The 66,404-nt window shown below is 56.5% G+C and overlaps 6 protein-coding genes across 10 annotated transcripts; all 6 read right to left on the minus strand.

Annotated features, from left to right (window-relative positions):
- Positions 1-12,525: 12,525 nt before the first annotated feature.
- On the minus strand, positions 12,526-15,689 carry LOC144929863 (sulfotransferase 2B1-like). The gene is made up of 6 exons (XM_078850492.1): positions 15,173-15,689; positions 14,544-14,752; positions 14,133-14,259; positions 13,707-13,801; positions 13,026-13,206; positions 12,526-12,832 (listed from the first exon to the last, which is right to left on the minus strand). The coding sequence occupies exons 1-6, from the start codon at positions 15,306-15,308 to the stop codon at positions 12,723-12,725; spliced, it is 858 nt and encodes a 285-aa protein (XP_078706618.1). The 5' UTR covers positions 15,309-15,689; the 3' UTR covers positions 12,526-12,722.
- Positions 15,690-19,984: 4,295 nt separating this feature from the next.
- Positions 19,985-23,148, minus strand: LOC144929862 (sulfotransferase 2B1-like). The gene is made up of 6 exons (XM_078850484.1): positions 22,632-23,148; positions 22,003-22,211; positions 21,592-21,718; positions 21,166-21,260; positions 20,485-20,665; positions 19,985-20,291 (listed from the first exon to the last, which is right to left on the minus strand). The coding sequence occupies exons 1-6, from the start codon at positions 22,765-22,767 to the stop codon at positions 20,182-20,184; spliced, it is 858 nt and encodes a 285-aa protein (XP_078706610.1). The 5' UTR covers positions 22,768-23,148; the 3' UTR covers positions 19,985-20,181.
- An 851-nt stretch (positions 23,149-23,999) lies between these two features.
- Positions 24,000-27,812, minus strand: LOC144929827 (sulfotransferase 2B1-like). Its single transcript, XM_078850402.1, has 5 exons — positions 27,626-27,812; positions 25,808-26,016; positions 25,397-25,523; positions 24,970-25,064; positions 24,000-24,068 (listed from the first exon to the last, which is right to left on the minus strand). Exons 1-5 carry the CDS (start codon positions 27,759-27,761, stop codon positions 24,000-24,002), a joined length of 636 nt encoding a protein of 211 aa, XP_078706528.1. The 5' UTR covers positions 27,762-27,812.
- Positions 27,813-42,278: 14,466 nt separating this feature from the next.
- On the minus strand, positions 42,279-45,460 carry LOC140902580 (sulfotransferase 2B1). 2 transcript variants are annotated; one of them, XM_073322805.2, is made up of 6 exons: positions 44,945-45,460; positions 44,316-44,524; positions 43,905-44,031; positions 43,478-43,572; positions 42,797-42,977; positions 42,279-42,604 (listed from the first exon to the last, which is right to left on the minus strand). In XM_073322805.2, the coding sequence occupies exons 1-6, from the start codon at positions 45,078-45,080 to the stop codon at positions 42,495-42,497; spliced, it is 858 nt and encodes a 285-aa protein (XP_073178906.1). In that variant the 5' UTR covers positions 45,081-45,460; the 3' UTR covers positions 42,279-42,494. The 2 variants fall into 2 exon arrangements, with proteins under 2 accessions (XP_073178906.1, XP_073178907.1); XM_073322806.2 differs by having other exon boundaries at positions 45,288-45,459.
- A 2,320-nt stretch (positions 45,461-47,780) lies between these two features.
- LOC140902581 (sulfotransferase 2B1) lies at positions 47,781-51,312 on the minus strand. Its single transcript, XM_073322807.2, has 6 exons — positions 51,118-51,312; positions 50,363-50,571; positions 49,967-50,093; positions 49,540-49,634; positions 48,938-49,118; positions 47,781-48,745 (listed from the first exon to the last, which is right to left on the minus strand). The coding sequence occupies exons 1-6, from the start codon at positions 51,251-51,253 to the stop codon at positions 48,636-48,638; spliced, it is 858 nt and encodes a 285-aa protein (XP_073178908.1). The 5' UTR covers positions 51,254-51,312; the 3' UTR covers positions 47,781-48,635.
- A 9,265-nt stretch (positions 51,313-60,577) lies between these two features.
- On the minus strand, positions 60,578-66,200 carry LOC140902578 (sulfotransferase 2B1). 4 transcript variants are annotated; one of them, XM_073322803.1, is made up of 7 exons: positions 66,181-66,200; positions 63,394-63,536; positions 62,643-62,851; positions 62,232-62,358; positions 61,805-61,899; positions 61,204-61,384; positions 60,578-61,011 (listed from the first exon to the last, which is right to left on the minus strand). In XM_073322803.1, exons 2-7 carry the CDS (start codon positions 63,527-63,529, stop codon positions 60,902-60,904), a joined length of 858 nt encoding a protein of 285 aa, XP_073178904.1. In that variant the 5' UTR covers positions 63,530-63,536; positions 66,181-66,200; the 3' UTR covers positions 60,578-60,901. The 4 variants fall into 4 exon arrangements, with proteins under 4 accessions (XP_073178904.1, XP_073178902.1, XP_073178903.1 ...); XM_073322801.2 differs by lacking the exon at positions 66,181-66,200 and adding an exon at positions 65,974-66,075; XM_073322802.2 differs by lacking the exon at positions 66,181-66,200 and adding an exon at positions 65,974-66,075 and having other exon boundaries at positions 63,394-63,669.
- Between the last annotated feature and the right edge of the window lie 204 nt (positions 66,201-66,404).

Genomic DNA, 66,404 nt, shown 5'->3' on the forward strand with positions numbered 1-66,404 from the left:
GAAGGGGAACTACACAAAAATGAGGCGGTTAGTGAAACAGAAATTAAAGGGTCCAGCGCCAAACGTGAGATCTCTGCAAGCTGCATGGAAACTTTGCAAAGACACCGTAATAGAGGCTCAACTTAAATGTATACCCCAAAGTAAAAACCGCAGTAAGAGAACCAAACAAGCCACCGTGGCCATAGGTTCTGACTTTTGATTTTGCCGGTGGTGCTCCATCCCGGCCCCGCCCCCTTCCCCAAGGCCCTGACCCCACTCTGTCCCACTCCACCTCTTCCTGCCCCTGCTCTGCACCCTCCCCTTAGGTCCTCCGCTGGACTCTTTCCAATTTTTCCACATCCTTCTTGTAGTGTGGGGCCCAAAACTGAACACAGGACTCCAGATGAGGCCTCAACAATGTCGAATAGAGGGGAACGATCACGTCCCTCGATCTGCTGGCAATGCCCCTACATATACATCCCAAAATGCCATTGGCCTTCTTGGCAACAAGGGCACACTGTTGACTCATATCCAGCTTCTCGTCCACTGTCACCCCTAGGTCCTTTTCTGCAGAACGGCTGCCGAGCCATTCGGTCCCTAGTCTGTAGTGGTGCATGGGATTCTTCCGTTCTAAGTGCAGGACTCTGCACTTGTCCTTGTTGAACTTCATCAGATTTCTTTTGGCCCAATCCTCCAATTTGTCTAGGTCCCTCTGTATCCTATCCCTACCCTCCAGCCTATCTACCTTTCCTCCCAGTTTAGTGTCATCTGCAAACTTGCTGAGGGTGCAATCCACACCATCCTCCAGATCATTTATGAAGATATTGAACAAAACCGGCCCCAGGACCGACCCCTGGGGCACTCCACTTGATACCGGCTGCCAACTAGACATGGACCCATTGATCACTACCCATTGAGCCCGACAATCTAGCCAACTTTCTATCCACCTTATACTCCATTCATCCAGCTCATACTTCTTTAACTTGCTGGCAAGAATACTGTGGAAGACCGTGTCAAAAGCTTTGCTAAAGTCAAGGAACAACACGTCCACCGCTTTCCTCTCATCCACAGAGCCAGTTATCTTGTCATAGAAGGCAATTAGATTAGTCAGGCATTACTTGCCCTTGGTGAATCCATGCTGACTTTTCCTGATCACTTTCCTCTCCTCTAAATGCTGCAGAATTGATTCCTTGAGGACCTGCTCCATGATTTTTCCAGGGACTGAGGTGAGGCTGACTGGCCTGTAGTTCCCAGGATCCTCCTTCTTCCCTTTTTTAAAGATGGGCACTACATTAGCCTTTTTCCAGTCGTCCGGGACTTCCCCGGATCGCCAAGAGTTTTCAAAGATAATGGCCAATGGCTCTGAAATCACATCCACCAACTCCTTTAGGACTCTCGGATGCAGCGCATCCAGCCCCATGGACTTGTGCTCGTCCAGCTTTTCTAAATAGTCCCGAACCACTTCTTTCTCCACAGAGGGCTGGTCACCTCCTCCCCATGCTGTGCTGCCCAGTGCAGCAGTCTGGGAGCTGACCTTGTTCGTGAAGACAGAGGCAAAAAAAGCATTGAGAACATTAGCTTTTTCCACATCCTCTGTCACTAGGTTACCTCCCTCATTCAGTAAGGGGCCCACACTTTCCTTCACTTTCTTCTTGTTGCTAACATACCTGAAGAAATCCTTCTTACTTTTAACATCTCTTGCTAGCTGCAACTCCAGGTGTGATTTGGCCTTCCTGATTTCACTCCTGCATGCCCGAGCAATATTTTTATACTCTTCCCTGGTCATTTGTCCAATCTTCCACTTCTTGTAAGCTTCTTTTTTGTGTTCAAGATCAGCAAGGATCTTGCAAGGATCTTGCAAGGATCAGCAAGGATCTGTTAAGCCAAGCTGGTCGCCTGCCATATTTACTATTCTTTCTACACATCGGGATGGTTTGTCCCTGTAACCTCAATAAGGATTCTTTAAAATACAGCCAGCTCTCCTGGACTCCTTTCCCCCTCATGTTATTCTCCCAAGGGACCCCGCCCATCAGTTCCCGGAGGGAGTCAAAGTCTGCTTTTCTGAAGTCCAGGGTCCGTATTCTGCTGCTCTCCTTTCCTCCCTGTGTCAGGATCCTGAACTTGACCATCTCATGGTCACTGCCTCCCAGGTTCCCATCCACTTTAGCTTCCCCTACTAATTCTTCCCGGTTTGTGAGCAGCAAGTCAAGAAGAGCTCTGCCCCTAGTTGGTTCCTCCAGCACTTGCACCAGGAAATTGTCCCCTACCCTTTCCAAAAACTTCCTGGTTTGTCTGTGCACCGTTATATTGCTCTCCCAGCAGATATCAGGGTGATTGAAGTCTCTCATGAGAACCAGGGCCTGCGATCTAGTAACTTCTGCGAGTTGCCGGAAGAAAGCCTCGTCCACCTCATCCCCCCGGTCCGGTGGTCTATAGCAGACTCCCACCACGACATCACCCTTGTTGCTCACACTTCTAAACTTAATCCAGAGACACTCAGGTTTTTCTGCAGTTTCATACTGGACCTCTGAGGAGTCATACTGCTCCCTTACATACAATGCAACTCCCCCACCTTCTGCCCTGCCTGTCCTTCCTGAACAGTTTATATCCATCCACGACAGTACTCCAGTCATGTGAGTTATCCCACCAAGTCTCTGTTATTCCAATCACGTCATAATTCCTTGACTGTGCCAGGACTTCCAGTTATCAGACCAATTCTAGTAATAAATGCTTGATCGATAAAGCAGCCTAGTTGCATTGTGAGCTCCCTGGAAGAAAACACCACCCATAGCCAGGAGTGATCAGCTCCTATTGTCTAACCTAAAGAAAACCCTTGAGTCATCAGTATACCCATAAACAAATCTAGTGTTCTCCCTTGAACCATTGTATTTTCTCTACAAAAACCCCTACCTATGCCCAAGTAAGAATTCTGATGCATGGACTCAACTCTGCATCAGCTCCACTGGGACTCCATCTCCTGACTGATGGTACTGGGGGCTCTGCCTGTCTCCTGCCCTCCAGACCCTAAGCTACCACCATCACCTGGGAACCCCGACCAGTTCATGCTTCAGGGAGCAGTGAGATCCCTCTCTCTCTCTCTCTCTGTTTTCCTTTCTACCTCAGGTATTAACCTTTACTAATATATGTTATGTTGCTTTAGGCTCTCCTTGGGTTAACACTATTATTCAATAAATAACTTTTATGGTTAAGCTGGTTGCTTCTCTCTCTCTCTCTGAACTTTACTCTTCTGTGTTTTTAGATTTCCCCATTTACTCTGCAGCAACGCTCCTCTTACTGAAGCTAAAGGTCCCCTACAGCGCCCAAAGTCCTGTGGGGTTTGGTCATCAAGTGGGTTACGACCAGTACAGTTGTGACGTGACATGTTAAACCTGTGGCACATAAGGGGCGGGGAGGGGGCGGGGGGGCCGCTGAAAGTGCTTCTCGGCCCAGCTTATTGAGACCAGGGGCACATGAGGGTGACAGCTCGAAGAGGCTGCTTCACCCAGCCCACTGACTACGGGGACATATGAGGGGATCAGCTGGAGAGTGCTGATTAGCCCGGTCCACTCCGGCGTGTGTGCGCGTGAGCGCGTGCTCATATCTAGTCCTAGGGCTGCAGGAACCCAGTCCTAGGGAACCGAGGTCCTGCAGGGTAGCTCCATTGGGAGGGGACTTGCAGAAGGAAGGAGTAGAGCTCCCTGTGAACACACAAGTGACACAAGCCGTACATTAACAGAATTATAGAAACCCCCCCCCCCCCGCCGCCCCCGGAAGAGTAATCCTAATAAATGAGTGTACCCCAAAGTAACAGGCATATCTGGTAACAGTGGCTCTGTCTAGAGCCTGCTCCCACCCACCCACTCAAAATGGCAGAGGAGGTTCCCTCTCCTTGGGTGGGGAGGTTGCCTAGTGGTTAATGCACAGGCCTCGGGCTCAGGTGTTCTGGGTTTGAGTCTCTGCTCTGCCACAGACTCCCTGCTTAGTCTTGGGAAAGTCACTTCACCTCTGTGTGCCTTAGATCCCACCTGCCAAATGGGGCTAATGCTGACCCTGCCTCCTAGGCTAAATCCATTCATGGCTGTGTGATGATGGGGGAAATGAAGATACCAATATGAGTAGATCTGAGCTGAATTTCTCCACAGCCAGAGAGAGAGAGCCAGCTCCGCACCAAGGGGATGGAAGAGAGAGGGGCTCAGTCCAGCTCCGCACAGAGTGGGGTCGACACTTCAGCCCTGCAACTTCTGCCACTAGGGTGGCTGGGGCTCCCAAGCCGGGGACTACAGCCCCACATGTTCTGCCAGGGTCCGGGGCTTCTCCTCCCCCCGCCCCCCTGCGTGGCATCTGCCAGGGATTCTCCCTAGCACGGCTCCTGACGGGCTCCGGGGTTCTCCTCCCTCCCCCCATCAGTGCGTCTCCTGCCGGGGTCCAAGGCTTTTCCTCCCCCTAATCCACCACTGCACCCACCCCCAGTCCTAGCCTAGCTGGGCTCCCTTGGGTCACCTGATGCCTGCTGTGGTCAGAGTCGAGTCTGGCTGGGAAGGAGCAACCATACACAGGGAGGACTTGGCCACCAGCCCAAGAGGTGTGGGGAGGCCCTAGGTGAGCAGGGACTGGCTGTGCTGCTGCTGATAGCCCACACTCCCTCCCACGCCTACCCCGGAAGGCTTTTTTTTTTTTTTGGTGAGACTCACTCAGTCCCTGCTGGAGCAGGGAGGTGGGAAACAGCTGATCCGAGCCTGCCCGCCAAAGAGCTGATCGCAGCTGCGCGCAGGCTACCCATAGGAAACAGCTCGTCTGCCGCACCCACAAAAGAGTTGATCCCTGGCTGCCAACAGCTGGTCACCCCAGTGGGCGCTGAGCACCCCCTATTTTTCCCATGGGTCCTCCAGCCCCAGAGCACCCGCGGAGTTGGCGCCTATGACCGTGGCTAAACAACAAAGACAAAGAAGCTGGGAGAGGGGAAAAGGCATCCTTTAAAAAGTGGAAATTAAATCCTAGTGAGGAAAATAGAAAGGAGCATAAACACTGGCAAAAGAAGTGTAAAAATACAATTAGGAAGGCCAAAAAAGAATTTGAGGAACAGTTAGCCAAAGACTCAAAAAGTAATAGCAAAGTTTTTTTAAGTCCATCAGAAGCAGGAAGCTGCTAAACCACCAGTGGGGCCACTGGACGATCGAGGTGCTAAAGGAGCCCTCAAGGATGATAAGGCCATTGCGGAGAAACTAAATGAGTTCTTTGCATTGGTCTTATGAATTCTTTGCATCGGTCTTCACGGCTGAGGATGTGAGGGAGATTCCCAAACCCGAGCCATTCTTTTTAGGTGACAGATGTGAGGAACTGTCCCAGATTGAGGTATCATTAGAGGAGGTTTTGGAACAAATTGATACATTAAACTGCAATAAGACACCAGGGCCAGATGGGATTCACCCAAGAGTTCTGAAGGAACTCAAAGGTGAAATTGCAGAACTACCAACTGTAGTCTGTAGCCTGTCATTTAAATCAGCTTCTGTACCAGATGACTGGAGGGTAGCTAATGTGATACTGGGGTGGGCCTGGCACCGCACAGCCCCTTTGGGGCGGGGGGGAGAAATGGGGTGTCAGAACCTCTCTACTCCCAAGTTCACGTGCTCACCTCTCTGTGAGCGGCCCGATGCGGCCTAATAGCCTCCCTCCACGCAATCACCCCTTGGTCGGGGTAGTGTGCCCTAACGGCCAGAGTTCATATAAATCACTCCCAGCACCAGAGCAGTGCGGCCCAATGGCCAGAGTCCACACAATCCCCCTCGCAAGCAGGGTAGTGCAGCCTAGCGGCCAGACTCTGGGTAACTGACCCCCAAACGTGCAGGCAGTGTGGCCCAATGGCCAGGGTCCATAGGATTCCCGTGCCAGGGGTAGGTGGACCCAGGCCCGCCCTCTCCACCTTGTTCTGACCCAGAGTCCTAGAACTGGCAAGATCCCCTTGTTCTCAAGTTGGAGCATGCCCAGCGGAGCCCCAGGGGCATGGCTTCCTCTGCTAGGAAGGAAGGGTTAACCCTTGTGGTACCAGTGCGGGGCTGCTCCGCCCCATCACAGACACCAATTTTTTAAAAGGGCTCCAGAGGTTATCCCGGCAATTACAGGCCTGTACGCCTGACTTCAGCACCAGGCAAACTGGTTGAAACTATAATAAAGAACAATGTTGTCAGACATATAGAAGAACGTAATTTGTTGAGGAAGAGTCAACATGGTTTTAGTAAAGGGAAATCATGCCTCACCAATATACTAGAATTCTTTGAGGGGGTCAACAAACATGTGGACCAAAGGCATCCAGTGGATATAGTGTACTTTTTCAGATTTTCAGAAAGCCTTTGACAAGGTCCCTCACCAAATGCTCTTATGCAAAGTAAGCTGCCATGGGAAAAGAGGGAAGGTTCTCTCATCGACTGGTAACTGGTTAAAAGATAGGAAACAAAGGGTAGGAATAAATGGTCAGTTTTCAGAATGGAGAGAGGTAAATAGTGGTGTCCCCAGGAGTCTGTTCCGGGACCAGTCCTATTCAACATATTCATAAATGAGCTGGAAAAAGGGGTAAACAGTGAGGTGGCAAAATTTCCAGATGATACAAAATTACTAAAGATAGTTAAGACCCAGACAGAATGCGAAGAGCTACAAAAGGATCTCTCAAAACTGGGTGACTGGGCAACAAAATGGCAGATGAAATTTAATGTTGATAAATGCAAAGTAAAGCACATTGGAAAACATAGTCCCAACTATACATATAAAACGATGGGGTCTACGTTAGCTGTTACCAATCAAGAAAGAGATCTTGGAGTCATGGTGGATAGTTCTCTGAAAACATCCACTCAATGTGCAGCGGCAGTCAAAAAAGCAAACAGAATGCTGGGAATCATTAAGAAAGGGATAGATAATAGGACAGACGATATCATGTTGCCTCCATATAAATCAATGGTACACCCACATCTTGAATACTGTGTGCAGATGTGGTCGCCCCATCTCAAAAAAGATATATTGGAATTAGAAAAAGTTCAGAAAAGGGCAACAAAAATGATCAGGAGTATGGAACAGCTTCCGTATGAGGAGAGATTAATAAGACTGGGACTTTTCAACTTGGAAAAGAGATGGCTAAAGGGAGATATGATTGAGGTCTATATCATGACTGCTCTCGAGAAAGTAGATAAGGCAGTGTTGTTTACTACTTCTCATAACACAAGAACTAGGAGTTCTTGTAAATGAAATTAATAAGCAGCAGGTTTAAAACAAATAAAAGGAAGTATTTCTTCACACAACGTACAGTCAACCTGTGGAACTCCTTGCCAGAGGATGTTGTGAAGACCAAGAGCATAACAGGGTTCAAAAAGGAACTAGATGTTAGGAAAAAAAGAGCAGGTTGACACAGAGGCGGATTGAGAAGATGGGATCCTTTATTGCAGTACTTGTTCCCCTTGACCCAGCTGTCGAGTGAGCACTGGATTAATTACATCACACTCTTTTTATTTAAGTTAATAGGCAACGCCTACATCCATTACAATACCCCCAAAACCCTTATTAAGTAATCGAAACACGCATACTGTTAGTATGCCCACCCCTCTCCACTGTTTGCAGCATTACGCACGCCATACACGCATTTTTACCTTGAAAAAATAATCTGTTGCCATAAATCTCCCTCAATCTGCAGTTCTCAGGGGAGGGACGGAGGGGCCACGACCCAGGGCTCGCTTATGTAGCTGGGAAAGGAAGGGAGGAGGAGATAACACTGCTTTTCCCAAAAGGTATCCTTTAGATCCCCACATTTCTTATGCATCCGATGAAGTGAGCTGTAGCTCACGAAAGCTTATGCTCAAATAAATTGGTTAGTTTCTAAGGTGCCACAAGTCCTCCTTTTCTTTTTGCGAATACAGACTAACACGGCTGCTACTCTGAAACCTGTCATTCACACACACTCAAAAGTTCTGCAAGGTTGTTATTATAGTTACCAGCCTAGAAGTTACTTGGGCCAAGTCACTGGCGAGGCGGCCTGGACACGAGGATGGAGCCGGGCCTTGTCAGATGTGCATCCGATGCTCCTTGAAGTTGGTTGCAGAAACAGACCCAAAGTCCTCAGTCTTTCAGGTCTCGCTATAGGGATCCGTCCTCATACAAGTCTACGGGGTTTACCTCGTCATGCTGTTCTCACGTTTGAAGTGATAGCCAATCACGCAGATGGTACAGCAATGACAGTCCTCTTCGGTTCTTTGGCCCCCCGTCCTTGGGGCGGTTGGGGTGGATTCTGGTGTGTCCTCAGGCTTATCGCCCAGCGCATTCTTCGGCCACACGGTCCTGTCATTTACTATGATTCTAAGGCCTCCACCTTTTATTACTCATCCAAACAGACAACCCCAATCACACTCCATTTCACATAACATATTTCCTATCACATCTGCATTTTATTACCAAGTCCTTTAACAAAACCATTCTGAAATCACTGGGGCACGACAGGCTCCAACAGACCTATTCATACCACGTGTTACCTGTGACAAGAAAACAAGCAGGATAAAAATGCAAGAGTGGGGTGTGACCTTATGAGCGTAATATAATATTTAATTGACAGGTGACAGGGCCAGAAAGAGTTAATTAACTCACAGACTGACCTGACCCATGGCCGAACTTTAGGGATTGGTTAGGAAGACATGTAAATGAACAGAGCTTTGAAATGCAGCCTGCATTGTTAGAGGTAGAAGGGTAGATGTTTGCTCAGGTCTTGTGATGTAAGCAAACAAGTCTTGTCTATTGCTATAGCTTTGATTCAAAGACCAAAAAAAGGAATATTAACATTTCGGAAGACACTGGAGTGAAATAGTATTATTGTCTATATGTCTCTTGGAAGGTTGTGGTAACCTGTATCTGAACTGTTTAATGGATAAATTATCCTGTGCTAATCGCCACGATGTTTGGGAGAAGGAAAGTTAAGCCTATTGTTTTCTCGGGCCAAAAGGCTGCAGGAAATGTATAAATACCCTGGGACAGGATTCTTCTTCATCTCAGATCCGCTTTGGGTTTCAAGAAGGGGAAACCCTAAGCCATAAGGATTGAAATCCCCAGTCACTGACTGGAGTCACCCTGGATATGGACATTGGACTATATCCTGTGGACTGTTTCTAACAGGACTTTTGACAACTACAAACCTCATCTCTGCTCTGTATCTGAACCTCAAGAATTGAATTCAAGTCTGTCTGTAGATCGATCTTTTAATCAACACTCTCTCTCTTTTCTTTTTTAATAATTTTTAGTTTAGTTACTAAGAATTGGCTATAAGCCAAAGTATTTTGGGTACGATCTAAGTTACAATTGGACCTGGGTCTGGGGCCTGATCCTTTGGGATTGGGAGAACCTTTTATTTATGATGGTGAGATAAGATGTTCAGCCACCATCATCATATCTGACATGTGTGTCTGGAGGGAGGCCTAAGGCTGGGGACTTGAAGGGAACTGTGTTGTTTGACTTCTGAGAAACCCGTGCGGTAAGGTCGTATAGAAGCTGTTTTCTGCGGGCTGGTAAATCTAAGTATTGGAATATCCACCAGCTTTTGGGGTTTGTCTGCCCCGTTCTGTTTGCAGTTCACTCTAATTCAGTGACCTCAGCTGGCTCCCACGGCCACTTGTTACATATGAAAAGAAAACAAGCAGGATAAAAACGCAAGAGTGGGGCTTACCAGATCTCATTCTTGAGTTTGGGAAAACAGCTGTAACAGTAGCTGTCCTTAATGATAATCTTATCACTTTAGAACAGGATGTTTCAGGATGTGCTTCTACAATTAACATAGACCTCGTGAACAGACAGGCATAATTCGATTAGCACAGACTCAGCAAGCTGGGAGGCATATTTGTTTTTAATGGTCAGGCCAAATCTGGGGTCTGTACTGGGCCAATCTTTCTCACACTCCCCCATAATATAAATGTATTAATTATTACTTTCATCCAACAATGACAGTATCCCCGCCCGCCCGGCCATGGGAAGCACAGAACTGGACCGAGTCGTATCAGGGTGGGATCAGGTAGAGTGGTTCTCTCTGGGCTGGAACACAGCTGCAGCCACCTCTGGGGCAGGGCAGCCAGGGAACAGCCGCATGGTGACACCGCATGGGGATGGCTCGTCCGGCGCTGAGATGCAGCCACCGCTGGAGTGGACACTCTAGGCTCCCTTTGACCACGCCTGAGACAAGCTGGTCAGGTGAGTGGGTTGCAGGGTGGGAGGTTATCTCGGCATCCCACGTTCTCCCTTGGAGGACTGGGTGGAACGCAAACCGGCTGCTTCAAAAGGGTCTGATTTCATGTGGGGGAGCGGTCCCTGCTCCTTTTGGTTGGTTCCCCCTTGCCCCAGTACAGCCCCGGACCCCAGCACTCAGATGGGAGCCGAGCCCCCTGCACTGGGGGACACAAAGACCTTCATGTCCTTAACCTGGAGCTAGGGGCTGGTGCTTGGGGCTGGAGTGATTCCAGGCCAGGCTTTGAGATGCAGTGAGCTGCTCAGGGGCATCTGGATACAAGGACCAGCAATGCCACAGGACTCCCCCAATATACCTCAAGTTAAACCTCCCTCCCAGAACGGAGGCCATGGCCCAAGGTATGCAAAAGGCTCTGGCAGCAGCTGCTCAGCCTGGGGTTCACAAAGGAGCCAACACCTGCCTTTTCCCAACGAGAGCAGGATAGAACCCAGGAGTCCTGGCTCCCATCCCCCTGCTCTAACCCACCCGATCCCATTCTTCCATCATCCTCCATTCCATTTTGATCAGGTCCCACCTCCACGTGCAGACACTAAAGGGTTAAGCAGCTGCAGATCCCTGTGGCATACAGGGCTGCTGCCCCATTTATTCAACTAATCCCAGCTGGGATCCTCCTTCCTTGGGGGTGGGGGGGGTGGGGTGGGAAGAGCCTCTGACCCAGGGCCCAGCCCATCTCCCAGCCCCTACAAGAGCAGGTGTGGGAGGGGCACAGGTGGCTGTAAGCACTAAACCCCACTCCCCTGCCAGAGCTGGGGAGAGAACCCAGGAGTCCTGGCGCCCAGCACGCACCCCTGACCCTGTTCTAACCACTAGACCCCACTCCCCTCCCAGAGCCAGGCAAGAGCCCTGCCCTGTGCGACATTCTCCTGTCGTAAGGGCATGTGCTGCTGCCCTGGGAGGGCATCGGGTGATGCTGTGGGGGCGGGGGGGGGCGGTGCAGCCCAGGTGGCCACATCGCCCTCTGCCTCGGGCCCTGGGCTCAGGACAAGGACAGGCAGGATGGGGACAACACCCCTCCGCCCTGACGGCCAATATTCACCGAGCAGAGGAGTGAGTCAGCCATTGGCCAGGCTGGGCCGAGCGCATCCATCTCCAGTTGCCGCGTGGGCAAACAGGAGGAGCCCAGCCTGGGCCGGGTGCAGAGGCAGGCGGCCGGAGGCCTGGGCAGCTGGGCTGGGTGAGCCCCCGTCGCGCATGGGCAGCTGCAAACGTAGAGCCGGGCGAACTCGGCAGGGATGAGCTTTCGGGCCTACGCTCAGAAAACTGCTGGCGAGACCCTTCGCGCCTGGGGCTCTGCCCACGTGGGGATGCTCCTCTCTGCAGCCCCCACTGGCTCCCTCGTCCCCAGCACTGTGACACAGGCCACTTGGCTTCTCCCAAGGCCCTTCCCACCCACTGCCTGCCCTGCCCAGCGTCTCTCCAGCGCTCTCAGCTGTCGGCTCCTGCTGCCCATAGGCCTGCCTGCCTGGCCACCAGTGCGGCCCGTTCCCGAGCCAGCCCCTCCGCGCTCTCCCCACACCTGGAGCCATCCGCAAGGCCGCTGTGGTCACCCTCCAATCTTGCCATGGCCGGGAGACCGGCAAAACACTTGACAACAGTTCGGCCACTAGTGAGCTGCCTGTCACGCTGACCAGTGCCGGATGCTCACCAAGTCGCCAGCCAGTTTGTCCGTCTGTCTCCACCTGGTGCTTCCTGTTTTAGCTTGTCAGCTCTTTGGGGTGGGACTGCCTGTTTGTTCTGTGTTTGTACAGCACCAAGCGCAAGGGGGTCCTGGGCCGTGACTGGGGTCCTAGGCACTCCTGTAATGAGGCACACCTAATAAACAGCCCCCCAATCGGTGTTGGGGGCTAACTCCCCCACTTCTCCGAGGATGGAACTGGACAGTTTGGGGACCGGGCTGATCTGCTGGGTTCCTGCGCTAGCCAGGAGGGGATTCCATGGCCCAGCAGAGCCCTGTGATCCTGCCAACACCTCATGCTGTTGAGATGGCCCATGGACTCACCCTCCGCATCGTGGACTCCAAGGTGTGGGGAGCCCCCCCACCACATCCCCATGGGCCCCTGCACACGAGGGCTCAGGCTACCTCCAGTGGATCACCCTTTTGGCCCTGTCTTGCCATTGACTTCCCTAGGGGCGGAGCTGGGTGGGGCTGATGCCTCCTTGCCTAGGGTGACAGCATCCTGGGCCCTGGGGGTGTTGCCGGGCGCTACCTGGGAAGTGGGTCACCAGCAATCACGCCCCTTGGAATGGGGGCAGGGGAGAGAGAGTGTGTGTGTGTAAGTTCCGGCTGCCATGTCACCCGGTTTTATTTCTTAGAATCCAGAGCCGATCTCTTGCTGGACACAGGCCCAGCTGGCTCTGCCTATTGCAGATGCGCTAATGACGCTGCCCCAGGGGGCATCTCCCAGGGCACACTAAGCACAGCAGCACGTGGGTGGCACGGGGCTGGTGTATTGCGGGCACAGACGTGGCGGGCGCAGGGCCGTCAGTCCCAGGGGAAGGTCATGCCCAGACCCTGCATCCGCTCCCGGTAAACGGTGTCGAATCGTTGGCTCTGCGCCTCCGAGAAATGGTTCCTCCAGTCGCCGCAGATCCCTGCAAACCACAGGGGACATGGTCTAGGGTGCCCCTCACTCCCAACCCACAGCCCCTGCTCCCCAGTCCTGCCCCTGCAAGCTCTGCCCATGCCCCTCACTCCGGACCTGCAGCCCTGGGTCTCCCAGCCCTGCCTCATTCAGCTCTGCCAGTGCCCCTTAATCCTGGCCCGCAGCCCCCACCCTGGACTCACCTTTCCGCAAGAGCTCCCCCTTCTGGTGGTCCACATACTCGTCCTCCGCCTGGGAGAAGTTGGACATTTTGTTCCCCTTCATGCTCTGGAAGGAGGCGTTCTCCACCACAGCGGCCACTTGCTCCTCACTCAGCTCCTTCCCCAGGAAGTGGCTGATTCTCCGCACGCTGCCCAGTGGATCCTGGGGGAGACACTCACTTCCATGAAGGGTGGGATCTGGGGTGACTTTATTATGGTCCATGGGTGCCTCAGTTTCCCCACCTGCAAGGTACTGCTCCCCATTGGGTCCAGACAAACAGATGCCTCTGAGGGCAGAGGGCCTTGGCCACAAGCCACGTCGGATGCCTGGGGCGTGGTTAAGTGTGGGTTTGGCTCACAGGGAGATAGGCTACATGTTGGCATGGCCCCAGGGGCAGGATTATATGTGGGCATAGCCACAGGGAGGGGCTACATGTGGGCATGGCCTCAGGGACAGGGTTAAGTGCAGGCATGTCCACATGTGGGCCTGGCCCCAGGGGGCAGGATTATATGTGGGCATAACCACAGGGCGCTTTTATGTGCAGGGGTGTCCACAGGGATCGGGGTTATGGGAGGATGAGGCCTTCGGTCGGGGCTATGTGTGGGTGTCATCAGGGGGCAGAGTTACGTGTGGGCGTGGCCCAAAGGGTGGGGTTTCCTTACCTGCTGCAGCTCCTCATAGGTGATGGGGAAGAAGTTCTCGTTCCCCTTCAGCCCCATCCAGCCGGTGACGTGGTCGAACCAGGAGCCATAGGCCACTGTGCAGGGGACAGCGGCATGGTGACCCCAGACCCGGCTCTACCCGGCCCCTCCACCCTGGTCTGCCAGGTGCAAAAGGGGCCGGGAGCTGGGACACCCGGGTTCCATCCTGGCGCTGGGAGGAGAGTGGGGGCTGGAGGTCAGCGGTGTTTGCAGACCCCTGATTGTGCTGCGGCTGTTTGGGGAGGGGGGCTCTGAGCTGTGCCGGGCTCTGGGCAAAGGGCTGGTCAGAGCTGGCTGGGGATGCACAAACTCAAAGTACTTGTGACTTTGTTGGAACCCAGGCGCCCAGCTCCAGAGTGGCCCCTGCGGGCCCGGGGTGCTGCTCACCATTCCCGCTCAGGAAGTCCTCGAAGAAGGAGTCCAGTGAGCCAGGGTCCTTGAACAGGCGCAGCAGCTTGGAGAAGTGGTAGAGCGAGACCAGGATGTCCTTGGGGCAGCGCAGGGTGTAGATGATCTGGGGAGAGGTGGGGAGGGGGGTCACTGCTGGGGCGTCATGCTACCAATTGGGGGAGGTGGGTGCCAAGTGAACACAGTGATTAGCCACCCACCCTGGGCCGTCACTTCCCCACCCTCTCCAGAGGGAGAAGGAATCGCCGCATCCCGCTGGCTGCACTTTCGCACACCCACATTGGTGTAACTCACACCCAGCAGCAGCCCTGATTTCACCCCCCTCCCGACGCACAGCCCTGCCGGTGCCCCTCAAATCTGACCCGCAGCCCCCGCTCTCCCACCACTCACCTTGGCCTTGGAGCGCTGCAGGGACTTGGGGAAGAGCTGCACGGGGAGGTGGGAGCAAAGCAGCCGGGGTGGGGGGTATTTCAGGGTAACCTCCATCCCCAGGTGAGTCTCCAGCCAGGGACCCCGCTCCCAGTTCAGCACGCTGCGCACCCAGCCGGGGTCCCCGTCACAACGGATCAGACTCAGGATTTCCAGCATCCAGTTAGTGCCTGGGGATGAAGGGGTTAATGGGCCTGAAACAACCCCTCAACTGCTGAGTCCCCCTCTGCTCCCAGAGCCGGGGAGAGAACCCAGGAGTCCTGGCTCCCAGCCCCCAGCTGAGGTGCACTGAGAGTCCTAAATCCAAAGCTCTTGTTTTGCTGTCTCAGGGGTCCCCTGGCCCTGCCAGCGGCTCTGGAGAAAGCCTGTGATCGGAGTGCATCTGCAGAGAGCCAGCCTAGCGCCAGGTGGGTGCTTTGGACCCCCAGGGAGCAGCCTGCTTTCTCTCACACAGGGCTGGGGAGTCTGAGTGCCTGGGGTCTGGCATTGAGGAAATCAGGTCATGTGACATTGCAGCCTTCCAGCTACCAGGTTTGGTGTCCATGTGTGTGTCAGGAAACCCCCCGTCCCAAACCCCCGCTTTCCCCTACCTGACTTGGGGTAGGTGACGTTGAAGACATCGTCATCCCGCACCTGGAATTCATTCTCCACGTAGCTCAGAGCCTCGTGGGAGTAATCCAGGCATGGAAACAGCAACCCCTTGTGGGTGAAGTATTCACGTGCCATAGCAAGGTTGGGACAGAGACAGACCTCCCAGCACCAGTGCTGGACCCCAGGCACGACTAGGGGAGCTATACTGCAGGGAGTGGTGTGGGGGCCACTCTCCTGAAAGTCAGGAGACTCCAGTGCCTCAGCCTGGCAATCGGATGCTCGGCTCTGCAGGGAGCAGGGTGAGGGTCTTCCTTGGCTGTCCCACCCCAGAGCCAGCTGCACCTCGGCACCTGTTGAGCTGATTCCTTGGCGTGTTCCCGGAACAACTCTAGGGCCCGTGCTGGTGTCTGCAGCCGGGAGAACAGCCAGCGCCTGGGGTAGGAGCCCTCTGTGGGGTTGTGTAACAGGCCCAGGCTCTCTGCTCTCCCCCTGCCCCACCCCAGCTACCCTTGCACCCGAGCAGAGCCATTCAGTCTTTGGAGGCCCTGGCAGGCACAGAGACCTTTGGACCTGGGAGGAGCTGGTGCCTTTAACCTCCCAGGGCCCTGCTGTCATCCCAGGCAGCTCATAACTCTGGGTGGCCTGTGTCTGGCAGGTCCCTGCACCCCTTCCCAGCTGCCTCAGGTGCCTGAGGTTTTGTGTCGGAGTGGAGGGGCCAGGTGTGTGTCAGATCCTGCCATTCCCATCCCGGGGAGGGGTCACTGATCTGTGTGCTTTCATGGCAGTGGGGGATGGTTACCAGGCTTTGGAGTGTGGGGGTTTAAGCCGCCCAGCTTGGGTCGCCACCCCCTGCCAACAGAGAGGTGGGAACTCAGACCCCAACCTGTCTCCTGGGGTGGCCAACAGGGGGCGCCAGTCAATTCATAGAATCATAGAATCTCCGGGTTGGAAGGGACCTCAGGAGGTCATCTAGTCCAACCCCCTGCTCAAAGCAGAACCAGTCCCCAATTTTTGCCCCAGATCCCTAAATGGCCCCCTCAAGGATTGAACTCACAACCCTGGGTTTAGCAGGCCAATGCTCAAATCACTGAGCTATCCCTCCCTCCCTGCCCCCCAAGTTCCTCTTGTGGGGTCAGGTTTGCAGCTGTCTTCTCCCTAAGGATACAGCTAATCCCTGTACTGCCCCTGCCCCCAAGCCAGCCTGGAGGGGTAAGGCCCCATGTCCCATGCCCCATCCCCCTTGAGCCAGCCAGTCCACGCCCTGGGGCCAGACCGGAGCTGGTCCCCCCGCAGAGGGGAAAGGTCCCTGGTCCCATCCGACTGCCCCAGAGCGAGTCTCTCTTTTGCAGACACAGCGGCTAAAGGGCTCAGCTGGCTTTGCTCCAAGCTGGTCGCTGCTGACATCTCTCTGAGGTGAAGGGAACTGTCCGTGGTGTCTAGACGGGGAGAGACTGGGAATGTGGGGGTGTGCGCACCATCCCTGGCCACCGGCAGAGAGTGTGTGTAGGTCTGTGCGTGGGATTGTGTGTACGTGTCTCCATAGGAGTCACTGGGGCCACTCGCCCTCTTGCTGCCCCTGCGTCTCTTACCCCACCCTCCCTGCTCCCCCAGCCACTCCACTGCCCACCCATCCCCCCATCCCCAGGGCTGAGAACCCCCCCCATCTGAAGGCTGTGCTGAGAACTCAAAGAGTTAAAGCGGGGCCAGACCCACCCCAGCTCCCGCTCGGCTGGGTGGTATCAGACCCCCTGGGTTCCCTGTGCTGGGAAAACAGCTCCTATGCTGAGCGCTGGGCTGGGCATTGCCCCCAGAGCCCTGTGAATCCCCAGGTCAAGAGCCAAGCCCAGCTGGGACCCAGTCACCGGGCTGGGGGATGCTTCCCGTGGCAATGTAGAGTGAAGATGCTGCCTGAAATCCCCTTAACTCTGCCCCTCCACCCTGTCCACAGTGCTGGGACTAGCAGTGCAGGGTTGCTGCTGCACCCCCTGGCTTGAAGTGGTTTCCATTATATCCAGGGTTTACAGTTTGGTTCAGTGCCTCTCAGCACCCCTACCGTACAAACTGTTCCAGCTCCGCTGCCTGGATCCCAGCCCAGACTTGGCCTGATGTGGTCTGGGCTGTACAGGATGGACATACGGAGTTATTGAGGAAGGGGCACCACAGTGCAGCCCAGAGAGGCCAGGAGGGGACCCAGGACTCCTGGGTTCTATCCCCAGCTCTGGGAGGGGAGTGGGCTCTCTTAGAGGGCTTTCCCTTCACCCCCTCCCCTAGTTCTTGTCATGCACACAGAAAGCAGAGTTATGTGTGGGCGTGGCCCAAAGGGCGGGGTTTCCCTACCTGCTGCAGCTCCTCGTAGGTGATGGGGAAGCTCCTCGTAGGTGATGGGATGGCTCGTCCGGCGCTGAGATGCAGCCACCGCTGGAGTGGACACTCTAGGCTCCCTTTGACCACGCCTGAGACAAGCTGGTCAGGTGAGTGGGTTGCAGGGTGGGAGGTTATCTCGGCATCCCACGTTCTCCCTTGGAGGACTGGGTGGAACGCAAACCGGCTGCTTCAAAAGGGTCTGATTTCATGTGGGGGAGCGGTCCCTGCTCCTTTTGGTTGGTTCCCCCTTGCCCCAGTACAGCCCCGGACCCCAGCACTCAGATGGGAGCCGAGCCCCCTGCACTGGGGGACACAAAGACCTTCATGTCCTTAACCTGGAGCTAGGGGCTGGTGCTTGGGGCTGGAGTGATTCCAGGCCAGGCTTTGAGATGCAGTGAGCTGCTCAGGGGCATCTGGATACAAGGACCAGCAATGCCACAGGACTCCCCCAATATACCTCAAGTTAAACCTCCCTCCCAGAACGGAGGCCATGGCCCAAGGTATGCAAAAGGCTCTGGCAGCAGCTGCTCAGCCTGGGGTTCACAAAGGAGCCAACACCTGCCTTTTCCCAACGAGAGCAGGATAGAACCCAGGAGTCCTGGCTCCCATCCCCCTGCTCTAACCCACCCGATCCCATTCTTCCATCATCCTCCATTCCATTTTGATCAGGTCCCACCTCCACGTGCAGACACTAAAGGGTTAAGCAGCTGCAGATCCCTGTGGCATACAGGGCTGCTGCCCCATTTATTCAACTAATCCCAGCTGGGATCCTCCTTCCTTGGGGGTGGGGGGGGTGGGGTGGGAAGAGCCTCTGACCCAGGGCCCAGCCCATCTCCCAGCCCCTACAAGAGCAGGTGTGGGAGGGGCACAGGTGGCTGTAAGCACTAAACCCCACTCCCCTGCCAGAGCTGGGGAGAGAACCCAGGAGTCCTGGCGCCCAGCACGCACCCCTGACCCTGTTCTAACCACTAGACCCCACTCCCCTCCCAGAGCCAGGCAAGAGCCCTGCCCTGTGCGACATTCTCCTGTCGTAAGGGCATGTGCTGCTGCCCTGGGAGGGCATCGGGTGATGCTGTGGGGGCGGGGGGGGGCGGTGCAGCCCAGGTGGCCACATCGCCCTCTGCCTCGGGCCCTGGGCTCAGGACAAGGACAGGCAGGATGGGGACAACACCCCTCCGCCCTGACGGCCAATATTCACCGAGCAGAGGAGTGAGTCAGCCATTGGCCAGGCTGGGCCGAGCGCATCCATCTCCAGTTGCCGCGTGGGCAAACAGGAGGAGCCCAGCCTGGGCCGGGTGCAGAGGCAGGCGGCCGGAGGCCTGGGCAGCTGGGCTGGGTGAGCCCCCGTCGCGCATGGGCAGCTGCAAACGTAGAGCCGGGCGAACTCGGCAGGGATGAGCTTTCGGGCCTACGCTCAGAAAACTGCTGGCGAGACCCTTCGCGCCTGGGGCTCTGCCCACGTGGGGATGCTCCTCTCTGCAGCCCCCACTGGCTCCCTCGTCCCCAGCACTGTGACACAGGCCACTTGGCTTCTCCCAAGGCCCTTCCCACCCACTGCCTGCCCTGCCCAGCGTCTCTCCAGCGCTCTCAGCTGTCGGCTCCTGCTGCCCATAGGCCTGCCTGCCTGGCCACCAGTGCGGCCCGTTCCCGAGCCAGCCCCTCCGCGCTCTCCCCACACCTGGAGCCATCCGCAAGGCCGCTGTGGTCACCCTCCAATCTTGCCATGGCCGGGAGACCGGCAAAACACTTGACAACAGTTCGGCCACTAGTGAGCTGCCTGTCACGCTGACCAGTGCCGGATGCTCACCAAGTCGCCAGCCAGTTTGTCCGTCTGTCTCCACCTGGTGCTTCCTGTTTTAGCTTGTCAGCTCTTTGGGGTGGGACTGCCTGTTTGTTCTGTGTTTGTACAGCACCAAGCGCAAGGGGGTCCTGGGCCGTGACTGGGGTCCTAGGCACTCCTGTAATGAGGCACACCTAATAAACAGCCCCCCAATTGGTGTTGGGGGCTAACTCCCCCACTTCTCCGAGGATGGAACTGGACAGTTTGGGGACCGGGCTGATCTGCTGGGTTCCTGCGCTAGCCAGGAGGGGATTCCATGGCCCAGCAGAGCCCTGTGATCCTGCCAACACCTCATGCTGTTGAGATGGCCCATGGACTCACCCTCCGCATCGTGGACTCCAAGGTGTGGGGAGCCCCCCCACCACATCCCCATGGGCCCCTGCACACGAGGGCTCAGGCTACCTCCAGTGGATCACCCTTTTGGCCCTGTCTTGCCATTGACTTCCCTAGGGGCGGAGCTGGGTGGGGCTGATGCCTCCTTGCCTAGGGTGACAGCATCCTGGGCCCTGGGGGTGTTGCCGGGCGCTACCTGGGAAGTGGGTCACCAGCAATCACGCCCCTTGGAATGGGGGCAGGGGAGAGAGAGTGTGTGTGTGTAAGTTCCGGCTGCCATGTCACCCGGTTTTATTTCTTAGAATCCAGAGCCGATCTCTTGCTGGACACAGGCCCAGCTGGCTCTGCCTATTGCAGATGCGCTAATGACGCTGCCCCAGGGGGCATCTCCCAGGGCACACTAAGCACAGCAGCACGTGGGTGGCACGGGGCTGGTGTATTGCGGGCACAGACGTGGCGGGCGCAGGGCCGTCAGTCCCAGGGGAAGGTCATGCCCAGACCCTGCATCCGCTCCCGGTAAACGGTGTCGAATCGTTGGCTCTGCGCCTCCGAGAAATGGTTCCTCCAGTCGCCGCAGATCCCTGCAAACCACAGGGGACATGGTCTAGGGTGCCCCTCACTCCCAACCCACAGCCCCTGCTCCCCAGTCCTGCCCCTGCAAGCTCTGCCCATGCCCCTCACTCCGGACCTGCAGCCCTGGGTCTCCCAGCCCTGCCTCATTCAGCTCTGCCAGTGCCCCTTAATCCTGGCCCGCAGCCCCCACCCTGGACTCACCTTTCCGCAAGAGCTCCCCCTTCTGGTGGTCCACATACTCGTCCTCCGCCTGGGAGAAGTTGGACATTTTGTTCCCCTTCATGCTCTGGAAGGAGGCGTTCTCCACCACAGCGGCCACTTGCTCCTCACTCAGCTCCTTCCCCAGGAAGTGGCTGATTCTCCGCACGCTGCCCAGTGGATCCTGGGGGAGACACTCACTTCCATGAAGGGTGGGATCTGGGGTGACTTTATTATGGTCCATGGGTGCCTCAGTTTCCCCACCTGCAAGGTACTGCTCCCCATTGGGTCCAGACAAACAGATGCCTCTGAGGGCAGAGGGCCTTGGCCACAAGCCACGTCGGATGCCTGGGGCGTGGTTAAGTGTGGGTTTGGCTCACAGGGAGATAGGCTACATGTTGGCATGGCCCCAGGGGCAGGATTATATGTGGGCATAGCCACAGGGAGGGGCTACATGTGGGCATGGCCTCAGGGACAGGGTTAAGTGCAGGCATGTCCACATGTGGGCCTGGCCCCAGGGGGCAGGATTATATGTGGGCATAACCACAGGGCGCTTTTATGTGCAGGGGTGTCCACAGGGATCGGGGTTATGGGAGGATGAGGCCTTCGGTCGGGGCTATGTGTGGGTGTCATCAGGGGGCAGAGTTACGTGTGGGCGTGGCCCAAAGGGTGGGGTTTCCTTACCTGCTGCAGCTCCTCATAGGTGATGGGGAAGAAGTTCTCGTTCCCCTTCAGCCCCATCCAGCCGGTGACGTGGTCGAACCAGGAGCCATAGGCCACTGTGCAGGGGACAGCGGCATGGTGACCCCAGACCCGGCTCTACCCGGCCCCTCCACCCTGGTCTGCCAGGTGCAAAAGGGGCCGGGAGCTGGGACACCCGGGTTCCATCCTGGCGCTGGGAGGAGAGTGGGGGCTGGAGGTCAGCGGTGTTTGCAGACCCCTGATTGTGCTGCGGCTGTTTGGGGAGGGGGGCTCTGAGCTGTGCCGGGCTCTGGGCAAAGGGCTGGTCAGAGCTGGCTGGGGATGCACAAACTCAAAGTACTTGTGACTTTGTTGGAACCCAGGCGCCCAGCTCCAGAGTGGCCCCTGCGGGCCCGGGGTGCTGCTCACCATTCCCGCTCAGGAAGTCCTCGAAGAAGGAGTCCAGTGAGCCAGGGTCCTTGAACAGGCGCAGCAGCTTGGAGAAGTGGTAGAGCGAGACCAGGATGTCCTTGGGGCAGCGCAGGGTGTAGATGATCTGGGGAGAGGTGGGGAGGGGGGTCACTGCTGGGGCGTCATGCTACCAATTGGGGGAGGTGGGTGCCAAGTGAACACAGTGATTAGCCACCCACCCTGGGCCGTCACTTCCCCACCCTCTCCAGAGGGAGAAGGAATCGCCGCATCCCGCTGGCTGCACTTTCGCACACCCACATTGGTGTAACTCACACCCAGCAGCAGCCCTGATTTCACCCCCCTCCCGACGCACAGCCCTGCCGGTGCCCCTCAAATCTGACCCGCAGCCCCCGCTCTCCCACCACTCACCTTGGCCTTGGAGCGCTGCAGGGACTTGGGGAAGAGCTGCACGGGGAGGTGGGAGCAAAGCAGCCGGGGTGGGGGGTATTTCAGGGTAACCTCCATCCCCAGGTGAGTCTCCAGCCAGGGACCCCGCTCCCAGTTCAGCACGCTGCGCACCCAGCCGGGGTCCCCGTCACAACGGATCAGACTCAGGATTTCCAGCATCCAGTTAGTGCCTGGGGATGAAGGGGTTAATGGGCCTGAAACAACCCCTCAACTGCTGAGTCCCCCTCTGCTCCCAGAGCCGGGGAGAGAACCCAGGAGTCCTGGCTCCCAGCCCCCAGCTGAGGTGCACTGAGAGTCCTAAATCCAAAGCTCTTGTTTTGCTGTCTCAGGGGTCCCCTGGCCCTGCCAGCGGCTCTGGAGAAAGCCTGTGATCGGAGTGCATCTGCAGAGAGCCAGCCTAGCGCCAGGTGGGTGCTTTGGACCCCCAGGGAGCAGCCTGCTTTCTCTCACACAGGGCTGGGGAGTCTGAGTGCCTGGGGTCTGGCATTGAGGAAATCAGGTCATGTGACATTGCAGCCTTCCAGCTACCAGGTTTGGTGTCCATGTGTGTGTCAGGAAACCCCCCGTCCCAAACCCCCGCTTTCCCCTACCTGACTTGGGGTAGGTGACGTTGAAGACATCGTCATCCCGCACCTGGAATTCATTCTCCACGTAGCTCAGAGCCTCGTGGGAGTAATCCAGGCATGGAAACAGCAACCCCTTGTGGGTGAAGTATTCACGTGCCATAGCAAGGTTGGGACAGAGACAGACCTCCCAGCACCAGTGCTGGACCCCAGGCACGACTAGGGGAGCTATACTGCAGGGAGTGGTGTGGGGGCCACTCTCCTGAAAGTCAGGAGACTCCAGTGCCTCAGCCTGGCAATCGGATGCTCGGCTCTGCAGGGAGCAGGGTGAGGGTCTTCCTTGGCTGTCCCACCCCAGAGCCAGCTGCACCTCGGCACCTGTTGAGCTGATTCCTTGGCGTGTTCCCGGAACAACTCTAGGGCCCGTGCTGGTGTCTGCAGCCGGGAGAACAGCCAGCGCCTGGGGTAGGAGCCCTCTGTGGGGTTGTGTAACAGGCCCAGGCTCTCTGCTCTCCCCCTGCCCCACCCCAGCTACCCTTGCACCCGAGCAGAGCCATTCAGTCTTTGGAGGCCCTGGCAGGCACAGAGACCTTTGGACCTGGGAGGAGCTGGTGCCTTTAACCTCCCAGGGCCCTGCTGTCATCCCAGGCAGCTCATAACTCTGGGTGGCCTGTGTCTGGCAGGTCCCTGCACCCCTTCCCAGCTGCCTCAGGTGCCTGAGGTTTTGTGTCGGAGTGGAGGGGCCAGGTGTGTGTCAGATCCTGCCATTCCCATCCCGGGGAGGGGTCACTGATCTGTGTGCTTTCATGGCAGTGGGGGATGGTTACCAGGCTTTGGAGTGTGGGGGTTTAAGCCGCCCAGCTTGGGTCGCCACCCCCTGCCAACAGAGAGGTGGGAACTCAGACCCCAACCTGTCTCCTGGGGTGGCCAACAGGGGGCGCCAGTCAATTCATAGAATCATAGAATCTCCGGGTTGGAAGGGACCTCAGGAGGTCATCTAGTCCAACCCCCTGCTCAAAGCAGAACCAGTCCCCAATTTTTGCCCCAGATCCCTAAATGGCCCCCTCAAGGATTGAACTCACAACCCTGGGTTTAGCAGGCCAATGCTCAAATCACTGAGCTATCCCTCCCTCCCTGCCCCCCAAGTTCCTCTTGTGGGGTCAGGTTTGCAGCTGTCTTCTCCCTAAGGATACAGCTAATCCCTGTACTGCCCCTGCCCCCAAGCCAGCCTGGAGGGGTAAGGCCCCATGTCCCATGCCCCATCCCCCTTGAGCCAGCCAGTCCACGCCCTGGGGCCAGACCGGAGCTGGTCCCCCCGCAGAGGGGAAAGGTCCCTGGTCCCATCCGACTGCCCCAGAGCGAGTCTCTCTTTTGCAGACACAGCGGCTAAAGGGCTCAGCTGGCTTTGCTCCAAGCTGGTCGCTGCTGACATCTCTCTGAGGTGAAGGGAACTGTCCGTGGTGTCTAGACGGGGAGAGACTGGGAATGTGGGGGTGTGCGCACCATCCCTGGCCACCGGCAGAGAGTGTGTGTAGGTCTGTGCGTGGGATTGTGTGTACGTGTCTCCATAGGAGTCACTGGGGCCACTCGCCCTCTTGCTGCCCCTGCGTCTCTTACCCCACCCTCCCTGCTCCCCCAGCCACTCCACTGCCCACCCATCCCCCCATCCCCAGGGCTGAGAACCCCCCCCATCTGAAGGCTGTGCTGAGAACTCAAAGAGTTAAAGCGGGGCCAGACCCACCCCAGCTCCCGCTCGGCTGGGTGGTATCAGACCCCCTGGGTTCCCTGTGCTGGGAAAACAGCTCCTATGCTGAGCGCTGGGCTGGGCATTGCCCCCAGAGCCCTGTGAATCCCCAGGTCAAGAGCCAAGCCCAGCTGGGACCCAGTCACCGGGCTGGGGGATGCTTCCCGTGGCAATGTAGAGTGAAGATGCTGCCTGAAATCCCCTTAACTCTGCCCCTCCACCCTGTCCACAGTGCTGGGACTAGCAGTGCAGGGTTGCTGCTGCACCCCCTGGCTTGAAGTGGTTTCCATTATATCCAGGGTTTACAGTTTGGTTCAGTGCCTCTCAGCACCCCTACCGTACAAACTGTTCCAGCTCCGCTGCCTGGATCCCAGCCCAGACTTGGCCTGATGTGGTCTGGGCTGTACAGGATGGACATACGGAGTTATTGAGGAAGGGGCACCACAGTGCAGCCCAGAGAGGCCAGGAGGGGACCCAGGACTCCTGGGTTCTATCCCCAGCTCTGGGAGGGGAGTGGGCTCTCTTAGAGGGCTTTCCCTTCACCCCCTCCCCTAGTTCTTGTCATGCACACAGAAAGCAGAGTTATGTGTGGGCGTGGCCCAAAGGGCGGGGTTTCCCTACCTGCTGCAGCTCCTCGTAGGTGATGGGGAAGAAGTTCTCGTTCCCCTTCAGCCCCATCCAGCCAGTGACGTGGTCGAACCAGGAGCCATAGGCCACTGTGCAGGGGACAGCGGCATGGTGACCCCAGAGCCGGCTCCACCCAGCCCCTCCACCCTGCTCTGCCGGGGACAGCAGGGGCCTGGGAGCTGGGACACCCGGGTTCCATCCTGGCGCTGGGAGGAGAGTGGGGGCTGGAGGTCAGTGGTGTTTGCAGACCCCTGGTTGTGCTGCAACTGTTTGGGGAGGGGGGCTCTGAGCTGTGCCGGGCCCTGGACAAAGGGCTGGTCAGAGCTGGCTGGGGATGCACAAACTCAAAGTACTTGTGACTTTGTTGGAACCCAGGCGTCCGGCTCCAGAGTGGCCCCTGCGGGCCCGGGGTGCTGCTCACCATTCCCGCTCAGGAAGTCCTCAAAGAAGGAGTCCAGTGAGCCAGGGTCCTTGAACACGCGCAGCAGCTTGGAGAAGTGGTAGAGCGAGACCAGGATGTCCTTGGGGCAGCGCAGGGTGTAGATGATCTGGGGAGAGGTGGGGAGGGGGGTCACTGCTGGGGCGTCATGCTACCAATTGGGGGAGGTGGGTGCCAAGTGAACACAGTGATTAGCCACCCACCCTGGGCCGTCACTTCCCCACCCTCTCCGGAGGGAGAAGGAATCACCCCATCCCACTGGCTGCACTTTCGCACGCCCACATTCTTGTAACTCACACCCAGCAGCAGCCCTGGATTCACCCCCGTCCCGAATCACAGCCCTGTAGGTGCCCCTCAAATCTGACCCGCAGCCCCCGCTCTCCCACCACTCACCTTGGCCTTGGAGCGCTGCAGGTACTTGGGGAAGAGCTGCACGGGGAGGTGGGAGCAGATCAGCCGGGGCGGGGGGTATTTCAGGGCAGCCTTCAGCCCATTCTGGTTGTCCACCCAGGGCGACCGCTCCCAGTTCAGCATGCTGCGTACCCAGCCGGGGTCTCCGAAACAACAGATCAGACTCAGAATCTCCAGCATCCAGTTAGTGCCTGGGGATGAAAGGGTTAATGGGCCTGAAATAATCCCTCGACTCACTGGGTCCCTCTCCGTTCCCAGAGCTGGGGAGAGAACCCAGGAGTCCTGGCTCCCAATGCTTCTGCTTTAACCTACCAGCCTCCCTTTCCCAGATCTGGGGATCGGTTCCAGGAGTCTGGTTCCCAGCCCCCACACCACATTCACGGAGGTGAATTGACAGTGCTAAAATCCGAAGGTCTTGTTTTGCGGTGTCGGGGTCTCCTGGCCCTGCCGCCAGCTCTGGAGAAAGCCTGTGATCAGAGTGCGTCTGCAGAGAGCCAGCTTAGCGCCAGGTGGGCAAGTTGGGCCCCCAGGGAGCAGCCTGCTTTGTCTCGCTGGGGGTATGGGAGCCCGGGCTCTGACATCTAGGAAAGCAGGTCATATGATGTTGCAACCTTCCAGCTACTGGGTTTGGTGTTTCCATATAATGAATGCACTATAAGGTGGGTAGAAAGCTGGCTAGATTGTCGGGCTCAACGGGTAGTGATCAATGGCTCCATGTCTAGTTGGCAGCCGGTATCAAGTGGAGTGCCCCAAGGGTCGGTCCTGGGGCTGGTTTTGTTCAATATCTTCATAAATGATCTGGAGGATGGTGTAGATTGCACTCTCAGCAAATTTGCGGATGATACTAAACTGGGAGGAGTGGTAGATACGCTGGAGGGGAGGGATAGGATACAGAAGGACCTAGACAAATTGGAGGATTGGGCCAAAAGAAATCTGATGAGGTTCAATAAGGATAAGTGCAGGGTCCTGCACTTAGGATGGAAGAATCCAATGCACCGCTACAGACTAGGGACCGAATGGCTAGGCAGCCGTTCTGCGGAAAAGGACCTAGGGGTGACAGTGGACGAGAAGCTGGATAGGAGTCAGCAGTGTGCCCTTGTTGCCAAGAAGGCCAATGGCATTTTGGGATGTATACGTAGGGGCATAGCGAGCAGATCGAGGGACGTGATCGTTCCCCTCTATTCGACATTGGTGAGGCCTCATCTGGAGTACTGTGTCCAGTTTTGGGCCCCACACTACAAGAAGGATGTGGATAAATTGGAGAGAGTCCAGCGAAGGGCAACAAAAATTATTAGGGGTCTAGAACACATGACTTATGAGGCGAGGCTGAGGGAGCTGGGATTGTTTAGCCTGCAGAAGAGAAGAATGAGGGGGGATTTGATAGCTGCTTTCAACTACCTGAAAGGGGGTTCCAAAGAGGATGGCTCTAGACTGTTCTCAATGGTAGCAGAAGACAGAACGAGGAGTAATGGTCTCAAGTTGCAGTGGGGGAGGTTTAGATTGGATATTAGGAAAAACTTTTTCACTAAGAGGGTGGTGAAACACTGGAATGCGTTACCTAGGGAGGTGGTAGAATCTCCTTCCTTAGAGGTTTTTAAGGTCAGGCTTGACAAAGCCCTGGCTGGGATGATTTAACTGGGAATTGGTCCTGCTTCGAGCAGGGGGTTGGACTAGATGACCTTCTGGGGTCCCTTCCAACCCTGATATTCTATGATTCTATGATAATGTTCTTGTGTGTGTCAGGAACCCCCACACCCACCCACCCCACACACACTCCGCTTTGCCCCCGCTCTCCTTTACCTGACTTGGGGTAGGTGACGTTGAAGATGTCGTCGTCCCGCACCTGGAATTCATTCTCCACGTAGCTCAGCGCCTCGGGGGAGTAATTCAGACATGGGAACAGCAACCCCTTGTGGGTGAAGTATTCACGTGCCATGGCAAGGCTGGGACAGAGACAGACCTCCCAGCGTCGGTGCTGGCCCCTGTGTGATACTTGGGGACATCGTGCTGCAAGCGTTCAGTAGGGGGAGCTGTCGTGCAGGGAGCGGGGCAGGGGCTCAGTAGGGGGCACCGTGCTGCAGGGAACGGGGTGAAGCTGTTACTTGGCTGTCCCATCCCAGAGCCAGCTGCATTTCAGCAACGATTGAGCTGATTCCGTGGCTTGTTCCCGGAATGACTGTAGGGCCCTTGCTGGTGGCTGTGGCTGGGACAACAGCCCGTGCTTGGGGTGGGAGCCCGCTGTGGGGTTCTGCAACAGGCCCAGGCTCTCTGCTCTCCCCCTAGCTACCTTCGGGCCTGGGCAGAGCCAGTGCCATTCAACCTTTGGAGGCCCTGCCGGGTGCTCCCTGCCCGGCACAGTGACATTTGGACCTGAGCTGAGCTGGCACCTTTAATCCCCCAGGGCACTGTGCCCCTGCCCAGCTGTGTCAGGTGCCCGGGTCCTGGTGTGAGAGTGGAGGGGGCAGGCGTGTGGCAGATCCTGTCATTCCCCCCCCGGGAGGGGTCGCTTCCATGGCAGCAGGTCATCAGCCTCGGGGGTGGGGGAACCATCCAGCCCGAGTCACCCCCCTTCCCTGCTCCACATCAACCCCTCCATGGGGAGCTGGGAGTTCAGGCTCCATGGCCCATTCAGCAGCTCCACGAGGGCGGCCAACAGGGGGCGCCGATTAGTGCCCGTTGTGGGTTTGGGTTTGCAGATGTCTCCACCCCAGGGATACAGCTAATCCCTGCCCTGCCTCTGCCGGACCCAGTCAGCCCTGCCCTGGAGCCAGATCAGAGCTGGCACCCTGGGGGGGAAAGGCCCGTGTCCCATCAAGCCAGCCAGGCCCTGCCCTGGGGCCAGATCAGAGCTGGCGCCCTGGAGGGAAACACACCCGTGGGCTCTCAGGCAGGGAGAGGGTCAGGCTGCAGACATGGGCCCCTAGGCACCGTCCCTGAGCTGTGTGTGTGCGGGGCGGGATGGGGATATTTAAGAAGGGCCCTGCTGGGTCAGCCCAGGGTCTATTTAGCTGGGATCCTGTCTGACAATGTCCCGCTCCCCACCCCGGGATGCAGTTAGGGAGTGATCCTGCCGGCTTCTGGTGGTGAGAGGTTTAGGGACCCCCGGCACGTGGGGCTGCGTCCTGCTCATCCTGGCTAGTGGCCAGCGGCCAGCGAAGGTCCCGTCCTTCAAGTGCTCACCTCATGCTCCGTTGAACCCGTTACCACACGCCCGGCCAGCGAGGGGCCCAGCTTCCAGTGTGCTGGTTGAAGGGGGGATTCCTTTGCTTTGTCTTTGTTGGGCAACCCCTAGTCTTTGTGTTACTTGTCCCTAGTCACCTTCTCCACCCCAGGCAGGATTCATAGACCTCTGTCATCCCCCCGCAGCCGTCTCTTCTCCCAGCTGAAGAGTCCCGGGCTAGAATCTCCCCTCCCACGGATGCTCTGCCATCCCCCTCAGCACTTTTGTTCCCCTTTTCTGCACCTTTTGCAAACCCCTGTATCCTTTCTGAGACAGGGCGCACCCGGGCTTCATAGAGCCGAATTATGCTATTTGCTGTCTTAGTTTCTAGCCCTTTCATTCTGCAGTCAGTAGTGCTGCTATTTCCGAGCTGAGCTCCTTCCCAGCTCTTGGGGGGAGCCCTCTGGGCCGGGGTGAGATGCTCAGGGAGATTAGAGAGGCTATTAAAATGAAATACTCAATAATAATAAAGGGGAATTTCAATTCTCCCCAGATTGACTGGGTACATGTCGCCTCAGGACGGGATGCAGAGATAAAGTTACTTGACACCTTAAATGAGTGCTTCTTGGAGCAGCTGGTTCTGGAACCAGCAGAGGAGAGGCCATTCTTGATTTAGTCCTAAGTGGAGCACAGGATCTGGTCCAAGAGGTGAATAAAGCAGGACTGCTTGGTAATAGTGACCATAATATAATTAAATTTAATATCCCTGTGGCAGGAAAAACACCACAGGGGCCCAACTCTGTAGCATTTAATTTCAGAAGGGGAACTACACAAAAATGAGGCGGTTAGTGAAACAGAAATTAAAGGGTCCAGCGCCAAACGTGAGATCTCTGCAAGCTGCATGGAAACTTTGCAAAGACACCGTAATAGAGGCTCAACTTAAATGTATACCCCAAAGTAAAAACCGCAGTAAGAGAACCAAACAAGCCACCGTGGCCATAGGTTCTGACTTTTGATTTTGCCGGTGGTGCTCCATCCCGGCCCCGCCCCCTTCCCCAAGGCCCTGACCCCACTCTGTCCCACTCCACCTCTTCCTGCCCCTGCTCTGCACCCTCCCCTTAGGTCCTCCGCTGGACTCTTTCCAATTTTTCCACATCCTTCTTGTAGTGTGGGGCCCAAAACTGAACACAGGACTCCAGATGAGGCCTCAACAATGTCGAATAGAGGGGAACGATCACGTCCCTCGATCTGCTGGCAATGCCCCTACATATACATCCCAAAATGCCATTGGCCTTCTTGGCAACAAGGGCACACTGTTGACTCATATCCAGCTTCTCGTCCACTGTCACCCCTAGGTCCTTTTCTGCAGAACGGCTGCCGAGCCATTCGGTCCCTAGTCTGTAGTGGTGCATGGGATTCTTCCGTTCTAAGTGCAGGACTCTGCACTTGTCCTTGTTGAACTTCATCAGATTTCTTTTGGCCCAATCCTCCAATTTGTCTAGGTCCCTCTGTATCCTATCCCTACCCTCCAGCCTATCTACCTTTCCTCCCAGTTTAGTGTCATCTGCAAACTTGCTGAGGGTGCAATCCACACCATCCTCCAGATCATTTATGAAGATATTGAACAAAACCGGCCCCAGGACCGACCCCTGGGGCACTCCACTTGATACCGGCTGCCAACTAGACATGGACCCATTGATCACTACCCATTGAGCCCGACAATCTAGCCAACTTTCTATCCACCTTATACTCCATTCATCCAGCTCATACTTCTTTAACTTGCTGGCAAGAATACTGTGGAAGACCGTGTCAAAAGCTTTGCTAAAGTCAAGGAACAACACGTCCACCGCTTTCCTCTCATCCACAGAGCCAGTTATCTTGTCATAGAAGGCAATTAGATTAGTCAGGCATTACTTGCCCTTGGTGAATCCATGCTGACTTTTCCTGATCACTTTCCTCTCCTCTAAATGCTGCAGAATTGATTCCTTGAGGACCTGCTCCATGATTTTTCCAGGGACTGAGGTGAGGCTGACTGGCCTGTAGTTCCCAGGATCCTCCTTCTTCCCTTTTTTAAAGATGGGCACTACATTAGCCTTTTTCCAGTCGTCCGGGACTTCCCCGGATCGCCAAGAGTTTTCAAAGATAATGGCCAATGGCTCTGAAATCACATCCACCAACTCCTTTAGGACTCTCGGATGCAGCGCATCCAGCCCCATGGACTTGTGCTCGTCCAGCTTTTCTAAATAGTCCCGAACCACTTCTTTCTCCACAGAGGGCTGGTCACCTCCTCCCCATGCTGTGCTGCCCAGTGCAGCAGTCTGGGAGCTGACCTTGTTCGTGAAGACAGAGGCAAAAAAAGCATTGAGTACATTAGCTTTTTCCACATCCTCTGTCACTAGGTTACCTCCCTCATTCAGTAAGGGGCCCACACTTTCCTTCACTTTCTTCTTGTTGCTAACATACCTGAAGAAATCCTTCTTACTTTTAACATCTCTTGCTAGCTGCAACTCCAGGTGTGATTTGGCCTTCCTGATTTCACTCCTGCATGCCCGAGCAATATTTTTATACTCTTCCCTGGTCATTTGTCCAATCTTCCACTTCTTGTAAGCTTCTTTTTTGTGTTCAAGATCAGCAAGGATTTCACTGTTAAGCCAAGCTGGTCGCCTGCCATATTTACTATTCTTTCTACACATCGGGATGGTTTGTCCCTGTAACCTCAATAAGGATTCTTTAAAATACAGCCAGCTCTCCTGGACTCCTTTCCCCCTCATGTTATTCTCCCAAGGGACCCCGCCAATCAGTTCCCGGAGGGAGTCAAAGTCTGCTTTTCTGAAGTCCAGGGTCCGTATTCTGCTGCTCTCCTTTCCTCCCTGTGTCAGGATCCTGAACTCGACCATCTCATGGTCATTGCCTCCCAGGTTCCCATCCACTTGAGCTTCCCCTACTAATTCTTCCCGGTTTGTGAGCAGCAAGTCAAGAAGAGCTCTGCCCCTAGTTGGTTCCTCCAGCACTTGCACCAGGAAATTGTCCCCTACCCTTTCCAAAAACTTCCTGGTTTGTCTGTGCACCGTTATATTGCTCTCCCAGCAGATATCAGGGTGATTGAAGTCTCTCATGAGAACCAGGGCCTGCGATCTAGTAACTTCTGCGAGTTGCCGGAAGAAAGCCTCGTCCACCTCATCCCCCCGGTCCGGTGGTCTATAGCAGACTCCCACCACGACATCACCCTTGTTGCTCACACTTCTAAACTTAATCCAGAGACACTCAGGTTTTTCTGCAGTTTCATACTGGACCTCTGAGGAGTCATACTGCTCCCTTACATACAATGCAACTCCCCCACCTTCTGCCCTGCCTGTCCTTCCTGAACAGTTTATATCCATCCACGACAGTACTCCAGTCATGTGAGTTATCCCACCAAGTCTCTGTTATTCCAATCACGTCATAATTCCTTGACTGTGCCAGGACTTCCAGTTATCAGACCAATTCTAGTAATAAATCCTTGATCGATAAAGCAGCCTAGTTGCATTGTGAGCTCCCTGGAAGAAAACACCACCCATAGCCAGGAGTGATCAGCTCCTATTGTCTAACCTAAAGAAAACCCTTGAGTCATCAGTTTACCCATAAACAAATCTAGTGTTCTCCCTTGAACCATTGTATTTTCTCTACAAAAACCCCTACCTATGCCCAAGTAAGAATTCTGATGCATGGACTCAACTCTGCATCAGCTCCACTGGGACTCCATCTCCTGACTGATGGTACTGGGGGCTCTGCCTGTCTCCTGCCCTCCAGACCCTAAGCTACCACCATCACCTGGGAACCCCGACCAGTTCATGCTTCAGGGAGCAGTGAGATCCCTCTCTCTCTCTCTCTCTGTTTTCCTTTCTACCTCAGGTATTAACCTTTACTAATATATGTTATGTTGCTTTAGGCTCTCCTTGGGTTATCACTATTATTCAATAAATAACTTTTATGGTTAAGCTGGTTGCTTCTCTCTCTCTCTCTGAACTTTACTCTTCTGTGTTTTTAGATTTCCCCATTTACTCTGCAGCAACGCTCCTCTTACCGAAGCTAAAGGTCCCCTACAGCGCCCAAAGTCCTGTGGGGTTTGGTCATCAAGTGGGTTACGACCAGTACAGTTGTGACGTGACATGTTAAACCTGTGGCACATAAGGGGCGGGGAGGGGGCGGGGGGGCCGCTGAAAGTGCTTCTCGGCCCAGCTTATTGAGACCAGGGGCACATGAGGGTGACAGCTCGAAGAGGCTGCTTCACCCAGCCCACTGACTACGGGGACATATGAGGGGATCAGCTGGAGAGTGCTGACTGGCCCGGTCCACTCCGGCGTGTGTGCGCGTGAGCGCGTGCTCATATCTAGTCCTAGGGCTGCAGGAACCCAGTCCTAGGGAACCAAGGTCCTGCAGGGTAGCTCCATTGGGAGGGGACTTGCAGAAGGAAGGAGTAGAGCTCCCTGTGAACACGCAAGTGACACAAGCCGTACATTAACAGAATTATAGAAACCTCCCCCCCCCGCCGCCCCCGGAAGAGTAATCCTAATAAATGAGTGTACCCCAAAGTAACAGGCATATCTGGTAACAGTGGCTCTGTCTAGAGCCTGCTCCCATCCACCCACTCAAAATGGCAGAGGAGGTTCCCTCTCCTTGGGTGGGGAGGTTGCCTAGTGGTTAATGCACAGGCCTCGGGCTCAGGTGTTCTGGGTTTGAGTCTCTGCTCTGCCACAGACTCCCTGCTTAGTCTTGGGAAAGTCACTTCACCTCTGTGTGCCTTAGATCCCACCTGCCAAATGGGGCTAATGCTGACCCTGCCTCCTAGGCTAAATCCATTCATGGCTGTGTGATGATGGGGGAAATGAAGATACCAATATGAGTAGATCTGAGCTGAATTTCTCCACAGCCAGAGAGAGAGAGCCAGCTCCGCACAAAGGGGATGGAAGAGAGAGGGGCTCAGTCCAGCTCCGCACAGAGTGGGGTCGACACTTCAGCCCTGCAACTTCTGCCACTAGGGTGGCTGGGGCTCCCAAGCCGGGGACTACAGCCCCACATGTTCTGCCAGGGTCCGGGGCTTCTCCTCCCCCCGCCCCCCTGCGTGGCATCTGCCAGGGATTCTCCCTAGCACGGCTCCTGACGGGCTCCGGGGTTCTCCTCCCTCCCCCCCTCAGTGCGTCTCCTGCCGGGGTCCAAGGCTTTTCCTCCCCCTAATCCACCACTGCACCCACCCCCAGTCCTAGCCTAGCTGGGCTCCCTTGGGTCACCTGATGCCTGCTGTGGTCAGAGTCGAGTCTGGCTGGGAAGGAGCAACCATACACAGGGAGGACTTGGCCACCAGCCCAAGAGGTGTGGGGAGGCCCTAGGTGAGCAGGGACTGGCTGTGCTGCTGCTGATAGCCCACACTCCCTCCCACGCCTACCCCGGAAGGCTTTTTTTTTTTTTTGGTGAGACTCACTCAGTCCCTGCTGGAGCAGGGAGGTGGGAAACAGCTGATCCGAGCCTGCCCGCCAAAGAGCTGATCGCAGCTGCGCGCAGGCTACCCATAGGAAACAGCTCGTCTGCCGCACCCACAAAAGAGTTGATCCCTGGCTGCCAACAGCTGGTCACCCCAGTGGGCGCTGAGCACCCCCTATTTTTCCCATGGGTCCTCCAGCCCCAGAGCACCCGCGGAGTTGGCGCCTATGACCGTGGCTAAACAACAAAGACAAAGAAGCTGGGAGAGGGGAAAAGGCATCCTTTAAAAAGTGGAAATTAAATCCTAGTGAGGAAAATAGAAAGGAGCATAAACACTGGCAAAAGAAGTGTAAAAATACAATTAGGAAGGCCAAAAAAGAATTTGAGGAACAGTTAGCCAAAGACTCAAAAAGTAATAGCAAAGTTTTTTTAAGTCCATCAGAAGCAGGAAGCTGCTAAACCACCAGTGGGGCCACTGGACGATCGAGGTGCTAAAGGAGCCCTCAAGGATGATAAGGCCATTGCGGAGAAACTAAATGAGTTCTTTGCATTGGTCTTATGAATTCTTTGCATCGGTCTTCACGGCTGAGGATGTGAGGGAGATTCCCAAACCCGAGCCATTCTTTTTAGGTGACAGATGTGAGGAACTGTCCCAGATTGAGGTATCATTAGAGGAGGTTTTGGAACAAATTGATACATTAAACTGCAATAAGACACCAGGGCCAGATGGGATTCACCCAAGAGTTCTGAAGGAACTCAAAGGTGAAATTGCAGAACTACCAACTGTAGTCTGTAGCCTGTCATTTAAATCAGCTTCTGTACCAGATGACTGGAGGGTAGCTAATGTGATACTGGGGTGGGCCTGGCACCGCACAGCCCCTTTGGGGCGGGGGGGAGAAATGGGGTGTCAGAACCTCTCTACTCCCAAGTTCACGTGCTCACCTCTCTGTGAGCGGCCCGATGCGGCCTAATAGCCTCCCTCCACGCAATCACCCCTTGGTCGGGGTAGTGTGCCCTAACGGCCAGAGTTCATATAAATCACTCCCAGCACCAGAGCAGTGCGGCCCAATGGCCAGAGTCCACACAATCCCCCTCGCAAGCAGGGTAGTGCAGCCTAGCGGCCAGACTCTGGGTAACTGACCCCCAAACGTGCAGGCAGTGTGGCCCAATGGCCAGGGTCCATAGGATTCCCGTGCCAGGGGTAGGTGGACCCAGGCCCGCCCTCTCCACCTTGTTCTGACCCAGAGTCCTAGAACTGGCAAGATCCCCTTGTTCTCAAGTTGGAGCATGCCCAGCGGAGCCCCAGGGGCATGGCTTCCTCTGCTAGGAAGGAAGGGTTAACCCTTGTGGTACCAGTGCGGGGCTGCTCCGCCCCATCACAGACACCAATTTTTTAAAAGGGCTCCAGAGGTTATCCCGGCAATTACAGGCCTGTACGCCTGACTTCAGCACCAGGCAAACTGGTTGAAACTATAATAAAGAACAATGTTGTCAGACATATAGAAGAACGTAATTTGTTGAGGAAGAGTCAACATGGTTTTAGTAAAGGGAAATCATGCCTCACCAATATACTAGAATTCTTTGAGGGGGTCAACAAACATGTGGACCAAAGGCATCCAGTGGATATAGTGTACTTTTTCAGATTTTCAGAAAGCCTTTGACAAGGTCCCTCACCAAATGCTCTTATGCAAAGTAAGCTGCCATGGGAAAAGAGGGAAGGTTCTCTCATCGACTGGTAACTGGTTAAAAGATAGGAAACAAAGGGTAGGAATAAATGGTCAGTTTTCAGAATGGAGAGAGGTAAATAGTGGTGTCCCCAGGAGTCTGTTCCGGGACCAGTCCTATTCAACATATTCATAAATGAGCTGGAAAAAGGGGTAAACAGTGAGGTGGCAAAATTTCCAGATGATACAAAATTACTAAAGATAGTTAAGACCCAGACAGAATGCGAAGAGCTACAAAAGGATCTCTCAAAACTGGGTGACTGGGCAACAAAATGGCAGATGAAATTTAATGTTGATAAATGCAAAGTAAAGCACATTGGAAAACATAGTCCCAACTATACATATAAAACGATGGGGTCTACGTTAGCTGTTACCAATCAAGAAAGAGATCTTGGAGTCATGGTGGATAGTTCTCTGAAAACATCCACTCAATGTGCAGCGGCAGTCAAAAAAGCAAACAGAATGCTGGGAATCATTAAGAAAGGGATAGATAATAGGACAGACGATATCATGTTGCCTCCATATAAATCAATGGTACACCCACATCTTGAATACTGTGTGCAGATGTGGTCGCCCCATCTCAAAAAAGATATATTGGAATTAGAAAAAGTTCAGAAAAGGGCAACAAAAATGATCAGGAGTATGGAACAGCTTCCGTATGAGGAGAGATTAATAAGACTGGGACTTTTCAACTTGGAAAAGAGATGGCTAAAGGGAGATATGATTGAGGTCTATATCATGACTGCTCTCGAGAAAGTAGATAAGGCAGTGTTGTTTACTACTTCTCATAACACAAGAACTAGGAGTTCTTGTAAATGAAATTAATAAGCAGCAGGTTTAAAACAAATAAAAGGAAGTATTTCTTCACACAACGTACAGTCAACCTGTGGAACTCCTTGCCAGAGGATGTTGTGAAGACCAAGAGCATAACAGGGTTCAAAAAGGAACTAGATGTTAGGAAAAAAAGAGCAGGTTGACACAGAGGCGGATTGAGAAGATGGGATCCTTTATTGCAGTACTTGTTCCCCTTGACCCAGCTGTCGAGTGAGCACTGGATTAATTACATCACACTCTTTTTATTTAAGTTAATAGGCAACGCCTACATCCATTACAATACCCCCAAAACCCTTATTAAGTAATCGAAACACGCATACTGTTAGTATGCCCACCCCTCTCCACTGTTTGCAGCATTACGCACGCCATACACGCATTTTTACCTTGAAAAAATAATCTGTTGCCATAAATCTCCCTCAATCTGCAGTTCTCAGGGGAGGGACGGAGGGGCCACGACCCAGGGCTCGCTTATGTAGCTGGGAAAGGAAGGGAGGAGGAGATAACACTGCTTTTCCCAAAAGGTATCCTTTAGATCCCCACATTTCTTATGCATCCGATGAAGTGAGCTGTAGCTCACGAAAGCTTATGCTCAAATAAATTGGTTAGTTTCTAAGGTGCCACAAGTCCTCCTTTTCTTTTTGCGAATACAGACTAACACGGCTGCTACTCTGAAACCTGTCATTCACACACACTCAAAAGTTCTGCAAGGTTGTTATTATAGTTACCAGCCTAGAAGTTACTTGGGCCAAGTCACTGGCGAGGCGGCCTGGACACGAGGATGGAGCCGGGCCTTGTCAGATGTGCATCCGATGCTCCTTGAAGTTGGTTGCAGAAACAGACCCAAAGTCCTCAGTCTTTCAGGTCTCGCTATAGGGATCCGTCCTCATACAAGTCTACGGGGTTTACCTCGTCATGCTGTTCTCACGTTTGAAGTGATAGCCAATCACGCAGATGGTACAGCAATGACAGTCCTCTTCGGTTCTTTGGCCCCCCGTCCTTGGGGCGGTTGGGGTGGATTCTGGTGTGTCCTCAGGCTTATCGCCCAGCGCATTCTTCGGCCACACGGTCCTGTCATTTACTATGATTCTAAGGCCTCCACCTTTTATTACTCATCCAAACAGACAACCCCAATCACACTCCATTTCACATAACATATTTCCTATCACATCTGCATTTTATTACCAAGTCCTTTAACAAAACCATTCTGAAATCACTGGGGCACGACAGGCTCCAACAGACCTATTCATACCACGTGTTACCTGTGACAAGAAAACAAGCAGGATAAAAATGCAAGAGTGGGGTGTGACCTTATGAGCGTAATATAATATTTAATTGACAGGTGACAGGGCCAGAAAGAGTTAATTAACTCACAGACTGACCTGACCCATGGCCGAACTTTAGGGATTGGTTAGGAAGACATGTAAATGAACAGAGCTTTGAAATGCAGCCTGCATTGTTAGAGGTAGAAGGGTAGATGTTTGCTCAGGTCTTGTGATGTAAGCAAACAAGTCTTGTCTATTGCTATAGCTTTGATTCAAAGACCAAAAAAAGGAATATTAACATTTCGGAAGACACTGGAGTGAAATAGTATTATTGTCTATATGTCTCTTGGAAGGTTGTGGTAACCTGTATCTGAACTGTTTAATGGATAAATTATCCTGTGCTAATCGCCACGATGTTTGGGAGAAGGAAAGTTAAGCCTATTGTTTTCTCGGGCCAAAAGGCTGCAGGAAATGTATAAATACCCTGGGACAGGATTCTTCTTCATCTCAGATCCGCTTTGGGTTTCAAGAAGGGGAAACCCTAAGCCATAAGGATTGAAATCCCCAGTCACTGACTGGAGTCACCCTGGATATGGACATTGGACTATATCCTGTGGACTGTTTCTAACAGGACTTTTGACAACTACAAACCTCATCTCTGCTCTGTATCTGAACCTCAAGAATTGAATTCAAGTCTGTCGTAGATCGATCTTTTAATCAACACTCTCTCTCTTTTCTTTTTTAATAATTTTTAGTTTAGTTACTAAGAATTGGCTATAAGCCAAAGTATTTTGGGTACGATCTAAGTTACAATTGGACCTGGGTCTGGGGCCTGATCCTTTGGGATTGGGAGAACCTTTTATTTATGATGGTGAGATAAGATGTTCAGCCACCATCATCATATCTGACATGTGTGTCTGGAGGGAGGCCTAAGGCTGGGGACTTGAAGGGAACTGTGTTGTTTGACTTCTGAGAAACCCGTGCGGTAAGGTCGTATAGAAGCTGTTTTCTGCGGGCTGGTAAATCTAAGTATTGGAATATCCACCAGCTTTTGGGGTTTGTCTGCCCCGTTCTGTTTGCAGTTCACTCTAATTCAGTGACCTCAGCTGGCTCCCACGGCCACTTGTTACATATGAAAAGAAAACAAGCAGGATAAAAACGCAAGAGTGGGGCTTACCAGATCTCATTCTTGAGTTTGGGAAAACAGCTGTAACAGTAGCTGTCCTTAATGATAATCTTATCACTTTAGAACAGGATGTTTCAGGATGTGCTTCTACAATTAACATAGACCTCGTGAACAGACAGGCATAATTCGATTAGCACAGACTCAGCAAGCTGGGAGGCATATTTGTTTTTAATGGTCAGGCCAAATCTGGGGTCTGTACTGGGCCAATCTTTCTCACACTCCCCCATAATATAAATGTATTAATTATTACTTTCATCCAACAATGACAGTATCCCCGCCCGCCCGGCCATGGGAAGCACAGAACTGGACCGAGTCGTATCAGGGTGGGATCAGGTAGAGTGGTTCTCTCTGGGCTGGAACACAGCTGCAGCCACCTCTGGGGCAGGGCAGCCAGGGAACAGCCGCATGGTGACACCGCATGGGGATGGCTCGTCCGGCGCTGAGATGCAGCCACCGCTGGAGTGGACACTCTAGGCTCCCTTTGACCACGCCTGAGACAAGCTGGTCAGGTGAGTGGGTTGCAGGGTGGGAGGTTATCTCGGCATCCCACGTTCTCCCTTGGAGGACTGGGTGGAACGCAAACCGGCTGCTTCAAAAGGGTCTGATTTCATGTGGGGGAGCGGTCCCTGCTCCTTTTGGTTGGTTCCCCCTTGCCCCAGTACAGCCCCGGACCCCAGCACTCAGATGGGAGCCGAGCCCCCTGCACTGGGGGACACAAAGACCTTCATGTCCTTAACCTGGAGCTAGGGGCTGGTGCTTGGGGCTGGAGTGATTCCAGGCCAGGCTTTGAGATGCAGTGAGCTGCTCAGGGGCATCTGGATACAAGGACCAGCAATGCCACAGGACTCCCCCAATATACCTCAAGTTAAACCTCCCTCCCAGAACGGAGGCCATGGCCCAAGGTATGCAAAAGGCTCTGGCAGCAGCTGCTCAGCCTGGGGTTCACAAAGGAGCCAACACCTGCCTTTTCCCACCGAGAGCAGGATAGAACCCAGGAGTCCTGGCTCCCATCCCCCTGCTCTAACCCACCCGATCCCATTCTTCCATCATCCTCCATTCCATTTTGATCAGGTCCCACCTCCACGTGCAGACACTAAAGGGTTAAGCAGCTGCAGATCCCTGTGGCATACAGGGCTGCTGCCCCATTTATTCAACTAATCCCAGCTGGGATCCTCCTTCCTTGGGGGTGGGGGGGGTGGGGTGGGAAGAGCCTCTGACCCAGGGCCCAGCCCATCTCCCAGCCCCTACAAGAGCAGGTGTGGGAGGGGCACAGGTGGCTGTAAGCACTAAACCCCACTCCCCTGCCAGAGCTGGGGAGAGAATCCAGGAGTCCTGGCGCCCAGCACGCACCCCTGACCCTGTTCTAACCACTAGACCCCACTCCCCTCCCAGAGCCAGGCAAGAGCCCTGCCCTGTGCGACATTCTCCTGTCGTAAGGGCATGTGCTGCTGCCCTGGGAGGGCATCGGGTGATGCTGTGGGGGCGGGGGGGGGCGGTGCAGCCCAGGTGGCCACATCGCCCTCTGCCTCGGGCCCTGGGCTCAGGACAAGGACAGGCAGGATGGGGACAACACCCCTCCGCCCTGACGGCCAATATTCACCGAGCAGAGGAGTGAGTCAGCCATTGGCCAGGCTGGGCCGAGCGCATCCATCTCCAGTTGCCGCGTGGGCAAACAGGAGGAGCCCAGCCTGGGCCGGGTGCAGAGGCAGGCGGCCGGAGGCCTGGGCAGCTGGGCTGGGTGAGCCCCCGTCGCGCATGGGCAGCTGCGAACGTAGAGCCGGGCGAACTCGGCAGGGATGAGCTTTCGGGCCTACGCTCAGAAAACTGCTGGCGAGACCCTTCGCGCCTGGGGCTCTGCCCACGTGGGGATGCTCCTCTCTGCAGCCCCCACTGGCTCCCTCGTCCCCAGCACTGTGACACAGGCCACTTGGCTTCTCCCAAGGCCCTTCCCACCCACTGCCTGCCCTGCCCAGCGTCTCTCCAGCGCTCTCAGCTGTCGGCTCCTGCTGCCCATAGGCCTGCCTGCCTGGCCACCAGTGCGGCCCGTTCCCGAGCCAGCCCCTCCGCGCTCTCCCCACACCTGGAGCCATCCGCAAGGCCGCTGTGGTCACCCTCCAATCTTGCCATGGCCGGGAGACCGGCAAAACACTTGACAACAGTTCGGCCACTAGTGAGCTGCCTGTCACGCTGACCAGTGCCGGATGCTCACCAAGTCGCCAGCCAGTTTGTCCGTCTGTCTCCACCTGGTGCTTCCTGTTTTAGCTTGTCAGCTCTTTGGGGTGGGACTGCCTGTTTGTTCTGTGTTTGTACAGCACCAAGCGCAAGGGGGTCCTGGGCCGTGACTGGGGTCCTAGGCACTCCTGTAATGAGGCACACCTAATAAACAGCCCCCCAATTGGTGTTGGGGGCTAACTCCCCCACTTCTCCGAGGATGGAACTGGACAGTTTGGGGACCGGGCTGATCTGCTGGGTTCCTGCGCTAGCCAGGAGGGGATTCCATGGCCCAGCAGAGCCCTGTGATCCTGCCAACACCTCATGCTGTTGAGATGGCCCATGGACTCACCCTCCGCATCGTGGACTCCAAGGTGTGGGGAGCCCCCCCACCACATCCCCATGGGCCCCTGCACACGAGGGCTCAGGCTACCTCCAGTGGATCACCCTTTTGGCCCTGTCTTGCCATTGACTTCCCTAGGGGCGGAGCTGGGTGGGGCTGATGCCTCCTTGCCTAGGGTGACAGCATCCTGGGCCCTGGGGGTGTTGCCGGGCGCTACCTGGGAAGTGGGTCACCAGCAATCACGCCCCTTGGAATGGGGGCAGGGGAGAGAGAGTGTGTGTGTGTAAGTTCCGGCTGCCATGTCACCCGGTTTTATTTCTTAGAATCCAGAGCCGATCTCTTGCTGGACACAGGCCCAGCCGGCTCTGCCTATTGCAGATGCGCTAATGACGCTGCCCCAGGGGGCATCTCCCAGGGCACACTAAGCACAGCAGCACGTGGGTGGCACGGGGCTGGTGTATTGCGGGCACAGACGTGGCGGGCGCAGGGCCGTCAGTCCCAGGGGAAGGTCATGCCCAGACCCTGCATCTGCTCCCGGTAAACGGTGTCGAATCGTTGGCTCTGCGCCTCCGAGAGATGGTTCCTCCAGTCGCCGCAGATCCCTGCAAACCACAGGGACATGGTCTAGGGTGCCCCTCACTCCCAACCCACAGCCCCTGCTCCCCAGTCCTGCCCCTGCAAGCTCTGCCCATGCCCCTCACTCCGGACCTGCAGCCCTGGGTCTCCCAGCCCTGCCTCATTCAGCTCTGCCAGTGCCCCTTAATCCTGGCCCGCAGCCCCCACCCTGGACTCACCTTTCCGCAAGAGCTCCCCCTTCTGGTGGTCCACATACTCGTCCTCCGCCTGGGAGAAGTTGGACATTTTGTTCCCCTTCATGCTCTGGAAGGAGGCGTTCTCCACCACAGCGGCCACTTGCTCCTCACTCAGCTCCTTCCCCAGGAAGTGGCTGATTCTCCGCACGCTGCCCAGTGGATCCTGGGGGAGACACTCACTTCCATGAAGGGTGGGATCTGGGGTGACTTTATAATGGTCCATGGGTGCCTCAGTTTCCCCACCTGCAAGGTACTGCTCCCCATTGGGTCCAGACAAACAGATGCCTCTGAGGGCAGAGGGCCTTGGCCACAAGCCACGTCGGATGCCTGGGGCGTGGTTAAGTGTGGGTTTGGCTCACAGGGAGATAGGCTACATGTTGGCATGGCCCCAGGGGAAGGATTATATGTGGGCATAGCCACAGGGAGGGGCTACATGTGGGCATGGCCTCAGGGACAGAGTTAAGTGCAGGCATGTCCACATGTGGGCCTGGCCCCAGGGGGCAGGATTATATGTGGGCATAACCACAGGGCGCTTTTATGTGCAGGGGTGTCCACAGGGATCGGGGTTATGGGAGGATGAGGCCTTCAGTCGGGGCTATGTGTGGGTGTCATCAGGGGGCAGAGTTACGTGTGGGCGTGGCCCAAAGGGTGGGGTTTCCTTACCTGCTGCAGCTCCTCGTAGGTGATGGGGAAGAAGTTCTCGTTCCCCTTCAGCCCCATCCAGCCGGTGACGTGGTCGAACCAGGAGCCATAGGCCACTGTGCAGGGGACAGCGGCATGGTGACCCCAGACCCGGCTCTACCCGGCCCCTCCACCCTGGTCTGCCAGGTGCAAAAGGGGCCTGGGAGCTGGGACACCCGGGTTCCATCCTGGCGCTGGGAGGAGAGTGGGGGCTGGAGGTCAGCGGTGTTTGCAGACCCCTGATTGTGCTGCGGCTGTTTGGGGAGGGGGGCTCTGAGCTGTGCCGGGCTCTGGGCAAAGGGCTGGTCAGAGCTGGCTGGGGATGCACAAACTCAAAGTACTTGTGACTTTGTTGGAACCCAGGCGCCCAGCTCCAGAGTGGCCCCTGCGGGCCCGGGGTGCTGCTCACCATTCCCGCTCAGGAAGTCCTCGAAGAAGGAGTCCAGTGAGCCAGGGTCCTTGAACAGGCGCAGCAGCTTGGAGAAGTGGTAGAGAGAGACCAGGACATCCTTGGGGCAGCGCAGGGTGTAGATGATCTGGGGAGAGGTGGGGAGGGGGGTCACTGCTGGGGCGTCATGCTACCAATTGGGGGAGGTGGGTGCCAAGTGAACACAGTGATTAGCCACCCACCCTGGGCCGTCACTTCCCCACCCTCTCCAGAGGGAGAAGGAATCGCCGCATCCCGCTGGCTGCACTTTCGCACACCCACATTGGTGTAACTCACACCCAGCAGCAGCCCTGATTTCACCCCCCTCCCGACGCACAGCCCTGCCGGTGCCCCTCAAATCTGACCCGCAGCCCCCGCTCTCCCACCACTCACCTTGGCCTTGGAGCGCTGCAGGGACTTGGGGAAGAGCTGCACGGGGAGATGGGAGCAAAGCAGCCGGGGTGGGGGGTATTTCAGGGTAACCTCCATCCCCAGGTGAGTCTCCAGCCAGGGACCCCGCTCCCAGTTCAGCACGCTGCGCACCCAGCCGGGGTCCCCGTCACAACGGATCAGACTCAGGATTTCCAGCATCCAGTTAGTGCCTGGGGATGAAGGGGTTAATGGGCCTGAAACAACCCCTCAACTGCTGAGTCCCCCTCTGCTCCCAGAGCCGGGGAGAGAACCCAGGAGTCCTGGCTCCCAGCCCCCAGCTGAGGTGCACTGAGAGTCCTAAATCCAAAGCTCTTGTTTTGCTGTCTCAGGGGTCCCCTGGCCCTGCCAGCGGCTCTGGAGAAAGCCTGTGATCGGAGTGCAGCTGCAGAGAGCCAGCCTAGTGCCAGGTGGGTGCTTTGGACCCCCAGCGAGCAGCCTGCTTTCTCTCACACAGGGCTGGGGAGTCTGAGTGCCTGGGGTCTGGCATTGAGGAAATCAGGTCATGTGACATTGCAGCCTTCCAGCTACCAGGTTTGGTGTCCATGTGTGTGTCAGGAAACCCCCCGTCCCAAACCCCCGCTTTCCCCTACCTGACTTGGGGTAGGTGACGTTGAAGACATCGTCATCCCGCACCTGGAATTCATTCTCCACGTAGCTCAGAGCCTCGTGGGAGTAATCCAGGCATGGAAACAGCAACCCCTTGTGGGTGAAGTATTCACGTGCCATAGCAAGGCTGGGACAGAGACAGACCTCCCAGCACCAGTGCTGGACCCCAGGCACGACTAGGGGAGCTATACTGCAGGGAGTGGTGTGGGGGCCACTCTCCTGAAAGTCAGGAGACTCCAGTGCCTCAGCCTGGCAATCGGATGCTCGGCTCTGCAGGGAGCAGGGTGAGGGTCTTCCTTGGCTGTCCCACCCCAGAGCCAGCTGCACCTCGGCACCTGTTGAGCTGATTCCTTGGCGTGTTCCCGGAACAACTCTAGGGCCCGTGCTGGTGTCTGCAGCCGGGAGAACAGCCAGCGCCTGGGGTAGGAGCCCTCTGTGGGGTTGTGTAACAGGCCCAGGCTCTCTGCTCTCCCCCTGCCCCACCCCAGCTACCCTTGGACCCGAGCAGAGCCGTTCAGTCTTTGGAGGTCCTGGCAGGCACGGAGACCTTTGGACCTGGGAGGAGCTGGTGCCTTTAACCTCCCAGGGCCCTGCGTCATCCCAGGCAGCTCATAACTCTGGGTGGCCTGTGTCTGGCAGGTCCCTGCACCCCTTCCCAGCTGCCTCAGGTGCCTGAGGTTTTGTGTCGGAGTGGAGGGGCCAGGTGTGTGTCAGATCCTGCCATTCCCATCCCGGGGAGGGGTCACTGATCTGTGTGCTTTCATGGCAGTGGGGGATGGTTACCAGGCTTTGGAGTGTGGGGGTTTAAGCCGCCCAGCTTGGGTCGCCACCCCCTGCCAACAGAGAGGTGGGAACTCAGACCCCAACCTGTCTCCTGGGGTGGCCAACAGGGGGCACCAGTCAATTCATAGAATCATAGAATCTCCAGGTTGGAAGACTCCAGGAGGTCATCTAGTCCAACCCCCTGCTCAAAGCAGAACCAGTCCCCAATTTTTGCCCCAGATCCCTAAATGGCCCCCTCAAGGATTGAACTCACAACCCTGGGTTTAGCAGGCCAATGCTCAAATCACTGAGCTATCCCTCCCTCCCCGCCCCCCAAGTTCCTCTTGTGGGGTCAGGTTTGCAGCTGTCTTCTCCCTAAGGATACAGCTAATCCCTGTACTGCCCCTGCCCCCAAGCCAGCCTGGAGGGGTAAGGCCCCATGTCCCATGCCCCATCCCCCTTGAGCCAGCCAGTCCACGTCCTGGGGCCAGACCGGAGCTGGTCCCCCCGCAGAGGGGAAAGGTCCCTGGTCCCATCCGACTGCCCCAGAGCGAGTCTCTCTTTTGCAGACACAGCGGCTAAAGGGCTCAGCTGGCTTTGCTCCAAGCTGGTCGCTGCTGACATCTCTCTGAGGTGAAGGGAACTGTCCGTGGTGTCTAGACGGGGAGAGACTGGGAATGTGGGGGTGTGCGCACCATCCCTGGCCACCGGCAGAGAGTGTGTGTAGGTCTGTGCGTGGGATTGTGTGTACGTGTCTCCATAGGAGTCACTGGGGCCACTCGCCCTCTTGCTGCCCCTGCGTCTCTTACCCCACCCTCCCTGCTCCCCCAGCCACTCCACTGCCCACCCATCCCCCCATCCCCAGGGCTGAGAACCCCCCCATCTGAAGGCTGTGCTGAGAACTCAAAGAGTTAAAGCGGGGCCAGACCCACCCCAGCTCCCACTCGGCTGGGTGGAATCAGACCCCCTGGGTTCCCTGTGCTGGGAAAACAGCTCCTATGCTGAGCGCTGGGCTGGGCATTGCCCCCAGAGCCCTGTGAATCCCCAGGTCAAGAGCCAAGCCCAGCTGGGACCCAGTCACCGGGCTGGGGGATGCTTCCCGTGGCAATGTAGAGTGAAGATGCTGCCTGAAATCCCCTTAACTCTGCCCCTCCACCCTGTCCATAGTGCTGGGACTAGCAGTGCAGGGTTGCTGCTGCACCCCCTGGCTTGAAGTGGTTTCCATTATATCCAGGGTTTACAGTTTGGTTCAGTGCCTCTCAGTACCCCTACCGTACAAACTGTTCCAGCTCCGCTGCCTGGATCCCAGCCCAGACTTGGCCTGATGTGGTCTGGGCTGTACAGGATGGACATACGGAGTTATTGAGGCAGGGGCACCACAGTGCAGCCCAGAGAGGCCAGGAGGGGACCCAGGACTCCTGGGTTCTATCCCCAGCTCTGGGAGGGGAGTGGGCTCTCTTAGAGGGCTTTCCCTTCACCCCCTCCCCTAGTTCTTGTCATGCACACAGAAAGCAGAAGATCACAAGTCCAACATGTGGGCAATGCGATGTTTAGTGGGGTTAGATGCAAGCAGACATATCCATCACTCTACACACCAGCGGAGTCTGTTCCCCAGCGTTCCCTTCCCAGCTCTGACGCCGCAGAGCCTTGTCTGTGTCCCTGTTCCCCATTCCTAGTCCCCATTCCCCCAGTGACGGTGCCTCGCATAAGCCTTTAGGAAAGTATGCTTATGAATATAGCTATGACATAACCGGAATATCTTTTATGCTACTCATGCCATGTAACATATCTGTGTAAAGGTTATGATCTACTGAATCTATTAATCCTATTTGTAGGCATGTATCATTTTTGTATTCCAAGTGCTGAATATTGGCTGTGTACTGGCTTGATTTCGAAGTAACCTTAGGTTTCAGAGTAGCAGCCGTGTTAGTCTGTATCCGCAAAGAGAACAGGAGGACTTGTGGCACCTTAGACACTAACAAATTTATTAGAGCATGAGCTTTCGTGGACTACAGCCCACTTCATCGGATGCATACAATGGAACATATAGTAAGAAGGTATATTTTATTTGGGGTTTGGACCCCACTGGGAGTTGGGCACCTGAGTGGTAAAGGCAGGAACACTTCTGAAGTTGCGTTCAGCTAAGTCAGCAGCTTTGGGGCCCGTGGTTCAGACCCGGGGTCTGTGTTGGAGCAGACGGGCGTGTCTGGCTCAGCGAGACAGGGTGCTGGAGTCCTTAGCTGGCAGGGAAAGCAGGGGCAGAAGTAGTCTGGCACATCAGTTGGCAGCCCCAAACGGGTTTCTGTGATCCAACCCGTCACACCCACTTCTTAGCAGACCGAAATATACCCTAGCCCCACCCATTGCAACCTATGGTCATGTGTCCTGACTTGGGGTCTTTGTCCCACCCCTTTTGTAGCCCATGGGAGGGGTAAGGAGTGAGGGTGTGCTCTGGCCAAGGCAAGGCCGTTCTTTGGCTTTTAGTGTTTACTAAAAATGCCGAACCCCCAGTTCCCCTTGCCCCCCAACTGGTTGTTTGGCCTTGCCGTGAGATAAGGAATTGAGGCAGTTTTCAAGTGTGCACTCGTATATTACATTCCCACCGTGCCCAGTCAGACTTTAACTGCTCTTCTCTAGTCCCCTTATCCCAACAGACCGATCTGGTTTAGGCAAAAGCAAGATTTACAGTGTCTGTCTTTGTTCTTAGTAAGAAACCCTTTGTTCACACGTATTAGTAAAAATGTAGATCTGCCCGATGGGTGCCCACGGGTGGGTGCTGCCCCCTGCTGGTCACACGCCCCAGCCCAGTGACGCTGCCTCAGGGGGCATCTCCCAGGGCACACTAAGCACAGCAGCACGTGGGTGGCACGGGGCTGGTGTATTGCGGGCACAGACGTGGCGGGCGCAGGGCCGTCAGTCCCAGGGGAAGGTCATGCCCAGACCCTGCATCCGCTCCCGGTAAACGGTGTCGAATCGTTGGCTCTGCGCCTCCGAGAGATGGTTCCTCCAGTCGCCGCAGATCCCTGCAAACCACAGGGACATGGTCTAGGGTGCCCCTCACTCCCAACCCACAGCCCCTGCTCCCCAGTCCTGCCCCTGCAAGCTCTGCCCATGCCCCTCACTCCGGACCTGCAGCCCTGGGTCTCCCAGCCCTGCCTCATTCAGCTCTGCCAGTGTCCCTTAATCCTGGCCCGCAGCCCCCACCCTGGACTCACCTTTCCGCAAGAACTCCCCCTTCTGGTGGTCCATGTACTGGTCCTCCGCCTGGGAGAAGTTGGACATTTTGTTCCCCTTCATGCTCTGGAAGGAGGCGTTCTCCACCACAGCGGCCATTTGCTCCTCACTCAGCTCCTTCCCCAGGAAGTGGCAGATTCTCCGCACGCTGCCCAGTGGATCCTGGGGGAGACACCCGCTGCCATGAAGGGTGGGATCTGGGGTGACTTTATTATGGTCCATGGGTGCCTCAGTTCCCCAGCTGGAAGGTACTGCTCCCCACTGGGTCCAGACAAACAGACGCCTCTGAGGGCAGAGGGCCTTGGCCACAAGCCACGTCGGCTGCCTGGGGCGTGGTTAAGTGTGGGTCAGGCTCACAGGGAGGGGCTACATGTTGGCATGGCCCCAGGGGCGAGATTATATGTGGGCATAGCCACAGGGAGGGGCTACATGTGGGCATGGCCTCAGGGACGGAGTTAAGTGCAGGCATGTCCACAGGGGTCGGGGTTATGGGAGGATGAGGCCTTCGGTCGGGGCTATGTGTGGGTGTCATCAGGGGGCGGAGTTATGTGTGGGCGTGGCCCAAAGGGTGGGGTTTCCCTACCTGCTGCAGCTCCTCGTAGGTGATGGGGAAGAAGTTCTCGTTCCCCTTCAGCCCCATCCAGCCGGTGACGTGGTCGAACCAGGAGCCATAGGCCACTGTGCAGGGGACAGCGGCATGGTGACCCCAGACCCGGCTCCACCCGGCCCCTCCACCCTGGTCTGCCGGGGACAGCAGGGGCCTGGGAGCTGGGACACCCGGGTTCCATCCTGGCGCTGGGAGGAGAGTGGGGGCTGGAGGTCAGCGGTGTTTGCAGACCCCTGATTGTGCTGCGGCTGTTACGGGAGGGGGGCTCTGAGCTGTGCCGGGCTCTGGGCAAAGGGCTGGTCAGAGCTTGCTGGGGATGCACAAACTTGAAGCACTTGTGACTTGCTTGGAACCCAGGCGTCCGGCTCCAGGGTGGCCCCTGTGGGCCCGGGGTGCTGCTCACCATTCCCGCTCAGGAAGTCCTCAAGGAAGGAATCCAGTGAGCCAGGGTCCTTGAGAAGGAGCAGCAGCTTGGAGAAGTGGTAGAGAGAGACCAGGACGTCCTTGGGGCAGCGCAGGGTGTAGATGATCTGGGGAGAGGTGAGGAGGGGGGGTCACTGCTGGGGCGTCATGCTACCAGTTGGGGGAGGGGAGTGCCAAGTGAGCCCAGCGATGAGCCACCCGCCCCGGGCCATCGCTTCCCCACCCTCTCTGGTGGGAGAAGGAATCGCCCAGTCCCGCTGGCTGCACTTTCACACGCCCACATTGGTGTAACTCACACCCAGCAGCAGCCCTTGACGCAAAGCCCTGCTGGTGCCCCTCAATCCCAACCCACAGCCCCTGCTCTCCTGCCTCTCACCTTGGCCTTGGAGCGCTGCAGGGACTTGGGGAAGAGCTGCACGGGGAGGTGGGAGCAGATCAGCCGGGGCGGGGGGTATTTCAGGGCAGCCTTCAGCCCATTCTGGTTGTCCACCCAGGGCGCCCGCTCCCAGTTCAGCACGCTGCGCACCCAGCTGGGGTCCCCATCACAACGGATCAGACTCAGAATCTCCAGCATCCAGTTAGTGCCTGGGGGTGAAAGGGTTAATGGGCCTGAAATAATCCCTCGACTCACTGGGTCCCTCTCCGCTCCCAGAGCTGGGGAGAGAACCCAGGAGTCCCATCCTGGCTCCCAGACCTTCTGCTTTAACCCACCAGACTCCCCTTCCCAGATCTGGGGATCGGATCCAGGAGTCTGGTTCCCAGCCCCCACACCACATTCACGGAGCTGAATTGACAGTGCTAAGATCCGAAGGTCTTGTTTCCCTGTTTCAGGGGTCTCCTGGCCCTGCCGGCGGCTCTGGAGAAAGCCTGTGATCAGAGTGCGTCTGCAGAGAGCCAGCCTAGCACCAGGTGGGCGAGTTAGGTCCCCCAAAGAGCAGCCTGTTTTGTCTCGCTCTCGGCTGGGGGTATGTGTGCCTGGGGTCTGGCATCTAGGAAATCAGGTCATGTGACATTGCAACCTTCCCGCTGCAATGTTTGGTGTTTCCATCTAATGTCCTTGTGTGTGTCAGGAACACCTGCCCCTCCACCACTCCCGCACACACACTCCACTTTGCCCCCGCTCTTCTCTACCTGACTTGGGGTAGGTGACGTTGAAGACGTCGTCGTCCTGCACCTGGAATTCATTCTCCACGTAGTTCAGCACCTCGGGGGAGTAATCCAGGCATGGGAACAGCAACCCCTTGTGGGTGAAGTACTCACGTGCCATGGCAAGGCTGGGACAGAGACAGACCTCCTCGCATCAGTGCTGGCCCCCATGTGATGCTGCAGGGGACATTGTGCTGCAGGGGGCTCATCTGGGGGCACTGTGCTCCAGGGAGCGAGTGAAGCTGTTACTTGGCTGTCCCACCCTCAGAGCCAGCTGCACCTCAGCACCAGTTGAGCCGATTCCTTGGCGTGTTCCCGGAACGACTCTAGGGCCCGTGCTGGTGGCTTCGGCCAGGAGAAGAGCCCACACCTGCGGTAGGAACCCTCTGTGGGGTTGTGTAACAGGCCCAGGCTCTCTGCTCTCACCCCTGCCCCCCCAGCTACCCTTGAACCCGGGCAGAGCCGGTGCCATTCAGCCTTTGGAGGCCCTGCCGGGTGCTCCCTGCCCAGCAAAGTGACCTTTGGACCTGGGAGGAGCTGGTGTTTTTAATCCCCTGGGTCCCTGTCTTCTGGGGTGGCTCGTGGCTCCCGGCATCCATGGGGAGCTGGGAGTTCAGGCTCCATGGCCCATTCAGCAGCTCCACGAGGGCGGCCAACAGGGGGCGCCGATTAGTGCCCGTTGTGGGTTTGGGTTTGCAGATGTCTCCACCCCAGGGATACAGCTAATCCCTGCCCTGCCGGACCCAGCCAGCCCTGCCCTGGGGCCGGATCAGAGCTGGGCGCCCTGGCAGGGAAAGGCCCCGTGTCCCATCAAGCCAGCCAGGCCCTGCCCTGGGGCTGGATCAGAGCTGGGCGCGCTGGAGGGGAAAACACCCATGGGCTCTCGGGCAGGGAGAGGGTCAGGCTGTGGACATGGGCCCCTGGGCACCGTCAATGGAACAAACAAATTGATATGTACCAGGCTTGTTCTCCCAAGGGCAGTTCTGACACACTGCAAACCAAGTACCAGAGGGGCGGTCGTGTTAGTCTGGATCTGTAAAAGCGGCAAAGTGTCCTGTGGCACCAGATAGACTGACAGACAGATTGGAGTGTGAGCTGTCGTGGGTGAATAGCCACTTCGTCGGATGCAGGTCATGATGCATTCACCAAGCAAAGCTTCAGCTCCAATACGTCTGTTAGGTGCCACAGGACACTTTGCCGTGACTGCAAACCAAACGCACGGCTTCAGGTAGAATAAACAAACGGATTTATTACCTAGAAAGGTAGATTTACGTGATTATACGTCAAAGCATAACAAGTCAGATTTGGTCAAATGAAATAAAAGCAAAATGCATTCCGTAAAAACCCACTTCTTCAGATGCAGATGCAGAGTCAGGGGACCATTAGCTCATTGCAGTTTCAAACTGCCCCAAGGAAGGGGGTGACTCCCTCAAGGGTCTGAGGGCCCCAGCGCTGGAAAGAAACACGTCAACGAGGGGCGCAGCTCCCAGGGCTGTTTGCACCAGCACTTCACAGTGCGGCCACTTGCTGCGCTCAGGGCGGGGTTTGCTCAGATTCGTTTGTTGCTGCCTGGGCCAGCGTCCACTGTTCCCGTGAGGCTGGGCTGGGCTGGCCCCGTCCATGCTCTGACAAGGTGTGAACTGCCCCTCTGCTCTGGGAGAGTTTTGGCCTGGGCTTGCTTTAAGCCATGAGGATACATTTTCAGTCTCATAACTCCAGACATGAAATTATAACCTGTAACCTCACTATAACATTCCTGTAACAATGACTATAACATCCTGTAACACCCATGCTCAGTGCATCACGAGCCTTCAAAGACACCCAACATGACAAACTTTGCATTGGATCCCACACAATCATATTATAAAGATGAACATGGGGGTGTAGGGTGTTCCCCTGAGGTACAGAGCGTCACACTATCTATCTATCTATCTATCTCCATACACCCCCTGCATCTATCTATCTATCTATCTGTCGATCTCTCTATCCCCATGTACTCTTATCTATCCTTCCATCCATCCATCCCTACTCTTGGCAGTCAACCAAACTCCTGTGCGGAGCAAGGAACAGAAGCCAGGTGCTGGCACTTCCAAGCTGCATGGACTGTCTGAGTCATTCTGGGATGCTAACGCATCAGAGAAAATTTGCGGGTCTCCTTGCACCCAGTAGCCATGGCAGAGACAGGGCTCCCGCGCACACAAAGCATCAGCGCTGATCAGTGTCGTTGGGCTGAGCCTGGTCCCCCTGGCAAGGGGAGCACGTCTCAGCGAAATGGGCTATGTGGGGATGTGAAAGGGAGTGTGTGTGAGTGTGAGAGATGGGGAGTGTGTGTGGGTGTCCCCATGTTCCCCTGGCCTCAGACCCTTCCTCACTCTCCACCCAGGTCCCGTTGCTCCAGCGTTGCTGACTTGCCTCCACTGAGCACCTGGCGGATCTCCGGTGTCTTTATCCCCTGTTGGGCTGGCAAACACAACCTGCCCCCCCACAGGGCAATTGGCCCCAGTGTCTCCACCCCGCCTGCCACGCTGGGGTCTGGCTGGAGGCCCAGGGCGTTGAGGCCAGAGGATGGAGCCGTGGGCTGTTTATCTGTGGCTTAAAGCATGGATTTGATCGGAGGGCGCTGGCTCATTAGGGGAATCGCTTCCTGAACAAGATAGCCTGAGGGGGTGGGGACAGGGCGGGGCGGGGGGAGGAAAAGCCTCAATGACTTCAGGGTCTGCTTGTTCAGAGGCAGAGGCAAACTCACAGCCATGAGGCCAGGGGGATGGGCCTGTCCCGGCCAGGGGCATGGCAGGCTGGCAGTCAGGGCCCGGTGGTGACGTGGAGCAGGAAGGGCTTAGAGTCAGTGCTGCTCCTCTTTCCCCCTCCAGTCGGTGTTTGCTGAAGCAGCTCCCCATTCAACGGAACATCCCCACCCGGGGCCCCTGTCCCTTTTCCGGGTGGGGGGCCAAGGGCAAGACTTCTGGCCTTTGGGGCATCGTGCCCACTCTGCCTGCAGTGTAATGCTGTGCACCTGAGGGCAGCCACCTGCACCCCGCCACACGCTCCCCGGACAGGCCCAGGCTCCTTCTAGCGAGCTTCACATGAACCTGTGTGTCTCAGTTTCCCTGTGCTGCCTGTTTAACAAGGCAGTGGGAGAGGGTTTGCTGTTGCAGAGGACCAGGTGTGACCTCGCCTCGCAGCCGGGACCCCGGACAACAGCCTGGAGATGGGGTCCCCTAACGACCGGTGACCTGGTGACCAGGAGGCCCAGCCCAGCTTGGCAGTCAGCTGGGTCTGGCCAGTGGGAGGACAAAGGGCTGCGCAGAGAGGAGAGAGGGGAACAAAGGAGGAAGAGAGAGGACCTTCCTCCCTCTTCCTCCTTCCTCCTCCTGTGGGGGAGGGATAGCTCAGTGGTTTGAGCTTTGGCCTGCTAAACCCAGGGTTGTGAGTTCAATCCTTGAGGGGGCCATTTAGGGATATGGGGCAAAAATTGGGGATTGGTCCTGCTTTGACCAGGGCGTTGGACTAGATGACCTCCTGAGGTCCCTTCCAACCCTGATATTCTCTGAACCTCTAGGGCGACCTGTTTACCTGGGACGGAGGACAAAGGACAGGAGCCGAGCTGTTGGGGAAGGGGATATAGGATGCTTGGCGGGAAGGAGGGGGCTGCTGGACTGGCGAGGGAGCAGGCAGAGCCCCCCTGGATGCAGGGGAGACCTAGATGTGCTCTGCTGAGGGAGGCCAGGCCTGAGGCCCTGAGAGTTTCCTCTGCTGGGTTCAGACGCTCAATAAACCCTCCTGTGTTACGCTGGCTGAGAGTCGCTCTGGTCTGGAGAACAGGGGGCATTACTCCCTCTGGGCATGGAGGCCCTGGGGGTCCAGAGTGAGGGGACTCCCTGAGGGGGCCCACGGCGAGAGACAGGCGTGTTAAGGCTCAGAGAGGTGCAGTCCCAGGGGCCAGAGGGGCTTAACCCCTGAGAGAGAGTGGACGCCCAAGAAGGGCTGTTGCTCTGAAGGGGGTTCTCCTCAGGGACTATATGGAGCCAAGACAGCACAAGTCCTGTGAGTCTGTGACAGGACCCCAGGGGGTTGGGGAACAGCACCAGAGAAGGGGGAGGAAGGCAGCTCAGCAGGACTGGATGGGGGCACCAGGGGCCTCCCCCACCGTGTTTTGGGTCTGGCCCACATCTGGCCCCTGCAGGCAGTGAATTGGAGGGGCTCACCCAGGCTCCTAGGGGTCCTCAGGATACTTTGGTTCCATTTCCAACCCTTCCCCAGCTCCTGCAGGGGTCAGCCTCCCTGGATCCCTGGGCCTTGGGCTAGTGACATAGGGTTCTCTTCAGGTCTGGTTTGAACACCAGGGATTAGCCACGGCTTCCACGTGCCCATGAGACAGGGAAGCCACCCCAGCCAGCGCCCATAGCACCTGGTTCAAACTCAAATCCTCCCCTCCCTGGGGTGGATTGGAGCTGGGTGCATGCCGTGTTTATTGTGAATACAGAAAGAATCAGAGGAAGCAATCAGTAAAAGCTATAACTTTCCATTCACTCACTCATTCATTCACACACACTCAAGTTCTGCAAGGTTGTTATTATAGTTACCAGCCTAGGAGTTGCTCAGGCCAAGTCACTGGCGAGGCGGCCTGGACACGAGGATGGAGCTGGGCCTTGTCAGATGTGCATCCGATGCTCCTTGAAGTTGGTTGCAGAAAGAGACCCAAAGTCCTCAGTCTTTAGGGTCTGTCTTTATAGGGATCCATTCTCATACAAGTCTACGGGGTTTACCTCGTCATGCTGTTCTCACGTTTGAAGTGATAGCCAATCACGCAGATGGTACAGCAATGACGGTCCTCTTCGGTTCTTCGGCCCCCTCGTCCTTGGGGCGGTTGGGGTGGATTCTGGTGTGTCCTCAGGCTTATCGCCCGGCGCATTCTTCGGCCACACGGTCCTGTCGTTTATTATGATTCTTCGGCCTCAACCTTTTATTACTCATCCAAACAGACAACCCCAATCACACACTCTATTTCACATAACATATTTCCTATCACATCTGCATTTTATTACCAAGTCCTTTAACAAAACCATTCTGAAATCACTGGGGCGCGACAGGCTCCAATAGACCTATTCATACCACGTGTTACCTGTGACAAGAAAACAAGCAGGATAAAAACGCAAGAGTGGGGCTCACCAGATCTCATTCCTGAGTTCGGGAAAACAGTTGTAATAGCAGCTGTCCTTAATGATAATCTTATCACTTTAGAACAAGATGTTTCAGGATGTGCTTCTACAATTAACATAGACCTTGTAAACTGACAGGCATAATTCGATTAGCACAGACTCAGCAAGCTGGGAGGCATATTTCTTTCTAATGGTCAGGCCAAATCTGGGGTCTGTTCTGGGCCAATCTTTCTCACACTCCCCCATAACATAAATGTATTAATTATTACTTTCATCCAACAATGACAGTATCCCCGCCCACCCGGCCATGGGAAGCACAGAACTGGACCGAGTCGTATCAGGGTGGGATCAGGTAGACTGGTTCTCTCTGGGCTGGAACAGAGCTGCAGCCACCTCTGGGGCAGGGCAGCCAGGGAACAGCCGCATGGTGACACCGCATGGGGATGGCTCGTCCGGCGCTGAGATGCAGCCACCGCTGGAGTGGACACTCTAGGCTCCCTTTGACCACGCCTGAGACAAGCTGGTCAGGTGAGTGGGTTGCAGGGTGGGAGGTTATCTCGGCATCCCACGTTCTCCCTTGGAGGACTGGGTGGAGCGCAAACCGGCTGCTTCAAAAGGGTCTGATTTCATGTGGGGGAGCGGTCCTTGCTCCTTTTGGTTGGTTCCCCCTTGCCCCAGTACAGCCCTGGACCCCAGCACTCAGATGGGAGCCGAGCCCCCTGCACTGGGGGACACAAAGACCTTCATGTCCTTAACCTGGAGCTAGGGGCTGGTGCTTGGGGCTGGAGTGATTCCAGGCCAGGCCTTGAGATGCAGTGAGCTGCTCAGGGGAGTCTGGATACAAGGACCAGCAATGCCACAGGACAATACACCTCAAGTTAAACCTCCCTCCCAGCATGGGGGCCATGGCCCAAGGTATGCAAAAGGCTCTGGCAGCAGCTGCTTAGCCTGGGGCCAACACCTGCCATTTCCCACCTAGAGTGGGATAGAACCCAGGAGTCCTGGCTCCCATCCCCCTGCTCTAACCCACCCAATCCCATTCTCCCATCATCCCCCATTCCATTTTGATCAGGTCCCACCTCCACGTGCAGATACTAAAGGGTTAAGCAGCTGCAGATCCCTGTGGCATACAGGGCTGCTTCCCCATTTATTCAACTAATCCCAGCTGGGATCCTCCTTCCTGGGGAGGGAAGAGCCTCTGGCCCAGGGCCTGGCCCATCTCCCAGCATCTACAAGAGGAGGTGTGGGAGGGGCACAGGTGGCTGTAAGCACTAAACCCCACTCCCCTGCTAGAGCTGGGGATAGAACCCAGGAGTCCTGGCATCCAGCCCCAGCCCCCCCACCCCGATTTTAACCACTAGACCCCACTCCTGCCTGGAGCCTGGTGTTCCCCAAGCACATGGGACTGAGGGTATAAAACAGAACACAGGGGCCCCATGCTGGGCCTTTCTCCTGCCCCCACCTTATCATGAAGTGTGGGGGAGTCTGGGGCCTGCACCCCTCTTCCTGGGATTCACTGTGACTCTCAGCCAGCCAGTAAAACGGAAGGTTTGTTGGACAACAGGAACACAGTCTAAAACAGAGCTTGTGGGTGCAACCAGGACCCCTCAGTCAAGTCCTTCCGGGGGGCAGGGAGCTCAGACCCCCGCCCTGGGGTTCCCTGCATTCTATCACCCAGCACCAAACTGAAACCAAAACCCCCCCAGCAGGCTCTCTCCTGCAGCCTTTGTCCAGTTTCCTGGGCAGAGGTGTCACCTCCCCCTCCCCCTCCCAGCTCAGGTGACAGGCTCTCAGGTCTCCCATCCCCAGTGAACCTCCCCTGCCACATTCCCAGGTCAACGCTCCCTGCTGCTGCTGCGTCACACACCTACACTGCAATCAACCGTCACACACCTACACTGCAATCAACCGAGACACTCAGAAGAAGACTGAAGACTCCAACAGAGGAGACTGGCCCAGGTTTCAAGGGTCAAACCTGTGTACTATGAACTTCAATATCCAGTGAGGAAAGAAAAACTGCTTAATCTAGATGTTGCCCAGTCTAATAGGGTTGAGCGTTTAGACTGCGTGCTTACAGAATCATAGAACTGGAAGGGACCTCCGGAGGCCATCTAGTCCAGTCCCCTGCACTTATATTTTCTTTTCTTTCGGTAACTAACTCTGCCTTTTTGCCTATCACTTAATATCACTTAAAATCTCTCTTTTGTTGTCAATAAACTTCTTTAACTGTATATCTTTACCAGTGAGTTTGTATTCAGTGTGTGAAAAATCTGCTCAGGTTTGCAAAGGCTGATGTATAGCCACTTTCCACTGATGAAATGGTGAACCAACTAATAAATCTGCATTACTCGTCTTGAGCAGTGCAAGACAGCATATTCCTGAGGTGCAAGGCTGGAAGCTGGGGGAATTTGGCCTTTCATGGCAGGTGCCTTTCCCTGTGAGATTCATAAGTGGCTCTGGGAGCTTTCAGGCAAGCGAGCTGGGTATGGGGTCTCCCCATGCGGTTGTGCTGAGTGATCACAGCACCCAGAAAGGTTTGCTACTTGTCACGAGCAAGGCACAGTGAGAGACAGCTCAGGCCGGAGAGAGTTTAGGGGGTATAGTGGTCCCCCAGTCCCAGGCTGCAGCCCAGGGATCCCTGCATCACAGGGTTCTGGGCCAAGACTGGGGTCCTAGGCACTCCTGGAATACACCTAATAAATAATGTACAGCACCTAGCACGAGGGGGTCCTGGGCCAAGACTGGTGTCCTCAGCACTCCTGGAATACACCGAACAAGCAGCACTAATGATGTGCAGTGCCTGTGTCTGGGGCGCCTGGGGGCTGTGGCTGTGCAAAAAATAAATGACACGAACGATGCCATTGGCACACGAGGAACTGGGGGTAACAGGGCCAGGGATCAGTGGATGCTGGAAGGTTTCCCCTTGTCAGAGGAGGGAAGGCCTGGAACAACCTACCTCCTAGTCGGTGTCGGGGGCAAAGACCCTCACTAGTCCAAGGGCGGGAGGCACGGGGGGGGGGGGGGGTTCGATCCTGCTGCTCCCTGCTGGATGGGGTCATGTTCAGGGGCGGCGAGTTATATCTCCACGTGGTGCCTTAGCACCTGCAACATTCAGAGCCCCGAAACCCAGCTCCACCAATATTTGGGGCAGGGTGTCCCCCCCACCGGCCCCACCTGCCACCCCCGAGTGTCCCCCGGCCCCCTCTTGCTGCCTTCCCTGCCCCTGCGCCTCTGCCCTGCAGCTCCATGCTGCCTCCCTGCAGCGACTGCTGCCGTGGGGTCCTAGTGCCCCCATCTCGACTGCCGGGGCAGACTGACTGAGCCTGCCCTTCCACCTCAGACCCTTCCCTCTTCCGGCGGGACCCTCCACCAGCACAGGGCCCCTGCCCACAGCCACCGCTCCTGCCCCATGCTGGGCAAGGGGCAGCCCCACCCCTCACCCCCAGTGAGGCTACAGTCAGGGGCAACAGTGGGGGAGGAGATCACTCGCAGCACCCCCCGGCTCCCACCATGGGGGAGGCAAGGGAGATTCCTGGACCTGAGAGGACCCTAGGAGCACATGCAGTGACAGTGGTGGGGCTGAGTGTGCTGCTGGGGGGCGTGAAAGGGGGCTCCTCCCCCAGAGCTCACTGCTGCCGGCAGGGAAAGGGCTTGGGGGAGTCCTCCTCTCTGGCCCCTGTCCCAGAGCAGCCTGTCTGCACCCCAAACTCATCCCCAGCCCTGCCCCACCCCAGAGCCCATACCCCCAGCCAGAGCCCTCATCCCCCTGCACCCCAACCCTCTGCCCCAGCCCTGAGCCCCCTTCAGCACCACAAACCCCTCATCTCCAGTCCCAGCCAAAGCCCTCATCCCACCACACCCCAACCCTCTGCCCCAGCCATGAGCCTCTCTAACCCCCAAGCTCCCCAGTCTCACACACAGAGTCCTCACCCCCTACACCTCTACTCTTGCCCTGAGCCCCTCCCACACCCCAAACCCCTCATCTACAGCCACACCCCACAGCCCTCACCCTGCACCCCGTCCCTCCACACCCCTTCCCATCCCCAAACTCCTTCCCAGAGCCTGCACCCTGCACCCTAATCCCCTGCCCCAGCCTAGGGCCTGCACCCCAGACCTCCTCCCCCACCCAAACACCCTCCCAGAGCCTTGGGCAGGAGGGGGGCGGAGTTTGGGCAGGGGCAGGTTCTGGGCACCACCAAAATTTCTACAAACCTGCCACCCCATGTCATGATCTGTTCATGGCAAACCCAGAGAACTTAGATTAGAAAACCAAATCCACTTGCTGGAAAGTTGCCACGTCACCTGGTTTTATTTCTTAGAATCCAGAGGCCTGACGCACAGGAACCCAAACTAGAGAGACACAGAGCAGGCTGCTCCTCGAGGCACCGAGGCTCAACTCCCATGCCATGCTCTCTTTAAATACACCTCAGATGAGCCCTGCCGTGTGCGCACTGGCCTCTGCTGGACACAGGCCCAGCCGGCTCTGCCTATTGCAGATGCACTAATGACGCTGCCCCAAGGGGCATCTCCCAGGGCACACTAAGCACAGCAGCACATGGGTGGCGCGGGGCTGGTGTATTGCGGGCACAGACGTGGCGGGCGCAGGGCCGTCAGTCCCAGGGGAAGGTCATGCCCAGACCCTGCATCCGCTCCCGGTAAACGGTGTCGAATCGTTGGCTCTGCGCCTCCGAGAGATGGTTCCTCCAGTCGCCGCAGATCCCTGCAAACCACAGGGACATGGTCTAGGGTGCCCCTCACTCCCAACCCACAGCCCCTGCTCCCCAGTCCTGCCCCTGCAAGCTCTGCCCATGCCCCTCACTCCGGACCTGCAGCCCTGGGTCTCCCAGCCCTGCCTCATTCAGCTCTGCCAGTGTCCCTTAATCCTGGCCCGCAGCCCCCACCCTGGACTCACCTTTCCTCAAGAACTCCCCCTTCTGGTGGTCCATGTACTTGTCATCCAACTGGGAGAAGTTGGACATTTTGTTCCCCTTCATGCTCTGGAAGGAGGCGTTCTCCACCACAGCGGCCATTTGCTCCTCACTCAGCTCCTTCCCCAGGAAGTGGCAGATTCTCCGCACGCTGCCCAGTGGATCCTGGGGGAGGCACCCACTTTCATGAAGGGTGGGATCTGGGGTGACTTTATTATGGTCCATGGGTGCCTCAGTTCCCCAGCTGGAAGGTACTGCTCCCCATTGGGTCCAGACAAACTGACACCTCTGAGGGCAGAGGGCCTTGGCCACAAGCCACGTCGGCTGCCTGGGGCGTGGTTAAGTGTGGGTCAGGCTCACAGGGAGGGGCTACATGTTGGCATGGCCCAGGGGCGGGATTATATGTGGGCATAGCCACAGGGAGGGGCTACATGTGGGCATGGCCTCAGGGACGGGGTTAAGTGCAGGCATGTCCACAGGCGTTGGTGTTATGTGAGGATGAGACCTTAGGTCGGGGCTATGTGTGGGTGCCACCAGGGGGCGGAGTTATGTGTGGGCGTGGCCCAAAGGGCGGGGTTTCCCTACCTGCTGCAGCTCCTCGTAGGTGATGGGGAAGAAGTTCTCGTTCCCCTTCAGCCCCATCCAGCCGGTGACGTGGTCGAACCAGGAGCCATAGGCCACTGTGCAGGGGACAGCGGCATGGTGACCCCAGACCCGGCTCCACCCGGCCCCTCCACCCTGGTCTGCCGGGGACAGCAGGGGCCTGGGAGCTGGGACACCCGGGTTCCATCCTGGCGCTGGGAGGAGAGTGGGGGCTGGAGGTCAGCGGTGTTTGCAGACCCCTGGTTGTGCTGAGGCTGTTTGGGGAGGGGGGCTCTGAGCTGTGCCGGGCTCTGGGCAAAGGGCTGGTCAGAGCTGGCTGGGGATGCACAAACTCGAAGCACTTGTGACTTGCTTGGGACCCAGGCGTTCGGCTCCAGAGTGGCCCCTGCGGGCCCGGGGTGCTGCTCACCATTCCCGCTCAGGAAGTCCTCGAAGAAGGAGTCCAGTGAGCCAGGGTCCTTGAACAGGCGCAGCAGCTTGGAGAAGTGGTAGAGAGAGACCAGGACGTCCTTGGGGCAGCGCAGGGTGTAGATGATCTGGGGAGAGGTGGGGAGGGGGGTCACTGCTGGGGCGTCATGCTACCAATTGGGAGAGGCGGGTGCCAAGTGAACCCAGTGATTAGCCACCCACCCTGGGCCGTCACTTCCCCACCCTCTCTAGAGGGAGAAGGAATCACCCCATCCCACTGGCTGCACTTTCGCACACCCACATTGGTGTAACTCACACCCAGCAGCAGCCCTGGATTCACCCCCCTCCTGATGCACAGCCCTGCCGGTGCCCCTCAATCCCGACCCACAGCCCCCACTCTCCCGCCTCTCACTTTGGCCTTGGAGCGCTGCAGGGACTTGGGGAAGAGCTGCACGGGGAGGTGGGAGCAGATCAGCCGGGGTGGGGGGTATTTCAGGGCAGCCTTCAGCCCATTCTGATTGTCCATCCAGGGCGACCGCTCCCAGTTCAGCACTCTGCGCACCCAGCCGGGGTCCCCGTCACAATGGATCAGACTCAGAATCTCCAGCATCCAGTTAGTGCCTGGGGATGAAAGGGTTAATGGGCCTGAAATAATCCCTCGACTCACTGGGTCCCTCTCTGCTCCCAGAGCTGGGGAGAGAACCCAGGAGTCCTGGCTCCCAGATCTTCTGCTTTAACCTACCAGCCTCCCTTTCCCAGATCTGGGGATCGGTTCCAGGAGCCTGGTTCCCAGCCCCCACACCACATTCACGGAGGTGAATTGACAGTGCTAAAATCCGAAGGTCTTGTTTTGCTGTGTCGGGGTCTCCTGGCCCTGCCGCCAGCTCTGGAGAAAGCCTGTGATCAGAGTGCGTCTGCAGAGAGCCAGCTTAGCGCCAGGTGGGCGAGTTGGGCCCCAGGGAGCAGCCTGCTTTGTCTCGCTGGGGGTATGGGAGCCCGGGCTCTGACATCTAGGAAAGCAGGTCATATGATGTTGCAACCTTCCTGCTACTGGGTTTGGTGTTTCCATCTAATGTCCTTGTGTGTGTCATGAATGCCCCCCCCGCCACACACACCCACACACACCCACACACACACTCCGCTTTGCCCCCGCTCTCCTCTACCTGACTTGGGGTAGGTGACGTTGAAGATGTCGTCGTCCCGCACCTGGAATTCATTCTCCACGTAGCTCAGCGCCTCGGGGGAGTAATTCAGACATGGGAACAGCAACCCCTTGTGGGTGAAGTATTCACGTGCCATGGCAAGGCTGGGACAGAGACAGACCTCCCAGCGTCGGTGCTGGCCCCTGTGTGATACTAGGGGATATTGTGCTGCAAGGGTTCAGTAGGGGGGAGCTGTCGTGCAGGGAGCGGGGCAGGGGCTCAGTAGGGGGCACCGTGCTGCAGGGAACAGGGTGAAGCTGTTACTTGGCTGTCCCATCCCAGAGCCAGCTGCATTTCAGCAACGATTGAGCCGATTCCGTGGCTTGTTCCCGGAATGACTGTAGGGCCCTTGCTGGTGGCTGTGGCTGGGACAACAGCCCGTGCTTGGGGTGGGAGCCCGCTGTGGGGTTCTGCAACAGGCCCAGGCTCTCTGCTCTCCCGCTAGCTACCTTCGGGCCTGGGCAGAGCCAGTGCCATTCAACCTTTGGAGGCCCTGCCAGGTGCTCCCTGCCCGGCACAGTGACATTTGGACCTGAGCTGAGCTGGCACCTTTAATCCCCCAGGGCACTGTGCCCCTGCCCAGCTGTGTCAGGTGCCCGGGTCCTGGTGTGAGAGTGGAGGGGGCAGGCGTGTGGCAAATCCTGTCATCCCCCCCCGGGAGGGGTCGCTTCCATGGCAGCAGATCATCAGCCTCGGGGGTGGGGGAACCATCCAGCCCGAGTCACCCCCCTTCCCTGCTCCACATCAACCCCTCCATGGGGAGCTGGGAGTTCAGGCTCCATGGCCCATTCAGCAGCTCCACGAGGGCGGCCAACAGGGGGCGCCGATTAGTGCCCGTTGTGGGTTTGGGTTTGCAGATGTCTCCACCCCAGGGATACAGCTAATCCCTGCCCTGCCGGACCCAGCCAGCCCTGCCCTGGAGCTGGATCAGAGCTGGGCGCCCTGGCGGGGAAAGGCCCCGTGTCCCATCAAGCCAGCCAGGCCCTGCCCTGGAGCCAGATCAGAGCTGGGCGCCCTGGAGGGGAACACACCCGTGGGCTCTCAGGCAGGGAGAGGGTCAGGCTGCAGACATGGGCCCCTGGGCACCGCCCCTGGGCACCGTCCCTGAGCTGTGTGTGTGCGGGGCGGGATGGGGGTATTTAAGAAGGGCCCTGCTGGGTCAGCCCAGGGTCTATTTAGCTGGGATCCTGTCTGACAATGTCCCGCCCCCCACCCCGGGATGCAGTTAGGGAGTGATCCTGCCGGCTTCTGGTGGTGAGAGGTTTAGGGACTCCCGGCACGTGGGGCTGCGTCCTGCCCATCCTGGCTAGTGGCCAGCGAAGGTCCCATCCTTCAGGTGCTCACCTCATGCTCCGTTGAACCCGTTACCACATGCCCGGCCAGTGAGGGGCCCAGCTTGCCAGTGTGTTGGGTGAAGGGGGGATTCCTTTGCTCTTTCTTTGTTGGGCAACCCCTAGTCTTTGTGTTACTTGTCCCTAGTCACCTTCTCCACCCCAGGCAGGATTCATAGACCTCTGTCATCCCCCTGCAGCCGTGTCTTCTCCCAGCTGAACAGTCCCGGGCTAGAATCTCCCCTCCCACGGATGCTCTGCCATCCCTCTTGGCACTTTTGTTCCCCTTTTCTGCACCTTTTGCAAACCCCTGTATCCTTTCTGAGACGGGGCGTACCCGGGCTTCATAGAGCCAAATTATGCTATTTGCTGTCTTAGTTTCTAGCCCTTTCATTCTGCAGTCAGTAGTGCTGCTATTTCCGAGCTGAGCTCCTTCCCAGCTCTTGGGGGGAGCCCTCTGGGCTGGAGTGAGGGTGCTGTTCAATTTCTCAGTTTGCTCCAACCCTCCACCCTGGGTGGACTAGTCTCCCCAGCTGTCTGCCAGGCCTCCTGCTCCAGAGAGACAGAACCGGCCTGGTGGGTTTTGCATCTTTAGAAAACTGCTTCTCCCCATGCTCCATGCCCAGCTGCCAGAGCCCGTCAGCTTTTCCCTTCTGCACCCCCAATCAGCCCCCACTGGGATCTGACGTCCAGATTTGAACAGATCGTTTTGCCCCCACATGCCACCCTTGCTCTGCTCTCCAGCCTGGGCTGTTCTTCTGGGCCCCTGGCTGGCTCCTTGGTTTTGGGGGCATATCTAGGCTGAGCTGCTCCCAAGGTTGCCCTCGCAAATTGCCCTGGGCTTAGTTCCCCCGTGGGAGCGGGCGGGAGTTCTGTGTGAGGTCTGGGCTTCTCCCAGTCTGCATCTGTAACCACACTGCAGTCACGGGCCAATTCCCCTCCTGCTGCCTGGGTGTAAATCAGGAGTGACGCCATTGCACTCAGGGGGCCAGTTCCCCTCTCGCTGCCCCAGGGTAAATCAGGAGTGACCCCATTCCACTCAGTAGGGCTGCCCCCGCAGCTCCCTGGGGTGGCTCTGGATTTGCCCCCAGCTCGGGCAGTGACTCTGGCTGCTGGGCAAGGGCCGGGATCGCCTCGGGGGCGCAGGGGGCTCTGGGCCGGGGACCCCCAGGGGTCTGGGAATTCCCAGGCACGGGGCTCAGGTACTCACCCCAGCTCCGGCAGGTCTGGGCTGCCTGTCCCGAGCTCTGGCCCAGCCTCCTCCAGGCCCCACCCTGGCCCTGGCATTAACCCTTCAGTGCCCAACCAGCCTGCGGGGGAGGGGGGGAGTTGGGGGCGGGGACAGGATGTATGTGGCTCTGACCCTCTGCTGACCCCCAACATCCCGCCCTGTCCTCCCCCACCGCACTCTCAGCACCTGGGATTTCTGTTGCTTTCTTCCCCCTCCCGACAATCTCCACCTCCTGGCCCCCAGGTGTGTGGTAGATCCAGCCTCCCATGGCCCCGCTCCCCTCCTCAGGACGGGAGGGGGCAGAAAAGGCGGGGGAGGGGCAGTGTGGGTATGGGGCAGGCCAGGGGCGGCTGCACTGGGGGTGGAATTGGGACATCTCTGTTTTGTAGGGAGCCCCTGTGGGAATTTTC

This window comes from Lepidochelys kempii, chromosome 24, assembly GCF_965140285.1.
Source record: "Lepidochelys kempii isolate rLepKem1 chromosome 24, rLepKem1.hap1, whole genome shotgun sequence".
Lineage (NCBI taxonomy): Eukaryota > Metazoa > Chordata > Testudines > Cheloniidae > Lepidochelys > Lepidochelys kempii.

Excerpts from the sequence above, each read along its gene's own strand:
- LOC144929863 (XM_078850492.1), bottom strand. The coding sequence starts at position 15,308 with ATGGCACGTGAATACTTCACCCACAAGGGGTTGCTGTTTCCATGCCTG. Across the intron at positions 14,260-14,543 it reads TGCAGCGCTCCAAGGCCAAG|ATCATCTACACCCTGCGCTG; the intron begins GTGAGTGGTGGG and ends ACCTCTCCCCAG. Across the intron at positions 12,833-13,025 it reads GGGGGAGCTCTTGCGGAAAG|GGATCTGCGGCGACTGGAGG; the intron begins GTGAGTCCAGGG and ends TGTGGTTTGCAG.
- LOC144929862 (XM_078850484.1), bottom strand. The coding sequence starts at position 22,767 with ATGGCACGTGAATACTTCACCCACAAGGGGTTGCTGTTTCCATGCCTG. Across the intron at positions 22,212-22,631 it reads CGTCACCTACCCCAAGTCAG|GCACTAACTGGATGCTGGAA; the intron begins GTAGGGGAAAGC and ends CTTCATCCCCAG. Across the intron at positions 20,292-20,484 it reads GGGGGAGCTCTTGCGGAAAG|GGATCTGCGGCGACTGGAGG; the intron begins GTGAGTCCAGGG and ends TGTGGTTTGCAG.
- LOC144929827 (XM_078850402.1), bottom strand. The coding sequence starts at position 27,761 with ATGGCACGTGAATACTTCACCCACAAGGGGTTGCTGTTCCCATGTCTG. Across the intron at positions 26,017-27,625 it reads CGTCACCTACCCCAAGTCAG|GCACTAACTGGATGCTGGAG; the intron begins GTAAAGGAGAGC and ends TTTCATCCCCAG. Across the intron at positions 25,524-25,807 it reads TGCAGCGCTCCAAGGCCAAG|ATCATCTACACCCTGCGCTG; the intron begins GTGAGTGGTGGG and ends ACCTCTCCCCAG.
- LOC140902580 (XM_073322805.2), bottom strand. The coding sequence starts at position 45,080 with ATGGCACGTGAATACTTCACCCACAAGGGGTTGCTGTTTCCATGCCTG. Across the intron at positions 44,525-44,944 it reads CGTCACCTACCCCAAGTCAG|GCACTAACTGGATGCTGGAA; the intron begins GTAGGGGAAAGC and ends CTTCATCCCCAG. Across the intron at positions 42,605-42,796 it reads GGGGGAGCTCTTGCGGAAAG|GGATCTGCGGCGACTGGAGG; the intron begins GTGAGTCCAGGG and ends TGTGGTTTGCAG.
- LOC140902581 (XM_073322807.2), bottom strand. The coding sequence starts at position 51,253 with ATGGCACGTGAGTACTTCACCCACAAGGGGTTGCTGTTCCCATGCCTG. Across the intron at positions 49,635-49,966 it reads GGACTTCCTGAGCGGGAATG|TGGCCTATGGCTCCTGGTTC; the intron begins GTGAGCAGCACC and ends TCCCCTGCACAG. Across the intron at positions 48,746-48,937 it reads GGGGGAGTTCTTGCGGAAAG|GGATCTGCGGCGACTGGAGG; the intron begins GTGAGTCCAGGG and ends TGTGGTTTGCAG.
- LOC140902578 (XM_073322799.1), bottom strand. The coding sequence starts at position 66,050 with ATGCCAGGGCCAGGGTGGGGCCTGGAGGAGGCTGGGCCAGAGCTCGGG. Across the intron at positions 62,852-63,393 it reads CGTCACCTACCCCAAGTCAG|GCACTAACTGGATGCTGGAG; the intron begins GTAGAGGAGAGC and ends TTTCATCCCCAG. Across the intron at positions 61,012-61,203 it reads GGGGGAGTTCTTGAGGAAAG|GGATCTGCGGCGACTGGAGG; the intron begins GTGAGTCCAGGG and ends TGTGGTTTGCAG.